This window comes from Rutidosis leptorrhynchoides, chromosome 5 (genome assembly GCF_046630445.1).
Source record: "Rutidosis leptorrhynchoides isolate AG116_Rl617_1_P2 chromosome 5, CSIRO_AGI_Rlap_v1, whole genome shotgun sequence".
In the NCBI taxonomy this organism is placed as follows: domain Eukaryota; kingdom Viridiplantae; phylum Streptophyta; class Magnoliopsida; order Asterales; family Asteraceae; genus Rutidosis; species Rutidosis leptorrhynchoides.
In genome coordinates this window covers 418,152,487-418,224,575 of record NC_092337.1, presented here as the reverse complement: position 1 = coordinate 418,224,575, position 72,089 = coordinate 418,152,487, and the positions used below count along the sequence as shown (strand labels likewise).

The 72,089-nt window shown below is 35.7% G+C and overlaps 1 protein-coding gene, 1 long non-coding RNA gene and 2 pseudogenes across 2 annotated transcripts; 2 read left to right on the top strand and 2 right to left on the bottom strand.

The window, feature by feature from the left end:
- Nucleotides 1-23,000: 23,000 nt before the first annotated feature.
- Nucleotides 23,001-23,784, bottom strand: LOC139846638 (uncharacterized). Its single transcript, XR_011759118.1, has 3 exons — nucleotides 23,524-23,784; nucleotides 23,117-23,328; nucleotides 23,001-23,040 (listed from the first exon to the last, which is right to left on the bottom strand). It is a non-coding gene; the product is annotated as an uncharacterized lncRNA (long non-coding RNA).
- Nucleotides 23,785-25,024: 1,240 nt separating this feature from the next.
- LOC139849984 (putative F-box/FBD/LRR-repeat protein At4g03220) lies at nucleotides 25,025-27,810 on the top strand (annotated as a pseudogene).
- Nucleotides 27,811-36,264: 8,454 nt separating this feature from the next.
- LOC139847773 (putative F-box/FBD/LRR-repeat protein At4g03220) lies at nucleotides 36,265-41,903 on the top strand (annotated as a pseudogene).
- A 6,207-nt stretch (nucleotides 41,904-48,110) lies between these two features.
- On the bottom strand, nucleotides 48,111-49,854 carry LOC139849983 (protein FAR-RED IMPAIRED RESPONSE 1-like). The gene is made up of 4 exons (XM_071839587.1): nucleotides 49,739-49,854; nucleotides 48,963-49,508; nucleotides 48,733-48,824; nucleotides 48,111-48,598 (listed from the first exon to the last, which is right to left on the bottom strand). Exons 1-4 carry the CDS (start codon nucleotides 49,852-49,854, stop codon nucleotides 48,111-48,113), a joined length of 1,242 nt encoding a protein of 413 aa, XP_071695688.1.
- Nucleotides 49,855-72,089: the final 22,235 nt, after the last annotated feature.

Genomic DNA, 72,089 nt, shown 5'->3' with positions numbered 1-72,089 from the left:
ATGCATCTTGTTAATGTCGGTTACCAGGTGTTCACCATATGAATGATTTTTATCTCTATGTATGGGATGTGTATTGAAATATGAAATCTTGTGGTCTATTATTTTGATTTGATATATATAGGTTAAACCTATAACTCACCAACATTTTTGTTGAAGTCTTAAGCATGTTTATTCTCAGGTGATTATTAAGAGCTTCTGCTGTCGCATACTTAAATAAGGACGAGATTTGGAGTCCATGCTTGTATGATATTGTGTAAAAACTGCATTCAAGAAACTTATTTTGTTGTAACATATTTGTATTGTAAACCATTATGTAATGGTCGTGTGTAAACATGATATTTTAGATTATCATTATTTGATAATCTACGTAAAGTTTTTTTAAAACCTTTATCTATGAAATAAAGGTTATGGTTTGTTTTAAAAATGAATGCAGTCTTTGAAAAACGTCTCATATAGAGGTTAAAACTTCGCAACGAAATCAATTAATATGGAACGTTTTTAATCAATAAGAACGGGACATTTCAGTTGGTATCCGAGCGTTGGTCTTAGAGAACCAGAATTTTGCATTAGTGTGTCTTATCGAGTTTGTTAGGATGCATTAGTGAGTCTGGACTTCGACCGTGTTTACTTGAAAAATGATTGCTTAACAAATTTTGTTGGAAACTATATATTTTTAACATGTGAATATTATGTGATATATTAATCTCTTAAAGCGTTTGATATTATGTGATAGATGTCTACTTCTAGAACAAGTCCCATTGACTCACCTAATAATAATGAAGAGTCAAATGTAAATTGGAATGATTCGTGGACTGATTCACAAGTTTCCGAAGAGGAACCGGAAGAAGAGTCGGAACCGGAAGAAGAATCGGAACCGGAAGAAGAATCGGAACCGGATGAAGAAATAGAACCGGTGGGGGAAATAATAAAACGGTTAAGTAAAATAAAATCCTCAACCAACCGACCAAGGTTAATTATGGTCAATGGTGTTTCCGCCAAGGAAGCAAAATATTGGGAGGATTACCAATTCTCCGATGAATCGGATTCTGACGAGAATTTCGATGATGTTATAGAAATTACCCCAACTGAATTTAAAAAGGCAAAAGAAAATAATAAGGGAAAGGGCATAAAAATAGAGAAATCTAACTCCAACCTCGATGAACTTTATATGTATCGTCAACCCCCGAAGTCCTTAAGTTGTAACAATGACCCGGGAACCTCTAAACCACCAGGTTTTTCTAAACCAATGTGGAAAACGACGGCTCGTATTAGGGGAACATCATATATCCCTAGAAACTTGGCAAAACGAACCAAAACCAAAGAAGAAGAAACAAGCGAGTCGGAATAAGATAGTTGTATTCGTGTGGTGTAATATATGTAATATAGTGTGCTTATGCTTTATGATATATGTAAAAATTGCTTGTATTAATAAGTATTTTTTTTTTATGAATCTAACTCTTGTCTATTTTACAGTATAAAAACACAAAATGGATAGACAACCCAATATTTTAAGAGACCTACCCGGAGACATGATTGATGAAATCTTGTCTAGAGTCGGTCAGAATTCTTCGGCACAACTATTTAAGGCGAGATCAGTTTGTAAGACATTCGAAGAATGTTCCAAGAATGCCTTGGTTTATAAAAGGCTTTCGTTCGAAAGATGGGGGATATCACATTGGGAAATCCATAAGTTACGATGTGTTTACTTTGACGCATATATTGCGGGGAACCCAAATGCTATTTTACGCAATGGGTTAAGAAATTATTTTGACTCAATATATCCGAATATTGGACTTCGTGATTTAGAAAAAGCGGCTAACATGCAACATAAAGAAGCATGTTATGCTTACGGATTAGTAATGTTCGCTTCTCACCAAAGTGAGAACAAGAACATCGGGCTACAACTATTAAACAAAACATTTCCACAAGTGACGGAGTCGGTAATTGGGGTAAGAAATGAGGTTTTTAGATTGTTACGGGACTGTTGGACATTACGTAACCCTCGTCCCTTTGACGATGTTACAACACGCTGTCTTATCAACGGCCATAATGGTTATGTTCCACAAGACCAAGGATGGGAAGTAATCCTAGTAAAACCAGAATGCATGACTTGTTTCTGGACGTATGAATTACGTGTCTTTATTGCCTTTGCTGAACGACTTGTGTACTAGCTAGAATTATCTTCACAACCATCTTGTATCAAATTTATTGTGTGCTATATTTCATGCTATATGTAAAATAAGCGGTATTGTAAGTTTGTAAAATATTGTGTAAAAGTTTGAACGCGAAATATTATTATAATCAGTTTTTCATATAGAATTGTAGTAGTTGAATTGTATATTAGCTACTAAGTATGAACTTAACGGGTAGGTACTACCCGAATTTAAACTTATAAAACGCTAATATGAAGAAAAAAGCTTTTATAAATGAGTTCATATTATGCTACAAAATACTATTAACTACTCTTAATATTCTATATGATTAACTTGTTCCATTTGACTATTTTGAAGGAAATGGCACCGACTACTCGATACACCGTGAATATGAATGAAGAGGAATTCCGTACTTTTCTAGCTTCAAACATAGCCGCAGTACAGGCTGCGCTACATACCAACAATAACCTTGGATCTAGCAGTACAGGAAATCGTGTAGGATGCACCTACAAAGAATTCACTGCCTGCAAACCTTTGGAATTTGATGGAACCGAAGGACCGATCGGATTGAAACGGTGGACCGAGAAGGTCGAATCGGTGTTTGACATAAGTAAGTGTACTGAAGAGGACAAAGTGAAGTACGCTACGCATACCTTCACAGGTTCTGCGTTAACATGGTGGAATACCTATCTAGAGCAAGTGGGACAAGACGATGCGTACGCACTACCGTGGTCAGCATTCAAGCACTTGATGAACGAGAAGTACCGTCCCAGAACCGAGGTCAATAAGCTCAAGACAGAACTTAGAGGGTTACGAACCCAAGGATTTGATATTACCACGTACGAAAGACGATTCACAGAATTGTGCCTATTGTGTCCGAGAGCATTCGAAGATGAGGAAGAGAAGATCGACGCGTTTGTGAAAGGATTACCGGAAAGAATCCAAGAAGATATAAGTTCACACGAGCCCGCCTCCATACAACAGGCATGTAGAATGGCTCACAAACTAGTGAACCAGATTGAAGAAAGAATTAAAGAACAGACTGCTGAAGAGGCCAATGTGAAGCAAGTCAAAAGAAAGTGGGAGGAAAACGGTGATAAGAATCACCAATACAACAACAACAGCAATTACAACAATAATCGCAACAATTATCCCAACAATCGCAACATCAATCGCAACTACAACAAACGGCCCAACAACAACAACAACAACAACAACAACAACAGCAACTACAACAATCATCCCAACAACAATAATAACCGCAACAACAACAACAATCAGAAGCAGCTATGCCAAAGGTGTGAAAAGTATCACTCGGGGTTCTGCACCAAATTTTGCAACAAATGTAAAAGAAATGGTCATAGCGCGGCGAAGTGTGAGGTCTACGGATCAGGGGTTAATAGAACGAAAGGAACAAATGGTGTCAGAACGAGTAATGGCGGAGCAAGTAGTGTCGGAGCAAGTTATGCCAATGTAGTTTGTTATAAATGTGGAAAATCGGGCCACATTATTAGAAATTGCCCGAACCAGGAGAACACGAATGGACAAGGCCGCGGAAGAGTTTTCAATATTAATGCGGCAGAGGCACAGGAAGACCCGGAGCTTGTTACTGGTACGTTTCTTATTGACAATAAATCTGCTTACGTTTTATTTGATTCGGGTGCGGATAGAAGCTATATGAGTAGAGATTTTTTTGCTAAATTAAGTTGTCCATTGACGCCTTTGGATAGTAAATTTTTACTCGAATTAGCAAATGGTAAATTAATTTCAGCAGATAATATATGTCGGAATCGAGAAATTAAACTGGTTAGCGAAACTTTTAAGATTGATTTGATACCAGTAGAGTTAGGGAGTTTTGATGTGATAATCGGTATGGACTGGTTGAAAGAAGTGAAAGCAGAGATCGTTTGTTACAAAAATGCAATTCGCATTATACGAGAAAAAGGAAAACCCTTAATGGTGTACGGAGAAAAGGGCAACACGAAGCTACATCTTATTAGTAATTTGAAGGCACAAAAACTAATAAGAAAAGGTTGCTATGCTATTCTAGCACACGTCGAGAAAGTACAAACTGAAGAAAAGAGCATCAATGATGTTCTCATTGCAAAAGAATTTCCCGATGTATTTCCGAAAGAATTACCGGGATTACCCCCACATCGATCCGTTGAATTTCAAATAGATCTTGTACCAGGAGCTGCACCAATAGCTCGTGCTCCTTACAGACTCGCACCCAGCGAGATGAAAGAACTGCAAAGCCAATTACAAGAACTTTTAGAGCGTGGTTTCATTCGACCAAGCACATCACCGTGGGGAGCTCCTGTTTTGTTTGTCAAGAAGAAAGATGGTACATTCAGGTTGTGTATCGACTACCGAGAGTTGAACAAACTTACCATCAAGAACCGCTACCCACTACCGAGAATCAACGACTTATTTGATCAACTACAAGGCTCGTCTGTTTATTCAAAGATTGACTTACGTTCCGGGTATCATCAAATGCGGGTGAAAGAAGATGATATTCCAAAGACTGCTTTCAGAACACGTTACGGTCATTACGAGTTTATGGTCATGCCATTTGGTTTAACTAATGCACCAGCTATGTTCATGGACCTTATGAACCGAGTGTGTGGACCATACCTTGACAAGTTTGTCATTGTTTTCATTGATGACATACTTATTTACTCAAAGAATGACCAAGAACACGGTGAACATTTGAGAAAGGTGTTAGAAGTGTTGAGGAAGGAAGAATTGTACGCTAAGTTTTCAAAGTGTGCATTTTGGTTGGAAGAAGTTCAATTCCTCAGTCACATAGTGAACAAAGAAGGTATTAAGGTGGATCCGGCAAAGATAGAAACTGTTGAAAAGTGGGAAACCCCGAAAACTCCGAAACACATACGCCAGTTTTTAGGACTAGCTGGTTACTACAGAAGGTTCATCCAAGACTTTTCCAGAATAGCAAAACCCTTGACTGCATTAACGCATAAAGGGAAGAAATTTGAATGGAATGATGAACAAGAGAAAGCGTTTCAGTTATTGAAGAAAAAGCTAACTACGGCACCGATATTGTCATTGCCTGAAGGGAATGATGATTTTGTGATTTATTGTGACGCATCAAAGCAAGGTCTCGGTTGTGTATTAATGCAACGAACGAAGGTGATTGCTTATGCGTCTAGACAATTGAAGATTCACGAACAAAATTATACGACGCATGATTTGGAATTAGGCGCGGTTGTTTTTGCATTAAAGACTTGGAGGCACTACTTATATGGGGTCAAAAGTATTATATATACCGACCACAAAAGTCTTCAACACATATTTAATCAGAAACAACTGAATATGAGGCAGTGTAGGTGGATTGAATTGTTGAATGATTACGACTTTGAGATTCGTTACCACCCGGGGAAGGCAAATGTGGTAGCCGATGCCTTGAGCAGGAAGGACAGAGAACCCATTCGAGTAAAATCTAGGAATATAATGATTCATAATAACCTTACTACTCAAATAAAGGAGGCGCAACAAGGAGTTTTAAAAGAGGGAAATTTAAAGGATGAATTACCCAAAGGATCGGAGAAGCATCTTAATATTCGGGAAGACGGAACCCGATATAGGGCTGAAAGGATTTGGGTACCAAAATTTGGAGATATGAGAGAAATGGTACTTAGAGAAGCTCATAAAACCAGATACTCAATACATCCTGGAACGGGGAAGATGTACAAGGATCTCAAGAAACATTTTTTGTGGCCGGGTATGAAAGCCGATGTTGCTAAATACGTAGGAGAATGTTTGACGTGTTCTAAGGTCAAAGCTGAGCATCAGAAACCATCAGGTCTACTTCAACAACCCGAAATCCCGGAATGGAAATGGGAAAACATTACCATGGATTTCATCACTAAATTGCCAAGGACTGCAAGTGGTTTTGATACTATTTGGGTAATAGTTGATCGTCTCACCAAATCAGCACACTTCCTGCCAATAAAAGAAGATGACAAGATGGAGAAGTTAGCACGACTGTATTTGAAGGAAGTCGTCTCCAGACATGGAATACCAATCTCTATTATCTCTGATAGGGATGGCAGATTTATTTCAAGATTCTGGCAGACATTACAGCAAGCATTAGGAACTCGTCTAGACATGAGTACTGCCTATCATCCACAAACAGATGGGCAGAGCGAAAGGACGATACAAACGCTTGAAGACATGCTACGAGCATGTGTTATTGATTTCGGAAATAGTTGGGATCGACATCTACCGTTAGCAGAATTTTCCTACAACAACAGCTACCATTCAAGCATTGAGATGGCGCCGTTTGAAGCACTTTATGGTAGAAAGTGCAGGTCTCCAATTTATTGGAGTGAAGTGGAGGATAGACAGATTACGGGTCCGGAGATTATAGAAGAAACTACCGAGAAGATCATCCAAATTCAACAACGGTTGAAAACTGCCCAAAGTCGACAAAAGAGCTACGCTGACATTAAAAGAAAAGATATAGAATTTGAAATTGGAGAGATGGTCATGCTTAAAGTTGCACCTTGGAAAGGCGTTGTTCGATTTGGTAAACGAGGGAAATTAAATCCAAGGTATATTGGACCATTCAAGATTATTGATCGTGTCGGACCAGTAGCTTACCGACTTGAGTTACCTCAACAACTCGCAGCTGTACATAACACTTTCCACGTCTCGAATTTGAAGAAATGTTTTGCTAAAGAAGATCTCACTATTCCGTTAGATGAAATCCAAATCAACGAAAAAATCCAATTCATCGAAGAACCCGTCGAAATAATGGATCGTGAGGTTAAAAGACTTAAGCAAAACAAGATACCAATTGTTAAGGTTCGATGGAATGCTCGTAGAGGACCCGAGTTCACCTGGGAGCGTGAAGATCAGATGAAGAAGAAATACCCGCATCTATTTCCAGAAGATTCGTCAACACCTTCAACAGCTTAAAATTTCGGGACGAAATTTATTTAACGGGTAGGTACTGTAGTGACCCGAACTTTTCCATGTTTATATATATTAATTGAGATTGATATTTACATGATTAAATGTTTCCAACATGTTAAGCAATCAAACTTGTTAAGACTTGATTAATTGAAATATGTTTCATATAGACAATTGACCACCCAAGTTGACCGGTGATTCACGAACGTTAAAACTTGTAAAAACTATATGATGACATATATATGGATATATATATAGTTAACATGATACTATGATAAGTAAACATATCATTAAGTATATTAACAATGAACTACATATGTAAAAACAAGACTACTAACTTAATGATTTTTAAACGAGACATATATGTAACGATTATCGTTGTAAAGACATTTAATGTATATATATCATATTAAGAGATATTCATACATGATAATATAATAATTTAAAATCTCATTTGATATTATAAACATTGGGTTAACAACATTTAACAAGATCGTTAACCTAAAGGTTTCAAAACAACACTTACATGTAACGACTAACGATGACTTAACGACTCAGTTAAAATGTATATACATGTAGTGTTTTAATATGTATTTATACACTTTTGAAAGACTTCAATACACTTATCAAAATACTTCTACTTAACAAAAATGCTTACAATTACATCCTCGTTCAGTTTCATCAACAATTCTACTCGTATGCACCCGTATTCGTACTCGTACAATACACAGCTTTTAGATGTATGTACTATTGGTATATACACTCCAATGATCAGCTCTTAGCAGCCCATGTGAGTCACTTAACACATGTGGGAACCATCATTTGGCAACTAGCATGAAAAATCTCATAAAATTACAAAAATATGAGTAATCATTCATGACTTATTTACATGAAAACAAAATTAAATATCCTTTATATCTAATCCATACACCAACGACCAAAAACACCTACAAACACTTTCATTCTTCAATTTTCTTCATCTAATTGATCTCTCTCAAGTTCTATCTTCAAGTTCTATGTGTTCTTCATATATTCTACAAGTTCTAGTTACATAAAATCAAGAATACTTTCAAGTTTGCTAGCTCACTTCCAATCTTGTAAGGTGATCATCCAACCTCAAGAAATCTTTGTTTCTTACAGTAGGTTATCATTCTAATACAAGGTAATAATCATATTCAAACTTTGGTTCAATTTCTATAACTATAACAATCTTATTTCAAGTGATGATCTTACTTGAACTTGTTTTCGTGTCATGATTCTGCTTCAAGAACTTCGAGCCATCCAAGGATCTGTTGAAGCTAGATCCATTTTTCTCTTTTCCAGTAGGTTTATCCAAGGAACTTAAGGTAGTAATGATGTTCATAACATCATTCGATTCATACATATAAAGCTATCTTATTCGAAGGTTTAAACTTGTAATCACTAGAACATAGTTTAGTTAATTCTAAACTTGTTCGCAAACAAAAGTTAATCCTTCTAACTTGACTTTTAAAATCAACTAAACACATGTTCTATATCTATATGATATGCTAACTTAATGATTTAAAACCTGGAAACACAAAAAACACCGTAAAACCGGATTTACGCCGCGTAGTAACACCGCGGGCTGTTTTGGGTTAGTTAATTAAAAACTATGATAAAATTTGATTTAAAAGTTGTTATTCTGAAAACATGATTTTTATTATGAACATGAAACTATATCCAAAAATTATGGTTAAACTCAAAGTGGAAGTATGTTTTCTAAAATGGTTATCTAGACGTCGTTCTTTCGACTGAAATGACTACCTTTACAAAAACGACTTGTAACTTATTTTTCCGACTATAAACCTATACTTTTTCTATTTAGATTCATAAAATAGAGTTCAATATGAAACCATAGCAATTTGATTCACTCAAAACGGATTTAAAATGAAGAAGTTATAGGTAAAACAAGATTGGATAATTTTCCTCATTTTAGCTACGTGAAAATTGGTAACAAATCTATTCCAACCATAACTTAATCAACTTGTATTGTATATTATGTAATCTTGAGATACCATAGACACGTATACAATGTTTTGACCTATCATGTCGACACATCTATATATATTTCGGAACAACCATAGACACTCTATATGTGAATGTTGGAGTTAGCTATACAGGGTTGAGGTTGATTCCAAAATATATATAGTTTGAGTTGTGATCAATACTGAGATACGTATACACTGGGTCGTGGATTGATTCAAGATAATATTTATCGATTTATTTCTGTACATCTAACTGTGGACAACTAGTTGTAGGTTACTAACGAGGACAGCTGACTTAATAAACTTAAAACATCAAAATATATTAAAAGTGTTGTAAATATATTTTGAACATACTTTGATATATATGTATATATTGTTATAGGTTCGTGAATCAACCAGTGGCCAAGTCTTACTTCCCGACGAAGTAAAAATCTGTGAAAGTGAGTTATAGTCTCACTTTTAAAATCTAATATTTTTGGGATGAGAATACATGCAGGTTTTATAAATGATTTACAAAATAGACATAAGTACGTGAAACTACATTCTATAGTTGAATTATCAAAATCGAATATGCCCCTTTTTATTAAGTCTGGTAATCTAAGAATTAGGGAACATACACCCTAATTGACGCGAATCCTAAAGATAGATCTATCGGGTCCAACAAGCCCCATCCAAAGTACCGGATGCTTTAGTACTTCGAAATTTATATCATATCCGAAGGGTGTCCCGGAATGATGGGGATATTCTTATATATGCATCTTGTTAATATCGGTTACCAGGTGTTCACCATATGAATGATTTTTATCTCTATGTATGGGATGTGTATTGAAATATGAAATCTTGTGGTCTATTATTATGATTTGATATATATAGGTTAAACCTATAACTCACCAACATTTTTGTTGACGTTTTAAGCATGTTTATTCTCAGGTGATTATTAAGAGCTTCTGCTGTCGCATACTTAAATAAGGACGAGATTTGGAGTCCATGCTTGTATGATATTGTGTAAAAACTGCATTCAAGAAACTTATTTTGTTGTAACATATTTGTATTGTAAACCATTATGTAATGGTCGTGTGTAAACATGATATTTTAGATTATCATTATTTGATAATCTACGTAAAGTTTTTTTAAAACCTTTATCTATGAAATAAAGGTTATGGTTTGTTTTAAAAATGAATGCAGTCTTTGAAAAACGTCTCATATAGAGGTCAAAACCTCGCAACGAAATCAATTAATATGGAACGTTTTTAATCAATAAGAACGGGACATTTCACTTGTCGGTTACTACAAAAGGTTTATTGAAGGTTTTTCGTTGATTGCGCGTCCTTTGACCGCACTGACTCACAAAGGAAAGAAGTTCGTTTGGGAAACCGAACAATAAGCAGCATTTCAAACCCTGAAGCAGAAGTTAACCACCGCACCTATCCTATCTCTTCCCGAAGGCAGTGACGACTTTGTTGTGTACTGCGATGCTTCGAAGAATGGTTTTGGTTGTGTATTGATGCAAAGAACGAAGGTCATTGCTTATGCATCTCGTCAACTGAAGATTCATGAGCGAAACTACACTACTCACGATCTCGAACTTGGAGCCGTTGTCTTCGCATTGAAGCTGTGGAGACACTATCTCTATGGAACAAAGAGTACCATATTCACCGATCACAAAAGCCTCCATCACATCTTTGATCAGAAGCAGCTGAACATGAGACAATGACGATAGATTGAGACGCTGAACGACTATAATTGTGAACTTCGTTACCATCCTGGTAAGGCCAATGTTGGAGCCGATGCTCTGAGTCGAAAGAAGAGAACGGTACCTCTTCGTGTTCGGGCTCTGAACATCACCATCCATTCGAACCTCCATAGCCAGATCCGAGTAGCCTAAGAAGAGGCTCTCAAGGAGGAGAACATATCTCGTGAATACCTAAACATCCTCATCTCTAAATTCAAGGTTAAGGAGTCTGGACTCCGATGTTATGCCGGAAGAATTTGGGTACCTCGTTATGGAGATTTACGAAGTCTTTTACTTGATGAAGCCCACAAGTCGAGATATTCGATTCATCCAGGAGCCGGCAAAATGTACCACGATCTTAAGGAACAGTATTGGTGACCAAATCTTAAGAAGGATGTTGCAACTTATGTTGGGAGGTGTTTGACTTGTTCGAAGGTTAAAGCTGAACATCAGAGGCCATCTGGATTACTTCAACAACCAGAAATCCCACAATGGAAATGGAAAGTAATTACGATGGATTTCATCACGAAGCTACCAAAAACGGTGGGCGGATACGATATAATCTGGGTTATCGTTGACCGTCTTACCAAATCTGCTCATTTCCTAGCAATGAAAGAAACAGATACAATGGAGAGACTTTCTCAACTGTACATCAAAGAGGTTGTATCTCATCATGGCGTGCCTATATCAGTTATCTCTGATCGCGATCCCCGTTTTGCTTCTAGATTCTGGCGTTCTTTGCAAGAAGCCTTGGGAACTCGTCTCGATATGAGCACCGCTTATCACCCACAGACCGACGGTCAGAGTGAACGAACGATTCAGACATTGGAGGACATGTTGCGTGCCTGTGTTATTGACATTGGAAAGTCTTGGAAAAGGCATCTGACGCTAGCCGAATTCTCTTACAACAACAGTTACCATTCGAGTATTAAAGCCGCGCCTTTTGAAGCGTTGTATGGCCACAAGTGTCGTTCTCATATTTGTTGGGCCGAGTTAGGCGATGTGCAAATCACCGGACCCGAGATAGTCCATGAAATGATGGAGAATATTTCTCAGATTCAAGCAAGACTTAAGACGGCCCGCGATCGCCAGAAGAGTTATGCTGATCTTAAACATAAAGACTTCGAATTCAACGTAGGTGACCGAGTAATGTTGAAGGTCGCACCCTGGAAAGGTGTAATTCTGTGACGATCGCTCCAAATCCATATGGACGAACACGTCATTCATCGATTTCATTGCGAGGTATTTGACCTCTATATGATACGTTTTATAAACATTGCATTCTTTTGAAAAGGCAAACCAAATATGAATATTTAAATCAAAGGTTTTCGACATTTGATGATTTCTACATATAGACAATCACTGTAAATAATAGTTTACAACAGTACTTCCGTTGACAATGCAGTCAAAATAAGATACATGGTGATGATTTGGTGAATGCAACGTTTTCTTGAAAAATATGCCATGTAAGACTCCATGCACATAGCTTGTCTATCATCTAAGCAAACAGCGGAAGACTTCTAGGAAACCTGAGAATAAACATGCTAACAAGTGTCAACACAAAGGTTGGTGAGTTCATAGTTTTAGTGTTTCGCATAATCTGTATATAAAAGTGGATCACAAGATTTCAGTTGTTTCATCCAGAAACGTTTATCAAAATATTCTACGAAATTGAGCACCCTGGTAACTAAACTTAACGTATATATAATTTGTACCCTTTGTATAATCATCTTAATAATACACGCAAACCAACGTGTACGCTTCTCAAATAGCATACGTCCGTTAAAAGGCTAGTGCTCTAGCTCGGACGGGGATATCAAGCCCTATGGATCCATATACTACTACTCGCGCCCACCAGTTCTTATAACTGGCAGTTAACAGTTACCAAAGCTAAGGGATTTTCGGTTCAAACTCAGTGTAGAATTTAGTATGTACTTGTATCCATTGCGTTTAAAATAAAGTGCATGTATTCTCAGCCTAAAAATATATATTGCAAAAGCAATTAAAAAGGAATCAATGAAACTCACGCATATAAATATTGTATATCGGTTAATAAAGCATTTGCATGTATTCTCAGCCCAAAAATGTAGAGAGTAAAAGGGATCTTATGAAACTCACCTTAGCAGCACATAAAGTTGTTCATCGTAATGTGACCGAAACTCGGATTACCAAATAATCGTAGATCTCAACGTATCAATATTGTGATTCAATATTTCAGAAAAGTACGTAGACGCAATAGAGATGATAAACACTAGGTTTGACTTGCGAACAATACTCTTGAACATTATCCATAACCTCCTTAGTAATAACCCATAATTTCCTTAGCTCTATCCCGCTCGTAAAACTCATTTTTGAAAGTGACACGCTCATAACCTCGTCGTAGTATTTTATGTATAATACTAATTATTAATATACTAATAATAATAAGATTAATAATAATATTAATAATAATAATAATAATAATAATAACAATAATAATAATAATAATAATAATAATAATAATAATAATAATAATAATAATACGGAGTAAAATGATTTTAATCAGAAGTGGAAGTGGTCGAGCTTTTATAGTGTGGCCTGATTTCTCCTTCCATGCGATCGCATGGATTTTAGGCTATCTGGCCATGCGATCGCATGGCCTCTTTTTCCAGCTCACATGTTTTTAACTCCTAGCTTGTCGACATAATATAATAATATATAATATATATAATTTAAATTAATTAATTATATATTATATTTTATTCCCGTGCATAGTTGATTTGTAATTTTTGTTTTGATTAGTCGTACGTCATCATTCGACTTATGTCCCGGTTCCGGTTTTTCGAACGTCCTATCGTATACTGAGAAAACTTGTTCTTTACGTTTCGTGAATCGTACCTTTGTCAAAATATAGTCTTAAATCATCCATAAACTATACCACTCAAGGTATAACTTATACATTTAAGTGTTTTGGTCATTTACTTCATATCAAAAATGGGTTAACTGTAGCAAAGTTACTGTAGCAAAGTCAATTTCACTGTAGCAAATAGTGATTTTCGAAAACACTGTAGCATTTTGGGTACTGTAGCAATTTGAAAATACTGTAGCAAATTAGTGTTTTACTGGTTCATCTTAAATGCTTTAGTTAACTTCTCTAAATATCAATCGAATTAATAAACGAATGTTACTATCGTTTACTAAATAACTTGAAATTATATATATGTATATATCTTTTTAATATATAAATCAGTTTTTAAATACACATTGAAAGTTATCTATAAATAAATTTTAATAATAAATATTTCAACTTATCATATATATTCAAATAGATATTTAAACCAATAAGTTTAATGTACGGTATCAAACAATTAATACATTGTTACCTTTTCAAGTTATAGTATATATGTATCTATTTACATATAATTGTTCGCGAATCGTCGAAAACAACCGAAGGGTATTTAAATATATAAAAGTAGTTCAAAAATTTTGAGATTCAGTTTTACAGACTTTGCTTATCGTGTCAGAAATGTTAATCATACAAAGATTAAGTTTAAATTTGGTCAGAAATTTCCGGGTCATCACAAATTCGTTTTGGAAAGCGCGAAAAGTTAAACCCACGATACATTGGTCCTTTTAAAATTTTGGAAGGTGTTGGACCCATTGCTTATCGGCTGGATCTTCCAACTCAATTGAGTGCTGTTCATCCTACCTTCCATGTATCGAATTTGAAGAAGTGCCTTGCTCTACCGGAACTTGTCATACCATTGGAAGAACTTACGATTGATGACAAACTTCACTTCTTGAAAGAGCCTGTCAAAATTATGGACCGTGAGGTCAAAACCTTGAAATGTAACAAGATTCCGATCGTCCGAGTCCGATGGGATGCCAAGCGTGGACCTAAGTTCACCTGGGAATGAGAGGATCAAATGATGCAGAAGTATCCTCACCTTTTCCCGACTCCAACACCTGCCTCAGCTTAAATTTCGGGACGAAATTTCTAATAACAGGTGGGTAATGTAACGACCCGACTTTTTCGACTTGCTTTTGTGCCTTGTATTTTAGCGAAACTGCGTATCTGTGCGTACTCTGTTACTTTATACTCTGGAATCTTGATATACGTGGTTTACTTCCAATTATATGTTTAAACGTGCCTTAGAGTACGTAGGATACTTAACTTGTTCACCGGATGCTTTTATAACCGTTAGTGTTATTTAACGTTTCGAATAAACCGCGAACTGCGCGCATGTTTGACTTTTGTCGTAATCGGAATATTTTGACTGCGAAATATTAATTATTATTTTATAATAATAATTACCTGGACTTTTGGATGCTTAATTTTATTTATTTAATTGCTAAAGCCCAATAGTTAGTCTTGTTGGACTTTCTACCTTGTTGGGCTCAAGCCCACCCTACTCTAGCTAGTGACCCAATTAATTAGCCCAAGTATTATTACTAGTGACCCATAATAATAAATAAATTAATAAATAAATAAATACATAATTAATGAGTCATACTAGCATAATGGATAAGGATTATCTATTTGTCACATGTGATTCTAGCATTAGTACACACTTTAGACAACCATTATCCATAAAGCAAAGTTTTGTCTCCCCCTCCCCCTCCCTCAAAATCACGGCCATATGGCCTTGGCCATGTCATCAATCCATGTCAATTTCCTTGCTTATAAATACTAGCCATTTACCTCTCACTTGTTCATTTAATTTTCACACACACTTGTTCTTTCTTTTTTTTCTTTCTAGTAATACTTGTAAGTTTTCTTTCTTCTTCCTTTTTCTTTTCAAATTCGTGATCATCATCATCATTTTATGGAGATCAAAGTTCCTTTTAGCTTTGATCTTGATTATATCTTGTTGATTCAAGCATGAATCCTTCAAGAACATTGTTCTAGTGATTACAAGTTTATAACGTTGAATAAGACAACTTTTTATGTATGAATCGAATGATGTTATGAACATCATTACTACCTCAAGTTCCTTGGATAAACCTACTGGAAAAGAGAAAAATGGATCTAGCTTCAACGGATCCTTGGATGGCTTGAAGTTCTTGAAGCAGAATCATGACACGAAAACAAGTTCAAGTAAGATCATCACTTGAAATAGGATTGTTATAGTTATAGAAATTGAACCGAAGTTTGAATATGATTATTACCTTGAATTAGAAAGATAACCTACTGTAAGAAACAAAGGTTTCTTGATCTTGGATGATTACTTGAAATGGATTTGCAAGATCGGAAGTAAGCTAGCAAACTTGGAAGTGTTGTTGGTGTGTTCTTGAGTTGTTGTTTTGTATGTTAATCTAGTTTAGGATTTATGAACTAGATTGAGCTAGATTATGAAGAAAAAGATGAAGAACACTTAGAACAAATGAAGAACACTTGAGAGAGAGTAATTTGATTCATAAAAATTGAAAAATGGAAGTGTTATGGTGAATGAAGAAAAACGTGAATGATGAGTGCTCTTAATGGCTCCATTAGTTTGTAATTTTGTGTAATAATTCTAGCTAGTTGCCAAATGATGGTTCCCACAAGGTTAGGTAGCTCACATGGGCTGCTAAGAGCAGATTTTTATGTGTATATACCAATAGTAAATACATCTAGAAGCTACGTATTCTACGAGTACATGTACGGGTACATACGTGTAGAATTGTTGATGAAAATGAATGGGAATGTAATTGTAAGTATTTTTGTTAACCGGAAGTACTTTGATATATGTCTTGAAGTCTTTCAAAAGTGTTCAAATACTTTTAAATACATTACATGTATATACATTTTAATGAATTCGTTTAGCCATCGATAGTCGTTACATGTAAGTGTTGTTTTGAAACCTTTAAGTTAACGATCTCATTTAATGTTGTTAATCCATTGTTTATCATATCAAATGAGATGTTAAATTTTTGTATTATCATGTTAACATGATATATGAATATATCTTACTATGATATATATACATTAAAATATCGTTACGACGATAATCGTTACGTATATGTCTCGTTTCGAAATTCTTAAGTTAGTAGTCTTGTTTTTACTTATGTAGTTCATTGTTAATACACTCAATGATATATTTAATTATCATTTTATCATGTTATATATAGTATAACAATGTATTAATATGCTTCATATATATTTAGTAAGACGTGGTTATAACGATAATCGTTATATGTATCGTTTCGAGTTTCATACGTCAATAGTCTCCTTTTTAAGTATATAACTTATTGTTACTATTTTTAATGAGATACTTGATTATCATTATATCATGTTAAACATATATATTTATTCATTTATGTATCATCATGTCATATACAACTTATAGCGTTCGTGAATCATCGGTCAAACTGGGTAATCATACGTTTACATAATTTCCGTTTCAATTAACCAAGTCTTAACAAGTTTGATTGCTTAACATGTTGGAAACATTTAATCATGCAAATATAGTTTTCATTTAAATATATATTCATAGAAAAGTTCGGAAAAGTTCGGGTCACTACATACGATACATATCTGCATCTCTTATTAGTATGCTATTTCCAACATCTATGTTGCACATTAACAAATATATAAACCTTTATTAACATCATCCAATGTATGACTTTCTAGAGTCAAACATGTCATTATGTGTGGTACCAAATTACATGATAATTTGTTGACCCATTTCCCTTTACGACCAAACCATGACAATTGGTAAAAAGACACATGATCGCTGTTAGCACCTGGATTCACACGTATGTAATGGAAAAAGTTTGGCCCTTTTGACAAAAATTATGATAAGAAATCAGGAACAATTATAAACTAAAAATGTATCATTAAACTAAACTCAAATGCCATAATAATATCATTCTTAATTTCTGCAATTTTGTATAACATTAAACTAAACTCGAATGCCATAATCATGTTATCGATTTCAGCTTCTTACTTTCATATTCTTCTTCAAACATATTCACAACCACATTAAGTTGCAAACATCCGTATCTAATATCTCCTTATGATTAAAAATAATTATGTTATAACTCAAGAAGGTATGTTCCATCAACTGTATACCCAACGATTAGGTGCAGGGCCCCGCAATGTATGCACATGCTCGCTCATCAGTATCTTTCAAGAACATCTATCAATTTAGAAACTAAGACATGAGAACAAATATAACCATAAATATATTTTGTGCTCACTTGCGGGAAGTGCAAATCATTGCGAGACGGTCGAAATACGGTTGGTGTATAACTCAATGCTTTATCTGCACCCTTATTTGCTCTAATTGTCCCCAAATAATCCATTACACAAGACTCTGTTAGAAATAGGAGGTTATGTATATTATTTGTGGAAGAGAGGATTGATGATTTAGAAGTTTTATTGATCTTGAAAGCTTTTCTTTTATTGCTTATTGAATTGCTTTGTTGCTTGATTACAAATGAGGGGTGAAACCCTCTATTTATACTACTCAATGGAGTAGTCTAGAACTCTCCATCATCTACTAATATCTAGATATTTTCTAAGTATTATCTAGATATTTCCTAAATATTATCTTAGATATTTTACAAGATGTTTCTACTCACTTTCACTACTAGATATTACAAGAAGTTTCTAGATATTGGACTACAATCTTGATCCATATATTTGTATACTTGCAAGCCCATATCCAAAACACATAGCCCAAAATCAAGTTTAACTTCCAACAGCCCCCCTTAAACTTGATTTCGTCACTCCGAGCATATTCCGTAATCTCTGAAACGTCTCATGTTTTAGAGGCTTTGTGAAAATATCAGCAACTTGGTCAAGTGACTTCGCGTACTTTATCTGCACCTCTTTATTTGTAACACACTCCCTGATGTAATGGTATTTCGTATCGATGTGCTTGCTTCGATCATGGAAGACTGGATTCTTTGCTAGAGCAATCGCAGACTTGTTATCCACATATATCTCCGTAGCTTCCTTTTGAAAAAACTTAAGCTCATTTAGTAACTTCCTGAGCCATATTGCATGACAGGTGCACGATGTTGCTGCTACAAACTCGGCTTCACACGTTGACAGAGTCACAATGGGTTGCTTCTTCGAGCTCCATGTGAACGCCGTATCTCCCATATAGAACACGAAACCACTCGTACTCTTACGATCATCTTTGTCTCCAGCCCAATCACTATCACTGTATCCAACTAGCTTGAAGTGCTCAGAAGGCGAATAAAACAGGCCATAGTCAATCGTACCTTTGATGTAGCGAAGTATCCTCTTGGCCGCCTTCAAGTGATTTATTGTAGGTGCTTCCTTGTATCGACTTACTAGTCCAACTCCGTAGAGAATATCTGGCCTCGTGCAGGTTAGGTACCTCAGACTTCCAACCAAACTCTTGTATTTTGTTGGGTCCACCAAGTATCCTTCATCATCTTTTGACAATTTGAGATTGCAATCCACCGGTGTATTCATTGACTTGCAGTCATTCATCTTAAACTTCTTGAGCACCTCATTCGCATAACCTTCTTGGGATATGAATATTCCTTCTTTCTTTTGTTTTACCTCGATCCCAAGATAGTAAGCCATAAGTCCAATGTCGGTCATCTCGAACTCCCGAACCATTGCTTTCTTGAACTCCTCAAACATTTTAGGATTACTACCGGTGAATATCAAGTCATCCACATATAGGCACACAATCATAACATCTCCATCATTGCTAACTTTGGTGTAGAGGGCATGCTCATGGGGGCATTTCGTAAAGTCATTCTGCTGGAAATACTTGTCTATCCTGCTATTCCATGCCCGAGGCGCTTGCTTCAACCCGTATAAGGCCTTTTTCAATTTTAGCACCTTATTCTCTTGGCCTTTCACGATGTATCCCAAAGGTTGTTCTATATAGACTTCTTCTTCTAAGTGGCCATTAAGGAACGCAGATTTGACATCCATTTGATAAATCTTCCAATTATGTTGAGCCGCAAGTGAGATTATCAATCTTATAGTTTCTAGACGAGCGACGGGAGCAAATACCTCGTCATAGTCTATGCCGGCTCGTTGACTATATCCCTTCGCCACCAACCTTGCCTTATATCTTTCAACTTCACCTTTGGAATTCTTCTTGGCCTTGTACACCCATTTTACACCAATAGCCTTATGTCCCTTTGGTAGTGTGGCAAGATCCCACGTATTATTCTTCTCGATTGCTTGAATCTCTTCGTCCATAGCACATTTCCACTTTTGGCTTTTTGTTGCGTCTTCATAGCTTATTGGCTCACAATCGGCAAGAAGGCAGAACAATGATAGATCCTCCATAGGCTGTGTTACCTCGTACAACTCCTCAATGCTCCTTGTGTGATGTTGTAGCCTACTTGATTCTCCTCCTGATGTTGGTGTCACTTCATTAGGTGTAGTGGTTGGAGTATGTGGAGAGTGCGGAGATGGTGTACCAGAAGGTTCTTGAACTTCTAGATATTCTTCGTTCTTTGCAGTACTCTCGAATGGATAAGGGAGAAAGTCGTAGTTCTCCTCTTCGGGAACATTCCAATCCCATGTTGCTTCTTCATCGAACACCACGTCTCGACTTGAGATTACTTTACCATTCTTGGGATTGTATAGCTTGTAACCCTTCGAACTTGAGTCATAACCCACGAATATGAGTTTCTCGCTTTTATCATCGAGCTTCGTCCTCTTCTGATCTGGCACATGAGCATATGCCACACTTCCGAACACTCGAAGGTGTGAGATGCCGGGCTTCCTTCCACTCCAAGCTTCAATGGGCGTTTTGTTCTTGACACTTCTAGTGGGCGAGCGATTTGATAGATAGATCGCACAGTCCACTGCCTCAGCCCAAAACTCCTTAGGCATCCTTTTGCTCTTTAACATACTCCGGGCCATATCAAGAATGGTCCTATTTTTTCTTTCCGCAACACCATTTTGTTGAGGTGAATACGGAAGAGTTAGAGGACGTCGTAAGCCATTGTTGTCGCAAAATTTCTTGAATTCCTTAGATGTGAACTCTCCTCCACGATCGGATCTCAACGCCTTTATGGTGAGACCACTTTGATTCTCCACAAATGCTTTAAACTTCTTGAACATTCCAAAAGCTTCCGACTTCTCTTTTAGAAAATAGACCCATGTCTTTCGACTAAAATCATCAATGAATAGAATAAAATATCTATTTTTACCAAAAGACGGTGGGCTGATGGGTCCACACACATCCGTGTGAATAAGTTCTAGAGGTTTCTTCGCTCTACTAGAAGCTTCTGTTGGAAAACTGTTTCGGAAGTGCTTTCCTAGAAGGCATCCCTCACATATTTGATCCGGATGATTAATTGGAGGCAAACCCTTCACCATTCCTTTACTTGATAATAATTTTAACCCTCCAAAATTTAAGTGCCCGTATCTCATGTGCCAAAGCCAAGAATTATCTTTGAAACATGCTTTTAAACATCTTGGAATGTCATGTTGAATATTTAGCATGAACATCCTATTCGTTGACATTGGCACCTTAGCAATCAAACCTCCTTTTTGGTCTCTTAAAGAAAGAGTACGATTTATCATGTGAATATCATAGCCTTTCTCTAAGAGTTGTCCAATACTCAGTATATTCGTCTTCATATTAGGCACATAATACACGTTAGAGATAAATTGATGCCTTCCATTTTTCAAGCGGATGAGAATCTTACCTTTGCCTTTAACCGGGACTTTAGAGGAATCTCCGAAGGTGATATTTCCACTAATTACCTCGTCTAACTCCACAAACATGTTTTTGTCACCGCACATATGGTTGCTTGCACCCGTGTCGAGATACCATAAATTTGATTCTCCGTTATCTTCACCTTTGCATGCTAGTAACAAAGTGTTTTTCACGGCTTCGGTATCTTCTTGCACTAAATTTGCTCTTTCTTGCACGTAATTGTTTGACTTCTCGCATTCCGAAGCATAGTGGCCAAATTTATGACAATTATAGCATTTGGTTTGAGAATTGGCATACCTTGGCCTTCTACTTGTGTAGCCTCTCCCGCGACCTCTTGTCGGGTGAAAATTTTGACTTCTTTCTTCATTTCTGTAAGAACTATAACCTCCACGTTTGATATATCCTTGTCCTCGTCCTCGGCCACGTACTTGACCACGACCTCGTTGACTCGTTTGATGAGTCTTTTCACTGCTCTCTTCCTTGAAAGACAGTTTTGCTTGTAAAGCTTGCTCCAATGGCTCCTTATTATTCTTATTGAACCTCTCTTCATGGGCTTGTAGTGAACCCATGAGTTCATCGATAGTCATTGATTCTAGATCTTTAGATTCTTCGATGGCTACGACTATATAGTCGAATTTTGAATCTAATGATCTCAGAATCTTCTCAATGACTCTTACATCACTTAGAGTTTCACCATTCCTCTTTAATTGATTGACAATCGCCAAGACTCTTGTAAAATAATCGGAAATTGATTCTGAGTCTTTCTTATTTAAGGATTCGAACTCACCTCGTAGTGTTTGTAGTCGAACCTTTTTCACCTTTTCAACTCCCTTGTGAGAATTCTCCAAGATCTCCCATGCTTTCTTGGCGGTGGTTGCACTTGCAATTTTCTCAAAAGCTCCATCATCTACACTTTGTTGGATGATGGAAAGAGCCTTTTGATCGTTCGTCTTCATTAATATTTTCTCCTTGCCGAGAGGACCTTTTTCTGCAGGTTCCTCATAGCCTTCCTCCACAATCTCCCATAAGTCTTGTCCACTTAGGAAGGTCTTCATTTGGATGCTCCATCGATCATAATTATCCTTTGTGAGGCGAGGAAATGTGATGACATTGTTGGCCATCATCTTGTCGAACCAAGCTCTTGATACCAATTTGTTAGAAATAGGAGGTTATGTATATTATTTGTGGAAGAGAGGATTGATGATTTAGAAGTTTTATTGATCTTGAAAGCTTTTCTTTTATTGCTTATTGAATTGCTTTGTTGCTTGATTACAAATGAGGGGTGAAACCCTCTATTTATACTACTCAATGGAGTAGTCTAAAACTCTCCATCATCTACTAATATCTAGATATTTTCTAAGTATTATCTAGATATTTCCTAAATATTATCTTAGATATTTTACAAGATGTTTCTACTCACTTTCACTACTAGATATTACAAGAAGTTTCTAGATATTGGACTACAATCTTGATCCATATATTTGTATACTTGCAAGCCCATATCCAAAACACATAGCCCAAAATCAAGTTTAACTTCCAACAGACTCGATATCCTCTTCTGAAAAAACCCCGACAATACTCACCTATTAAATAGAATAACTCTACATCAATATCATACACAAGCTGATAAAAATTATTATACGAGACAGTAATACGCACCACCATGTTGTCACTAACAAACTGGTTCATCACTGCATTTTTCCCAGTTCAAATCCGGGTGCCGCCTCATCAACAAACGAATTTACAGTCCGTCCCCTTTAACCACTCGGGCATCGACCCAGCCTCTAATTTATTTTAGACGTTCCATAAGCCACTTCCTTTCGTTTCCCACTTTTCAACAAATTAACCTTAAATATCATTATCCAGCAACTCTATATTTCATAAATAAATAAATAAATAAAAAACTCAAACTCAAATATAAATATAAATAATCTACAAAATCAAAATCAAAATTATAATACAAATCCAAATGACATTCAGCTGAAATAGTAACAAACTATTTAGAACAAAAAATTAATATGGAATTCAGAATCAAAGATTAACAACATATTTAAAATTAAACGTACCACTTATCGATTTCGATTTTCGATTTCATATTCTTCGTAATGAATAAACTCGTGTAATCCCATGATTTGAATATATTGATTATTACTCAATATCGATTGATAATTTGAATGGATTAGAACGGCTGGTTATACATTTTTTGGGAGAAAATTAGGGTTTTTCCATGTAGTTTGAACGTGAATGAATGAATATGTAAAGAACCCATATTTTCTTGCCTTCATCCCGTGTTTTTCTAATTATAAGGGTATTTTAGTTATAAGACAATTATTATAATGTTGATTAAAAAATTTGAATGGTTTAGAGGTAGAATTTTAGATGATCTATTTATTGTTTTGTTATTATAATATAAAAAGAGATAAAGAGATTTTTGAAAGGTAAGACTTCTAAGATTTTTTTGTTATTTTAAATATTTCTGTCATTAGTATTTCCGGATTTGTAGATTTTTGTTGAACTTATTTATATCAAGCACCTGTATGGGCATACGCAAAACACAATTCTAGGTACCAACCCGACCCTTATTGTTTCGGTCTTGTTTTCAACCCGAAGAACCGATGCGAGATTTGTTCGAAACTAAAATAAATATGCCGGAAAATCAAATGCAGTTTCCATTTTTGTTTGTTAGTTGGTGACCTAGCAGCATTTGGGCACGAGCCGCACGATTGACATAAATCGTCATTTCACTTGTAATTTCTTCTTTTCTTATTCTTCTTCAAAGATCAAAGGTACACAATCGTGCATTGATTCATCAATTATACATCAGTGCGGTTTCACTCTTTTCCATAAGTTTTAATTTTGAAATGCTTAGGGTTTATCATCGTGTACTAATTGTTTGATGTAATCATTATTGTATCCGTACTATCGAATGATTGTTATTATATTTTAAGTTGCATAGCTAAGCCATCTGCGATGGTCATACGAGTGACTATAATTTGAAGTTTTTCCTTTTTAGAACATTTTTATACATTTTTATTACTATCTTAAGTTCTTAACTAGTTAATTAGTTTCCTTATCACTAATTTTGGCTGTAATTTTGGCTGTTAAATATAATAATTTGTTTTAGGTATTTATTCACTCTTATAATGCTTGCAAAATCATGACCACAGTTAGTTAGAAATAGAATGATTGTGTCAACTTTGTATCCTTAATTTAGTTTGCTACATATTAAAGAAATCACAGTGTTTTGATTATGATTTGGTAAACACCATAACCATAAATTATTAGCTTGCTAAAAGAGTACTCAAGTTTGCAAACAAAGGTGTATTACTTAGCCACACCCACTAAAGTGGGAAAAATGTATTGATTTTTCCTGATAGCCTGATGTTAGGAAAAAACAAATTTTGCCCAATGGACCCCTGAGGGGAGACATTTGATGATAAGAACAATCATGGTATCAATAGTTGGGTTTGTTTGCATGTTCATCAATAGTAATCATCTTTTTATGCACGTAGTTGATTTGAATTTCTGCACGTGAACTGCAGGTTATCATTCGTTATATCAAAGAAAATGGATTTTGATCATAAAAATGTTAAAGTAGCGCTCGATGAAGATAGATTGAGCGGCTTGCCTCATGAGCTTATTCATCAAATCCTATCTCGCTTTGACACTAAATTTGTGGTTCAAACGTGTTTGTTGTTGTCTCCAAGATGGAAGCTTATCTGGACATCGATGCCCTCTCTCAAGTTTTCAAGTAGCGAATTTAAAACTTTACCCAAGTTTGCAAAATTCGTGAAACATGTTCTTTCTCAACGCAACCATCAAGTAGAAGTTTCTTCTGTAAAACTAAGATTCTATGGAGCAGCTACTCAGGTTTTTGTGAGAAAGATTGTAAGTTATGCGTTTTCTCACAACGTCCAACAACTAACTGTTGTTAGTAGTCCCACAAAGCACCATGAATTTCCTCCTTGTCTCTTTAGCTCTGAGACTCTTAAGCATCTCACCTTTAGAACCTACATTTGTTCGCCTTGCCTTGCCTTACACCCAAAAAACCATGGAATTTTCCAGCTTTAACGACTTTGTATCTAGATGAGATTTCGTTATGTGATGATCGACGTGAATCCCTTGATCTTTTCTCCAAGTGTGTCAACTTAGAGAACCTCACTTTAGAAAGAATTACGGTCAAGGCTAAGGTTTTTGACATTATCACCCCTCGACTCTCTAATCTCATACTTAGATATATTGGTGATAGAGACTCAAATGTTATCAATGTGATTGCACCCCAACTTGAGAATCTCACTGTAATTAATTGCTCAATGAGTTACTTGAATATCCCTTCAGGATTTTCGTCATTCTGCTACGAAGGTTACAATCCTCCAAAGTGGTATAAAAAATGTTTTCGTTCTGTGAACAAAGTGAGTGTCATTTTGTCCATATATTGTTCAAAAAAGCCATATAAACAGGAAGATGCTCATGGTGTTATTAACATGCTTCAACAGCTCCATAGTGCCAGATTTCTTACGCTTAGCTTGGACATCATTGAGGTACAGTGATGTAGTATTAGCTATGGTGACATGTAATTGTCTGATTATTCTTACGTTACATGACAGTCTGACACCCTTTTCTTAGAGGAGGTAATTACAATTAATCATAAAAAGTAGATCTTTATGCACAATTATTTCCATATTCATCTACCAACTATAATGGGTGGTTTTGATTAGCCATGTCATAATTTTTTTTGATAATTTTTGAACATGCCTTTTCAAGGTCTTATTACAACTTTACATATTATTTATATGTGCAGTGTATTTCCTCATTCCCGGAGTTACTGTCTGCTCAGCCTTCGCCCTTTAGAAACTTGATTAGGTTGAATATAGACTCTGGCACGAGGGATACGTGCAAACTTAAAATGTCAACTGAAGCTAGAAATTTCCTGCTTGAGAACTCCCCAAATGCCACATTCATCATGAAGGTACTACATTCTAGGTAGTTATATTATATCGAATGGAGGTAGTGATATTGTTGTTAATTTGGTTGCAGGAACTACCAACTGAAGCAATGAAAGAGAAAGAGGTTAGGGAGAAGATAAAGGCAGACATTGAAATTGTTATGAAGGAACTACAAGCATCTCTAGAGCAAGATAATATACTTACTGAGAGAACTGAGGCTATCGATAAGAAAAAAGTAGTCATTGAAAACATTATGGATGATATACAAGTACAGAAGAAGAAAAAAATGATGCAAATTCAATCTGATGATAGGGGTGCTCAAATAGAGGAGATAGTGGCTAAGTTGGAGACACAGTTGACGGTTAGTCTGAGTGAAATTGTGGATATGTTTGGTGAAGCAGTTAACGATCTCGAACTCTTGAATACAAAAAAGGAGCAGGTCGTTTGTTTAATCGATAGGTTGCCTAAACGATTTAGGAGACATATGGAATCACGCTACTCTCTCCAGCTTCAACAAGCTGAAGCACATGAAGAAGCCTTGATTGCTCGTCAGGCCTCAAATAACGATTTCATAAAAAGAATTTTTGATGTGTATAAAAACATCAAGGTCTCAACATCTGAAGATGTTTCTAGCAGCAAACATCCACTGCCATCACAAACATCATCTTCAGCAATTGTAAGTTTTTGATTCCATATTTGACTGACTTTCCATAGTTGTTACAGGTGGCTAGATGAGTGGGTTATGAGGGTTTGGTTGAATCAGTTCATTTAATAGTCGTAATCCAAAATATGGTTTTTAGAAATGTTTAATGTCTGCAGGTTCCTGCACCCTCCACATCAAGTATTAACCAAATGCCATGAGGTGTGAATCACCTGCCCTGCCCAGGTAACTATTCTTCTATACAACGACTACTTGCCTGCTTATTCATTAATCTAACTATCAACCATTGTATTGTTTTAGAACGTAATCCGCTTATGTAACTGTCTCATTCTTTCTCTTCAATTAGTATTCTCTAATGTCAGTTGATGTACATAGATGTTGCAGTTCTAATTTATTCAAAGCATTCACAATAATTTGGGGGAGTATCTTGAACTCAAATTTGATGACCTCTAAATATTTAAAATGATTGGTAGTACACAATTAAAGTGCTAAAAAACTTGTGTACTTACAGTCACAGTGTCTTTGAATTTAATTTGTTGCTTAAACTCTGCAAAGTTAGCTGCTTTTGGTTTCATTGAATCTGATTGAATGAATTGATTTCATATGCTTTTATAGTTGTGTCGTTATTCTAACCCAATTTTTTGCAGATCATGCCTAACTTGAAGATGGTGGCTGCTAAAGAAAGTGTCAACTTGAAGATATTTGTACTTATTGGAGTAATGATTTTCTTTTTCTTGAAATGTTAGGTTATCGTTGTTAGACGTTGACTTTATTTACTTTGGTGTCTTGTAACTTTTGCTATGCCCTTTACTTCGAATTGTTTTATGATGATGTCCAAGGGAGTAATGATTTTCTCTTTCTTGAAATGTTAGGTTATCTTTGTGACTTTATTTACTTTTGGTGTCAATATTCTCCTTTATATTCACTTCAAAGTACTGCATCCTTGCTCTAACTCTTAGATGATCTACAAATTTGAAAGCTGATTTTTATTTCACTATTCATCATAAATCATACAGTAATAATGTGTCCGATGATTCACCGTAATGTTTTGATAAAGGGATTAAAAGTTTTGGAAACACAACCCGACCGCTAGATGTGTCTTAATTAACATAGCGGGTATTTGGATAAAAAAATTGAATAACAACTACGTTTATGTTCTACACCCTTTCTGTCAACACCATTTGACCAAGCAAGTTAATTTTTTCTACTGATATTATTGTGACCAGTATAATCTATTGGAAGTGTACAAGAAGTTGTGACTGGTGTGATGTTCGGCATGGTTCTAGTTAACATCTTTGTTTACAAGTTGTGAATGTTGAATAATATTTGGAGTTGGTGAAATTAGGAAGCTAAAAGTCTTATTTGTAACACACAATTACATGCCAATTTAGAATTATTCAAGGTAGTAGGTGTTTACCATCAACCATATTTGACAATATGCTCACCTACTCTCATTCTCTTCTAATATGAATAGAGATCAATGGAAGCACATTCAAATCATCCCAACACATTCTTCCTTCTTGTGTTCTAGTAGTCTAATAGAGAATTAGTAAGTGATAAATCTCCTAATTACAAGAGATATAAAACTTGGTACTTATCCTTGTAATTAGAGAGAATTGTAATTCCTATTATTCATATTAGTGAAACGTTTCTTTCCTTACCCGTGGTTTTTACCCTATTGGGGTTTTCCACGTTAAATCTTGGTGTTCCTTTATCGTCATTATTTCAAGTATTACTAGCGGTTTGCTATAATTCGGTGTCACTTTTCTCAACAAGTGGTATCAGAGCTAAGGTCTAATATCTAGTGTGTATTAATCTACTTATCGTATGCTTTGTGGTTGCCACGGGAGTGGATCGTCCACATCAGAAAATAAGTAAGATTATTTTTACTCGATAAAAGTTCCCGGGTATTATTTAAAGAAAAATAATATTGCCGAAAAGAAGATTGTAATTATAGCAATGTCTACAAAATTTGAAAATGAAAAATTTAACGGGAGTAATTTCTCGTTATGGAAATTAAAGATGAAAGCTATCCTGAGAAAGGATAAGTGTTTAGCGGCCATCAGTCAACGACCATCCGAGTTGACTGATGAAAAATGGGAAGAGATGGACGGCCAGGCTATCGCAAATCTTCATCTGGCACTAGCAGATGGCGTTTTGTCTAGCATTGAAGAAAAGAAGACTGCGAAAGAGATTTGGGACCACCTCGTAAAATTGTACGAGACCAAATCACTCCACAACAAGATATTCCTTAAGAGGAAACTTTATGCGCTACGCATGAATGAATCTACTTCAGTTAATGAGCACATTAATTCTTTGAATACTCTATTTTCTCAACTCGCTTCATTAAGTTGCAATATAGAGCCAAAAGAACGTGCTGAACTTTTACTTCAGAGTCTACCTGACTCGTATGATCAACTCATTATTAACTTAACCAATAATGTTCTCCCGGAGTATATAGTCTATGATGAAGTTGCGGCTGCTATTCTAGAAGAAGAAAATCGGCGCAATAACAAGGAGGACAAACAGGCCGGTTCACGACAAGTGGAGGCCTTGGTGATCTCAGGAGGGAGATCAACGGAACGTGGCCCAAGTGGGAGTCACAATCATGGTAAACCGAAGTTTAAAAAGAAGAAGACCTATACATGCTACAATTATGGCAAGAAAGGTCACCTGAAGAAGGATTGTCGGAGTTTAAATAACTCAAATCCTCAAGGAAATATTGCAAGCACTTTAGATGATGGGACTGCTTTGGTTAGTGAGGCAGTGGTAGCAAATGAAGGCAGAAAGACATTTTTTGATGTCTGGTTATTTGACTCGGGAGCTACTTTTCACATGACCCCTAGAAGAGAATGGTTCAAACAATATGAACGTATCTCAGGAGGATCTGTATACAGTTGCAATGATCATGAACTAAAGATCATTGGAATTGGAGATATCATTCTGAAGATGCACGATGGTACAGTTCGTACTATTCAAGGTGTACGACACGTGGAGGGTTTTAAGAAGAACTTATTGTCTTTAGGACAACTGGATGATCTTGGTTGTAAGATGGTGATACATGAGAAGATCATGATAATCAAGAAAGGCACGGTTGTACTTATGAAAGGAGAAAAGGTGGGTGCTAATTTATACATTCTGAAAGGCAAGACGGTACAGGAATTGGAAGCATCTGTTGCTTCGAATAGTCCAAGTGATAAAGTTGCTATGACATGGCATCAAAAGCTTGGACACATGTCTGAGCAAGGTATGAAGATTCTTGTTGAAAGAAATCTTATTCACGGTCTTACAAATGTATCGCTACCTTTCTGTGAGCATTGTGTAAACAGCAAGCAGCATCGCCTGAAGTTTAACACATCAAATTCTAGAAGTAAATTGATTCTAGAATTAGTTCACTCTGATGTGTGGCAAACACCAGTTCAATCCCTAGGAGGAGCAAAGTATTTTGTATCATTTATTGATGATTACACTAGGAGATGTTGGGTGTACCCAATCAAGAGAAAGGCAGATGTGTTTGAAGTTTTCAAAGTTTACAAAGCGCAGGTTGAACTTGAATCTGGTAAAAAGATCAAGTGTTTAAGGACTGATAATGGAGGAGAATACACTGGTGATGAATTTGATAAGTTCTGCAAACAAGAAGGTATCAAAAGGCAGTTCATGACGGCATACACTCCTCAACAAAACGGAGTGGCAGAGCGGATGAACAGAACCTTATTAGATAGAACAAGGGCGATGTTGGCAACTGCAAGCTTGGGGAAATCATTCTGGGCAGAAGCAGTAAGTACTGCCTGTTACGTGATAAATCGGTCACCATCAACTGCAATTGAGTTGAAATCGCCGATGGAAATGTGGACTGGAAAACCAGTTAATTATTCTGACATTCATGCATTTGGAAGTCCTGTGTACGCAATGTACAATTCTCAAGAAACGACAAAGTTGGATCCGAAGTCCAGAAAGTGTTTGTTCTTGGGGTATGATGATGGAGTTAAGGGGTATCGTTTGTGGGACCCTACTGCCCACAAAGTAGTCATCAGCAGAGATGTTGTCTTTACAGAAGAAAAAGAACTTGAAGATGTCAGCACTTCAAAAGAAACTATACCGATACAGGTGGGTAACGAATTTCATAAAGATTCTTCTGAAGCAGTACTAGAGCACGATGAAAATCAAGTAGTCGTTGATGAAGCTCCAGCGACTCGTATTTCTAATCGGGAAAGGAAAAGTCCAGGGTGGCACTCAGATTATATTATGGAAAGCAATGTTACATATTGTCTTCTAACAGAGGAAGGAGAGCCAACAACTCTTCGCGAGACACTAAATCATTCAGATGCATCTCAGTGGATGACAGCTATGCAGGAAGAAATTGAAGCTCTTCATAAAAATAAAATATGGGAACTTGTGCCATTGCCAAAAGGTAGAAAATCTATTGGAAATAAATGGGTGTATAAGATCAAGCGAAATGGCGATGATCAAGTGGAGCGGTATCGTGCAAGACTGGTGGTTAAAGGATATGCTCAGAAAGAAGATACGGACTTTAATGAAATATTTTCTCCTGTGGTTCGACTTACAACAATTCGAGTAGTTCTAGCGACGTGTGCTACATTTGATTTGCATCTAGAGCAGTTAGATGTGAAAACTACATTTCTTCATGGAAATCTTCAAGAAGAAATTTATATGCTTCAACCAGAAGGTTTTGAACTACAAGGAAAAAAGAACTTGGTTTGCAGGTTAAAGAAATCTCTGTATGGTCTCAAACAGGTGCCGAGATGTTGGTACAAGAGATGTGATTCTTTCATAATGAGCCTTGAATATAACAGACTTTATGCAGATCCTTGTGCATATTTCAAGAGGTTTGGGGACAATGATTTTGCCATTTTGCTGTTATATGTAGACGACATGTTGGTTGCAGGCCCCAACAAAGATCGTATTAATAAGCTGAAGGCTCAATTGGCTAGGGAGTTTGAAATGAAAGACTTGGGTGCCGCAAACAAGATTCTAGGAATGCAAATTCACCGAGACAGAGATAATAGGAAGATTTGGCTTTCTCAAAAGAATTATTTGAGGAAAATCTTGGAGCGTTTCAATATGCAAGATAGTAAGCCAATCTCAACCCCACTTCCTACTAATCTCAAGTTATCCTCCGTTATGTGTCCTAGCAGTGAAGACGAGAGGAAGGAGATGTCTCGAGTACCGTATGCATTAGCAGTGGGAAGTTTAATGTTCGCAATGATATGTACAAGACCAGACATTGCACATGCAGTGGGAGTAGTTAGTCGGTACATGGCGAATCCTGGTAAAGAGCATTGGAATGCGGTAAAGAGGATCCTTAAATACATCAAGGGAACCTTAGAAGTTGCATTATGTTATGGGGAACCGAAATTTATTGTCAAAGGGTATGTTGATTCAGATTATGCAGGTGATATCGATAAAAGTAAATCTACCATTGCATATGTTTTCACACTTTGTGGTGGAATAGTAAGCTGGGTTTCAAAACTGCAGTCAGCTGTGGTGACATCAACAACAGAGGCAGAATATGTAGCAGCTACTCAAGCTACTAAAGAGGCAGTATGGTTGAAAATGTTGTTGGAGGAACTCGGGCACAAACAAGAGAATATCACTCTATTCTGTGACAACCAGAGTGCCTTGCATCTTGCAAGAAATCCGGCATTTCATTCAAAAACAAAGCATATACGAGTTCAGTATCACTTAGTTCGTGAGAAAGTGGAAGAAGGAACCGTGGATATGCAGAAAATTCATACTGATAAAAATGTGGCTGATTTTCTAACAAAGTCAATCAATCGTGACAAGTTTATTTGGTTCCGTTCCTCATGTGGCCTAGCGGAAACGTAAGCAACATCATTGGCAAGGAAGGATTATCGTGTGAAGATTGATTGAGCTTCAATTAGATCTTCAAGTGGGAGATTGTTGAATAATATTTGGAGTTGGTGAAATTAGGAAGCTAAAAGTCTTATTTGTAACACACAATTACATGCCAATTTAGAATTATTCAAGGTAGTAGGTGTTTACCATCCACCATATTTGACAATATGCTCACCTACTCTCATTCTCTTCTAGTATAAATAGAGAGCAATGGAAGCACATTCAAATCATCCCAACACATTCTTCCTTCTTGTGTTCTAGTAGTCTAATAGAGAATTAGTAAGTGATAAATCTCCTAATTACAAGAGATATAAAACTTGGTACTTATCCTTGTAATTAGAGAGAATTGTAATTCCTATTATTCATATTAGTGAAACATTTCTTTCCTTGCCCGTGATTTTTACCCTATTGGGGTTTTGCACGTTAAATCTTGGTGTTCCTTTATCGTCATTATTTCAAGTATTACTTGCGGTTTGTTGGTTTATTTTGGCTAGTAGAAGATATGTGTATCCCACATAGGTGGGAGAAAGATGTGAGGGGTGAGTGACTTGGTTATATAAGAGGGGCTAAGTCTTCATTCCAAATAGCACCAATCAATACGCTTTAAGTATTTGATTATTTCTTTCTTTCTTACCCTTGTTTGAAAGTTGTATTAGTTAAATATTTTGGAGAGTGTAGTTGGCTTAAGAGAGTCGTCTATATCATTGTAACAATTTGTGATATAGTGTATTTTTCTCTTTGGGGGCCGGTGGTTTTTCTCCTGTTTTGGAGTTTCCACGTTAAATCTTGTGTTGTGCATTGTTTTTATTTCTTTACTATTATTGTTGGGCTGGGTGGTGGGAATTAGTGAGACCGTAATTTCCCAACAACTGGTATCAGAGCGTCAGGTTTGACGGGGGTCTCGGTTATAGGAGTCGGAGTATGCTCTGTGGTTGCCACGGGAGTGGATCGTCCACATCAGAAACGAGTTCTATTGATCGTATAGGGTATCTGGTTAGACAATATTTTTTCTGATTCGTAATAATAGTTGGATTTGTTAGTGGCGAGTTGTGGATTTCCGATTTAAAGGGTCCTGGCTACCTGCTACATCTTTTGGCTATTCGAAACGTGAGCAAAATCAGAGAAAGTTGTTGTCTATAGGATACGGATACGATGTCGAAGTTCGGTCCAATGAGGTTTGATGTAGGGAAATTTGATGGGATGATCAATTTTGGCTTATGGCAGGTTCAAGTCAAGGATGTGTTGATTCAGTCCGGTTTACACAAGGCTTTGAAGGGTAAACCCACCCTTGTTCCTGGCAGTGATTCTAGCAGTAAGTTCGATGAAGAAGAATGGGATGATATGGATTTGAGGGCAGCAAGTGCGATTCGTTTGTGTCTTGCAAAGAACGTGCTTGCAAATGTGCACGGGTTATCAACGGCAAAGGAGCTTTGGGTTAAACTAGAGCAGTTGTACCAGGGCAAGGGCATCTCAAATCGGTTGTGTCTTAAAGAACAATTTCATACTCTGCGTATGGATGGGGGTTCAAAGATTTCAGATCATCTAAGTATTCTTAACGGTATTGTTTCAGAACTAGAGGCTATTGGAGTTAAAACGGATGATGAAGATAAAGCTTTGAGGTTGATATTATCTTTATCATCGTCTTATGAACACATGAAACCTATTTTGATGTATGGGAAGAAAACTCTGAAGTTTGAAGACGTTACTAGCAAGCTCCTATCCGAGGAGAAAAGACTGGAAGGTAACGGGGTCTCGTCATCAGGAGATATGATAGTGTTGTGTTCGGATAGGCAGAAGAGAAACTCTAGAAAGAATCTGACATGCTGGAAGTGCGGGAAGACTGGATATGTAAGGGTTAATTGTCCCGGTGGAGCTAATCCGGCAAATGGCTCCAAAGACGCTAACATTGTCTCCGTTGTTACGGAGAGTGACGAATTCCTCTGAAGTCACGTCATCCTCATGGTGTGTCCGCGCCACCGTGGAAAGGGATGTTCGTTAGCGGTTCCACAATTACACATGGGCATTGGTTTGGCGTTGATGCAGGCTGTGTGGTGGAAACTGATGTTGTAGCTGATGGGACTTTCGGGAAAGCCAAACAAGGAAGTTGCACCATAAAGTTTCAGCTGGTTGTTCAACAACATGTGCCGAGGTAAAATGCTTGGAATGTGATATTCTAAGTGCTATACTCTTAATGGTGGAGTATGATAATTCTTGTTAAGAGTTATGATTGTCTGTGATGACAATGATTGTCGGTTTAGACAATGTTCGATGAAGATGCAAGTTTTGTCTCTTGGGAGATAATGTCAACGGCATGAAGATGAGGATCTTGAAGTTGTCGTCGAGGAAGCGTCTACATCGGTTATCTTCGCAATGTGGAAGTATGGTTATCTTCTTCTATCTAAAAGGTAGAGATTTGTTGGTTTATTTTGGCTAGTAGAAGATATGTGTATCCCACATAGGTGGGAGGAAGATGTGAGGGGTGAGTGACTTGGTTATATAAGAGGGGCTAAGTCTTCATTCCAAATCGCACCAATCAATACGCTTTAAGTATTTGATTATTTCTTTCTTTCTTACCCTTGTTTGAAAGTTGTATTAGTTAAATATTTTGGAGAGTGTAGTTGGCTTAAGAGAGTCGTCTATATCATTGTAACAATTTGTGATATAGTGTATTTTTCTCTTTGAGGGCCGGTGGTTTTTCTCCTGTTTTGGAGTTTTCACGTTAAATCTTGTGTTGTGTATTGTTTTTATTTCTTTACTATTATTGTTGGGCTGGGTGGTGGGAATTAGTGAGACCGTAATTTCCCAACACAGTTTGCTATAATTCGGTGTCACTTTTCTCAACAGTGAAAACTTCAAGAAACAAGCCTCGAGGACAACAATAATAACTACGACGATTTGATTTTATTAACAATAAGAAGTGGCTATCGTCGTCAGCGGAAAGTTTATGCAGTCACTTATGTTTGTTGAGATGCTGTTAGCTACCAACAATTTCGATGAATCAACAATTTCGAACATTATTTCGTTGAAACCTTCGGTCAAGGATTTCGCGTTTGGAGAACAAAACGCTAGAGTTAATTTGGCGGTTATCTGATGTTGGGCCTACTTTTTATCTACTTGTGGAGGAGGTTGCACGCTTGTGTTTTTGGGCTATAAATATTCCCAGCAACCCATACCAATTAATTAATTACTCGTAGTTTTTTAGAGTTAGTTTTCCTTTTATTTTAATTTAATTACATTTAATAATTATAATAATAATAATAATTAATTCCCTAATATTTTCTTAAGGTTAGCTTTTATTTTTATTATTCTTGTTCCTGGAGGCTGACGAAAGTCGCGTCAGACATAAATTCAAGGGGTTGCTTCATATTTTGGCATCTTGTTCCGCATTATACAATTGGTAATTTTTATTTTAATTATTTGTTTTATACAATGATTAATTATTGGTGCTTGTGTAATCATTGATACAAGTTCAGATATGAGTAGCTTAATTTTTTTGTGCATTTGCTTAGATATAAAACCCTTGATGTTGGATTGTACAATTTTTTCATATTACAATGTTTAATTGATTGTTTAAATTTTGCTCAACCAAAAGATCTGTTGTTGTGGTTTATTTTGGTACTTTAGTTCAATCAAATAGGTTATTGAACGGTTAATGTGAGTTAATTCGTAATATATAACTTGTGCTTTAACACTTATAGTGATCTAGACAATCACACAAGTATTTCTAAGTGATTAGGGTACGAATGAAGTTGGTGAATGGATGGTATTTTAATTTCACAATCATGTAGTCGCATTCGAGTGATCGGCGTGGTTTGGATTTTATGTGAGTAAAACCAGGTTGAGTCTACTTTTTATGATCACATTTAGTTTGGTTGATGTGAGTTATCGGATCTTATTAACTAAGGTTTTGTGAATATCGACGGGTAGTCATAAGACTATATATTTTATGAACATTAATTGGTTTAACGCAAGAACAATCCGCATAAATGTCTAAGTGAACGTGTTCTCTCTCATTGGTTATTCGTTTACTTTAATTATTATTTTGTTTATCAATCAAAACTCCGTTTACATATTTAAATTATTATTGAATAAATCCTTGAATACTAAACTCCTTGTGGAACTAACCAGTCTTAGTGTTAAACTGTCACCCACGATTAGGATTAGTTGCTTATTTGTGTGGAGTAATTGTTAATAGTATTTCTTGTTTAATTTATAAGTTAGATTTATCACATCAATAATACTCATAGTTTTGTTATCCAAGTAATTATGAAGTTATACATTGTGAACCGCAGGTTATCCTTTGTTGTATCGAGCAAATGGACTTTGATCATAATCATGTTAGAGCAGCGCTCGATGAAGATAGATTTAGCGGCTTGCCTCTTGAGCTTATTATTCAAATCCTCTCTCGCGTTGACACTAAATTAGCTATTCAAATGTGTTTGTTGTTGTTTCCAAGATGGAAGCTTATCTGGACATTATTGCCCTCTCTCAACTTTTCAAGTATTGGAATTAAAAGTTTAGCCAAGTACTCGAAATTCGTGACACATGTTTTGTCTCACCGCAACCATCAAGTAGAAGTGTCCTCAGTAAATCTATGTTTTCGTGTAGGAGCTACTCAAGATTTGGTGAGAGAGATTGCAAATTATGTGATTTCTCACAATGTCCAACAACTAATCCTTGATATTAGTTGCCAGAACGAATTTCTTCCTTATCTCTTTAGGTGTCAGACTGTTAAGCATCTCACTTATAGAACCTTCTTTTTTGGTCCTGACATTACACCGAAAACACCATGGGATTTTCCAGCTTTAATGACTTTGTATCTGCAAGATATTTGGTTGTGTATTGATCAACGTGAATCCATTGATCTTTTCTCCAAATGTGTCAACTTACAGAACCTCACTTTAGAAAGTGTTACGGTCAATGCTGAGGTTTTTGAAATTATCACCCCCCGACTTGCTAATCTCAGACTTAAAGATTACAGAGGTTCAAATGTTATCAAAGTGATTGCACATCAACTTGAGAATCTCACTGTGATTTATTGCTCAGTGGCGTACATGAATATTCCATCTGGATTAGCGTCATTCTGCTATCAAGGTTTCTATCCTCCGCAGTGGTTTAAAGAGTGTTTTAATTCTGTGAACAAAGTACTGTCAGTCTGTCCATGTATTCTCCAAAAAAGCCGTATAAGCAGAAAGATGCTCGTGGTGTTATTAAGATGCTTCAAGAGCTCCATAGTGCTAGATTTCTTACGCTTAACTTAGACATTGTTGAGGTACATGACAGTCTGACACCATTTTCTTATCTTAAATTATTATAGTTGATAATTACAATTAATTGGAAAGAGAAGTAGATCTGAATGCAAATTATATCCATATTCATTTATAATGGGTGGCAAGGTTTCAAAAATCGCTACTCTACTCGGTCGGGAACTGGCAACTTGGAGAGTAACTGGAATGTCCTACTTATACCTTTAAATAATTAATTTCAAAATTATATGTGTAAATATACAGAAAATCCATAAACATGAACGTTAATATAATTGTCTAGAAACGTAAACATTATCTTCATTTGTTAAAAACTCTTAAAGTCTAGTTTAATTTCATTTTAAGATGTTAGACCAATATTGACTTTGACTGATTTTAACTAACTAAATCTGACTTTGACCAACATTGACCAATTAGTTACTCGGATTTTGGAAACTCGGATCGGCCGCTTTAAAATAGAGTAATCGCCTAATCGGGGAGTAATCGGCATTACTCGGAGAGTTTTACAACACTGATGGGTGGTTTTGATTAGCTGTTTCATAACTGTTTTTGGCAATTTATTAACATTTAAACATTTATTCAAACGGACCAGATGGCCTGAAATATTGTATTTAACAAGCAGGGTGGTCAGCCGCGCGTTGCGGCGGCCACCCCTCGTTTACATAAAACTTTTTTGTAGCATCCAATTATATATTCTAATAAGAATATATTAAAGCAAAACAGTTAACGTAACCTATAAGACAATAATTTGTTTTAACATATTAAACATCTAATACAATTGCAAAGAAACATATTATTGCAAAGAAACATATTGTTATATATTACTATATGGGTTGTAACAAATTAATTATCCTGAGCTGTCCAAATTATGTTGTATAATATTTTTTTTAGATGTATCAAATTAATTGTTATAAAAAATTACTATATAACATGTAAATAATTTTTTATACACGTAATAAAAATTACTCCATATAAATTATAAGAATGATTTAATAAGGTTTAAAAATTCAAGTTAGAAAAGAATGACCAAATTTTGATGTAATTTTTAATTGTAATTGTAATGTAACAAAAAAAAAAAAGAAAAAAAAATCACTAAAGAACAAACAAGTTACTATTGAGAAATAGTAACCATATTTGTTTAATTGTATATATACAAGCAGGGTGGTCAGCCGCGCGTTGCGGCGGCCACCCCTCGTTTACGTAAAACTTTTTTGTAGCATCCAATTATATATTATAATAAGAATATATTAAAGCAAAGCAGTTAACGTAACCTATAAGACTATAATTCGTTTTAACATATTAAACGTCTAATACAATTGCAAAGAAACATATTGTCATATATTACTATATGGGTTGTAATAAATTAATTATCTTAAGTTGTCCAAATTATGTTGTATAATATATTTTTTTGGGGATGTATCAAATTAATTGTTATAAATATGATGGCAGTGCGCTTCAGACCGATTGCTGGTAAAAATTGTACGTTCGAAAATATGATGCGAGTTAATTTGTGTAGGTGTTGTCTTTTTATTTCGCTAGAAAAATGAAAATATTCGCGTTCAAAGTTTTGGGTGGGTTTATGAGGTTTTTTAGATCTAAAAGCTATGTGCGTAGGTTCTAAAAGCTGCGTTGCCAGAAGTATGGAGGTTAGAGTTGGTGGAACAAAGACGAAAATAGTTAAAAAAAAAAAAAACACACAAAAGGACAAAGGAGTTACTATTGAGGAATAGTAACCCCTTTTGCTCAATTGTATATATTATTAATATTAATTATTAATATTAATGCATAATGATTTCGGCAAGAGAATGCATTTACAACTTGTGTATTTATATGCATAACAATCTTTATATGTGCAGTGTATTTCCTCATTCCCGGAGTTACTATCTACTAAACCTTTGCCATTTAGCAACTTGATTAGGTTGAATGTAGACACCGGCACGAGGGATACATGCAAACGGAAAATGTCTACTAAAGCAAGAAATTTCTTGCTTGGGAACTCTCCAAACGCCACATTCATCATGAAGGTATTTTATCTAATACTTTCCATGTATCGATTTTATTAATAATGTTTGTGATTTTCATATGTACCAGGGTTCAGTTATTCTAACAACTCGTACATTCTATGTCGTCCTTAGCATCCTAACGTTGAGACTCTCAATTTCTTATGACAACTTGAAGCTTATATGTTGCCTCTTGTTTGTTGGTTGACATTTGAGAGCGGTTCTTTTGATTAACAGCTAGCTTGCATTCATATCTGAATCTTACAGGTTGTGGACCAAATGCCAAACTGTATGAACCATTTGAATTGTAGATTGTTTCAATGGTCCATTTGTCTCATTAACAAGAGTAGAACTAGGGATAAGTTGTCTCAAGATAATGGAACTACAATGTTGTTGTATTGTAATTCAATATTATCACGTTTTTGAAAAAGAATTCATAGCAGTTCAAGATAAATCTTTGGTTACGTATCCGCATTCCATAGTTAACGTTGCGTAGTTACATGAAGATTTTTCTTAGTTTGTTAGAATCTGCTGCAATGTTGATATATTGATCCCATGTCCCTTTATAGGCAGACGTGGGATTATGTTTATGTATATACTGAAATCAATGTCTCAGTTCTATCTTAAAACCAAATTACTTATTTACATCTTTATAACTCAACGAGAACCAAAGTTATAATTGTTGTGTAGCAGATGATGAATTTTTTTTTTTTTTTTTTTTTTTGAACAGCTGTAGCAGATGATGAATTAAAACGTTGTAGACTACAGAGATAATTATTAGCTTTAACATTAATAATATTTAGCACTGTCTTTATAGATATTTGAACCCATTATGTATTTTTTCTTTTCCGCATGACGAACTAAAAACCACAAGATCTCCCATGTCTTAACTATGCCCTTATCTGATATTTGTTTGCTTTTGAATATCTTGGTTCAAAGATAGTGGATTTGATATGAGTTATAAATATTGGATGGATGGAGCAAGTGATATTCTTGTAAATTTGCTTGCAGGAACTACCTACGGAAGCAATGAAAAACAAAGAGATTATGGCCAAATTAGTTGTAGACATTAAAGATGTTATGAAGGAACTACAAGCATCACTAGAGCAAGACAATATAATTGTTGAACCCTTGATTTCTAAAAAGGAGCAGGTCAGATGTTTATTGGATAGATTGCCTAAACGGCAGAGGAAACAAATGGAAGCACGCTACTCTCTCCAGCTTCAACAAGCAGAAGCACTGATTTCTCGTCCCGCCTCACATAGAATTGTTCTAGAAAAAATTGGTGGCGCGTTTAGGAAAAATGGGTCTTCAACATCTGAAGATGTTTTCAGCTTCAAACATCCCCTGCCATCACAACCATCATCTTCTTCAACAATAGTAAGTTTTTCATTCCATATCTGAACATGTTGCTTTTGTGATTAAACTATGCAAGCTTAGCTGCTTTTGGTTTCATTCAATCTATTTGAGTGATTAATTTTATATCGAACCATATTCTTTGCAGATCATGCCAGCTTGATGATGGTGGTTGCTAATTATAGTGTCCTCTTTGGAGTAACGTGTTTTTTAATGACAATGTTAGGTTGTCATTGTTAGACCTTGACTTTGCAACTACTCACACACTCATTTTTGATCCACACACATAAGTTACTATTATATCCTTACTTACAAATAATGGAAGTTCAACTCTCTAGACAAACTTAGGAATATAATTGTTACTTTTATGGTAAAAAGTGTGTATGAATCAAAACTGGATGTGTAAGTATCACCTCCCTTATTGCAACTTTTTGTGGATCTTACTTTTGGCGCGATCTAACTTTTGCCATTGCTTTTAGTTCTAAGTGGGTTATGATGACTATCATTAACACTTTTGGTGCCATGTAACCTTTTTCATGCTTTTGGTGCCTCGTAACTTTTGCCATGATTTTGGTCTCAGACATCCTGCGTTCGACCTCACCCGTGGGGGTTTTACCACACGCGATCCCGAATGGATTCGCCCTGGGGGTTTCCGCATGAGGGGCGATAGGAGTATATTGGTTTGTCCCAGAAAATGATCGGGTGTGTGGGTTCCGACAATGCTTTCGGAACCCTGTACTCTTAACCTCCCTTTTGAAAAATTATTTCATTTTAAGGGTTGCATTTAGAACTTGTGTAAATTCGGAGGTGGTTTTAAGAGTAGTGATATATTATTCTAATTAATTAATATTCTACTGATAATCGAAATGAGAATAAATATATATAACATGTCGCAAATATGTTTTTTAACGGTTGTTAGGAGTCACTGACACGGATCGAACGCTATGTCGACACCCATCCACCTGATCATATCCTTGGTAGTTGGTACGAATCATTATAATCATATCACCCCTCAGGAGGAAACCCACACGATGAATCCATAAGGGCATCACGTATGGTAAAACTCCTCTGGTGAGGGCAGAATGCAAGACGTGCGCAACCTTGGAGGCCCATGAAAGGGGCGGGTAACATGTTAGAGATATGTAAACGTGACTAGAGCACAAAAAGTGGTGACACGTCCAATTTAATATTCAATTTAGGATTTTTTTTTTTAAAACTTTAATGGTAATAAATGAAGGAGTGGTTAAAAAATGTGCGCAGATCAATAATAATAGTAATAGTAATAGTAAATAGTAAATGGTAAATAGTAATAGTAATAGACTAATAGTAATAGACTAATAGACTGATACTAATAGTAATAGTAATAGTAATAGTAATAGTAAATCTAACTTTCAAATTAAGACTTTGCGAGTGAATTTTGAAGAAACTTCGAGTTCCAAAAAGAGAACTCTTATAACTTTGTCCAACACTTGCCACACTCTACCTTTAGCTATGTTTATAAATGATCTCGTCTTTCCACACTCCACCAGTTGCCATTAATTAGTCTATCATCATATCAAATCGGTTCATTACCTATTGTTCGAGTGTGAAGTGGCTAAAGACTTGTGGCGAAAGGTAAGATTATGGGTCGATGTCTCTTTACCGCAGTTTTCAGGATGGACGGAGTGGATTGCTTGATTTGAAGATTGTCGTGTAAACCTCGGCAAAAAAATCGAGAGTGTATGTCCTTGTCGTGTTTTCGGAAGCAGTCGGCTCTTTCAACAAATCCGTTTAAGCGATGTATTTTATTTTATTTTATTCAGTTCGTCTTTTTTCTTTTAATTGCTATAGAAGTAGAGGCAAATTGAATGTAATTTAAAATGATTGGCGATTAAATCCATTTTAATGTGGTTCTCCGGTCTACTCTAGCTTCTTGCTAGAGTAACCTTTGGTTTTTGAGAAATTCTAGAATGACAAACATTTTATACCAACACTTTTATACAAACTGACATGGCATGTGACTTGGCATACCATTAATTCAACTAACCTAAAATAAAATAATTTCTCCTTTTTCTATTTTCACTAATCGAAGTCTGTTTCTTTTCCATATACGCATATACACTCTTCAGTATCACAATCCATAATTAACATCAAATTTGTTTCACCGAAAATTATTTTGTTAAATTTGTGATAAACGATGATGCTTAACGATACCTTAATTTGTTCATCAATGGAGACTTTAATTTATGGTGTTGGAAATTTTCTTCTGGGTTTTCTTCACGGGGCAAACTTTTCAAACTTTTCAAACTTAATTTGTTGGAAATTTGTTCATCGATTCTGGGTTATAAGGATATATTACGAATCATCAAACTTTTCAAACATTACGAATTACCTCTTCGTTTCTTCGTTTCTGTACATCAAACATTATCATCAAACTTGTAATAAGGATATATTACGAATTATTTACTTATAAAATATACATCAGTGGGTTTATGGATTCAAAGGGTTTTCATGTCGTATGAACATCGTCAATGGAGATTACTTCTAATTTTTTCGGCAACGACGATTACCTCTTCGTTTCTGTTCTATTAGTCGTTATCATGACTCTAATTTGTTGTTTCTTCTCATAATTACCTTTCGGACTCTTTAAATTTAAACCTAGGGTTTGGAATTGTGCGTGTTCTAAGTGTAAGGGATTAGTCAGATGTTGTAAATCTATGGTAGTTACAGCGGCGGCGAGGAAGATGAATGGTGGTGGTGCTGGCGGAGGACAGGCGGTGGTAGTGCTGGCAGGAGGACAGGCAGTTGTGGTGAAGAGGGAGTGGGAACAAGAGCAAGTGATTGGTGTGTCGATGATGGAACAATTTGTTGGTTAATAGGGTTTGAATGCCGGATAAACCTTTGAATCGTGTAGTCACTTTCGCGATAAAGTATTTCGACCTTATACATTGCCTTAGGGTTACACGAAATCTTTATTCGGGATAAGACAAATGCACAACTCTAATATAGGCAATTAAAATTGGAAGTCAAGAACATAGATAATTTGTATATTGTGAATGATCAATCTTTCATCCTCTTGAAAATGAGACAAGATCACTCTATTTATAGAGTATGAAAGGTTACACCTTTTGGCTAAAGGGTATCATGAATGGTCACACCTTTTGGCTAAGAGGTGTCCATGAAAGGTTATAACTTTTAATAAAAAGGTACCATGAATGGTTACACCATTCCATGAAAGCTTACACCATTTCATTAAGGTTCACACCATTTCATGATTAATTATGTCTTTTGGTTAAAAAGACACCAACTAACAAACACAACCTTTCAATTAGATGACTCTACTTAGCTTAAACAAGCGTGTACTCCACACTCTCTTAACTTGTTATAAAGCTTAACTAGAAATTCATTTGTCTCAAGTAAATCACGTTATCACACAAAATAGCCGATGACACTAAAATCACCAACAATCCCCCCCCCCCCATTTTAGTGTAATCCTTAGATTTACTAATAACTTGAACAAACACACAAACCAATGCATAAATGGAAATGTTCGTGAAGAATTGAATTTCCACTTAGTATATTATTTACGAGAATTCGAAAATCATGGTGTTCGTGAAGAATTGAACCCTTCAATTCATTTGAAAACTATAAAATAATATACACATCAGTTTCTTACATTTCTCTAATGTTCATCTTGACGCTTTTATAAGCCATGCGTCCATATCCTTTCATGAGTATATAGGAAGCCAAGTCTAAACTCCATTGAAGCGGCAAAACTTCATACTCATATGGGTAACTCTTTTAGTCTTGCACCCGCATATGCAATTTTTCAAAAGAGTTATTAAGAAGTAAAACTTCAACCTAACTCCACTTACGGGTCTAAACACATACTTTGGGATCAGAATATTTATGTGTTTCAATCTTCAGAAAGTAAGCTTACCTCATTGAATTCAGCTCCTATCTTTGTACTAGAAGGGAATTGGGCGTCTCACTTTGAAAGATTTAACGGACTTCAATCCCACATCATTAGCCAACTTGCGCGCACTTTCGGCTAATGCTTTTGTCAAGTGATTTTGTTAAATTTTGTTGTGACCCAACAAAATCCACATATATCACTCCATTCGTGATCAACTCACGAAACATAGTATGACTAAGGCATAAGTATCTAGATTTTCCCTTGTACATTTCACTATATGCCTTAGCCAACGAATATCCCATAATTAGGAATCTGATTGAACTTTAATTTCATTCACTTCGACTTCAATCAATTTCCCTTAGTAATCCCTTAATCCAAGGACTTACTAACTTCTTATTTTACCATAAGAAACCCGTGTACACTCGTTTATTCATTGATTGATCAGTCGACTCTTAAGTCCAATTTCTTTACAACTCACCAATGTAAACTTATAATTGTACATACTTGATGATGAATTCCCATTATCATTGTACATTGGATAGCGAGATTATAACTATAAACATACCTTAGTCAATCCGCTTCTAGAACCAAGAAGAAATGACAACATGTTAATTTATAGTGTCATTAATCTCAACATTAATCTTTTGATCAAAGATGCTTCAGCTATACCAAATCAAATATCAAGACTTGTAGACGCATCACTTGTTTGAAGATATAATCCTTGTTCCAATATAGTCGCTTGATGCCATTTGTTCTTGTTTGAACCGCACACGTACAACTCGTATATATCTTTATTTGTATATCAACCGCCTATATGGAATTTAGATAATGACCAGAAAACTAACACTCCTTCATACTTCTCATGCCTTTTATTAGAAATCCTCATATCCCTCACTGATTCCATCAAAGATTTATCACACGAAAATACTTTATCGCTTTGTTGGATAATAGGGTTTGAATGACGGATAAACCTTTGAATCGTGTAGTCACTTTCGCGATAAAGTATTTCGACCTTATACATTGCCTTAGGGTTACACGAAATCTTTATTCGGGATAAGACAAATGCACAACTCCAATATAGGCAATTAAAATTGGAAGTCAAGAACATAGATAATTTGTATATTGTGAATGATCAATCTTTCATCCTCTTGAAAATGAGACAAGATCAGTCTATTTATAGAGTATGAAAGGTTACACCTTTTGGCTAAAGGGTACCATGAATGGTCACACCTTTTGGCTAAGAGGTGTCCATGAAAGGTTATAACTTTTAATGAAAATGTACCATGAATGGTTACACCATTCCATGAAAGCTTACACCATTTCATTAAGGTTCACACCATTTCATGATTAATTATGTCTTTTGGCTAAAAAGACACCAACTAACAAACACAACCTTTCAATTAGATGACTCTACTTAGCTTAAACAAGCGTGTACTCCACACTCTCTTAACTTGTTATAAAGCTTAACTAGAAATTCATTTGTCTCAAGTAAATCAAATTATCACACAAAATAGCCGATGACACAAAAATCACCAACACAATTGGTTCCGGAGATTACGAAGCATGTTAAGAATTTGAGTTTTAGAGTTTTAAGTTTGTATAATAATTCTGCTGTTATGGACATGATTGATGCTTATTATTTTTGTTGAAGATGAAGATCAAATGAAGAATCCTACTCCCTAAATTGTAAAAAAATAAAAAATAAAAAAATAAAAAAAAATGTTAAAATCCTAGTCACTAAATGAAATATGACATGTAAATACACATCATCAATAAAAATTCTTAAAAAAATCCACAGTGTCAGATGTTACCCCAATTGCTACTATTTTTCAATCAAACACCCTTTTACGCACTAAATTGAAATCAGACTCCTTTGTGGGCAAGAAAAAAACGGATATACCCTTTATTGAGAAAAAGTGTCTATTATGTTACCTTTTTGGGCAATTTGCCCTTTCTTCACATCATCACTTGTATTGGTAGGTTTAATTGACTTGAATTGTTGTTTGATTTTTATCATACCTTCATTTACTGGTTTTTATCTAAAGTTCAAGACTTAGTAGTTGAATTTTCTTAGTCATACCGATGGTTTACTAGCACACCAATTACTCATTCTTTGTTTTCCAAGTGCACATTACATGTTTGATGAAATTTCACACTATACATGTATTTGAAATTTATGACTATTTATCTCGGATATTCAGGAAACAATTGAGGGTTTGTATTGACATTGCTATGCCTAGCACCGGTAGTTCAAGATCAACCGATTCACTGTACATTGATGTGAAACATACGGTGCTCAATTGTTCATAAGACCCTACAATCGATCGTATTCAAAGTCATAACACCACCATGAAAACAAGAAAATGTATTTGTAACATCAAGTTGGGAAGAAGTAGAACAATTATTGTATTATTAGGGGTACGAATATTGTTGTAGCAATTGACAATTCTTGTAGCTCAAAGCATTGAACATTTAAGGACACATTACATCATCTCTTGTTTTAAGTACATTGGTAATCAATTTGAGAATAAGTGTATCAGAACCTCAATTGTGATTGATGACCCATATTGACAACCCAAAATAAATCTGCATTTCATGTTATACAATTTAAACTTATATCCATGTACAACCATGCTTATATGCATTATGGTACATCACCCCACCTTATAAGCTCCAACAAATACACAACATTCCTCAAAACTCAAACAACGACAAATACATTTAACATCACATTCTTCCTCATAATCAACCTTTTTGAACCAAACACTAAATGACTTCTTTTTTATTTTTCCATCAACCTCAATATCCTCAATGACTTCATACTCTAAATAGTCATCTTCTAATTTTGAATAACTAATCCCACAATACATTTTTCCCGTTAACTCATTACGGAACTCTTTAAATTTGGAATTTGTGAAAACAGCCTTCAGTTGTTCTTCCATGGCATAACGGGTGATTGGCGGATACCACGAATTGTAAGAATTGAAATCTTCTACATTTTCCTTTTCAGCCCTATCCCTTAATGCATTTTCATATTGTTCAACAAACTGCTTCAACGTTGTTTTTTTGTTTACATATTTATCAAAAAATGAATTTATGCTCTCACTTCTTTGAGTAGTAGACATCCCCGCCCAAAAAATATCTTTCACAAAACAAGGGACCTAACGATGTCTTTCAGCAAACAAATCTTTCAACCACTTATTATTTTTGAGGTGGTACTTTTCTAGCATTTCATTCCACGCAGTTTCAAATTCATTGGGAGTTAAAGTATCATACACGGCTTTTTAAGCTTGTACTTAACTGATTTATATCTCTTATGCCTACCAAGCTTTTTAGGTAGTTTTTTTAGTATATGCCATAAACACCACCTGCAAGTATGACAAATACAAAAAGCATAATATAAATTCTTTAGACATATATAAACAATCAAAACCCATTATTATAGATAACAAATAAGTAATATTGTTTCTAAAGTTTTAAACATTATCAGATGTTCAATAGTGTACCTATGACGTGCAGCAGGAAATACAACTTCAATTGCTTTTTTCATTGCTTGATCTTGGTCTGTTATAATGGCTGTAGGAGCACGTCCCGACATACATGTAAGCCATGTTCGAAAAAGCCATATAAGAGACTTAGTATCTTCATTTGAAACCAATCCACAACCGAGCAATACGGATTGTCCATGATGGTTTACACCTACAAACGGAGCCAATGGCATGTGATACTTATTTGTCAAATAAGTTGTATCAAAGGTGATAACATCCCCAAATTCTTCATAAGCTGCCCTACACCTTGCATCTGCCCAAAACAAACTCTTCAAACGATTTTCATCATCCAACTCCCATGCATAAAAAAAGTTCTTATCTATAAAATAACTTTGAATTGCTTCGGCATCCCCTTCTCCAAAATTTAACCGTTTTACTTTATCGATGTAATTGCGACAATCTTTTTCAGTAAATGATATATTTTCATATCCTTTATTCTCCACGACAAAGGTATTGAAACCCTTATTCATTCTTACTCCTGCTCTTTGAAAGATTTCAAGTTGCCTTCACACACGAGAATTTATGACCCGATTACATCGATACAATCGTCCTTTGCCGGGGCTAAAGGGGTGATTATGCTGGAGTTGAACTTTTGAAACATACCACTTATTATTAATGCCACGTTTTGCATTAACTCTAGCTCCACAATCTATTTTTGTAATAGGACGTGGATTCAAAGTATTTTGGTTTTTGATTGTGACTTTCCAGCCCGATGACATGAAATTGTATCATACCATTTCTCCTCATCTTCAAGAGACTTTCGCGAGGACCTTTTAGAAACTCCAAATCCCATTTTCTTACCATAGTTTGCATAAAAACTAGCTATTTCTTCAACTGTGTCAAATACCATATCTACTTTTGGTTCTAACAAGAGTTGAGGGTTCGCGCGTTGCTGCTCTAAGGTTTATGCGATTTTAACGCAAACTATCAATTTAAACGGCACATTTTACTTCATGTTTTTGGAGCATACAAACTACAACCAAAAACAATTATAGCCTCCATAAACGACAATCATTTGTTGACAGCCATATCACAAAATAATATACAAACTACAACCAAAAACAATTACAGCCATATCATAAGCAAATTTACCCAAATTGTATCATGAACATGGTTTATAATTCAATACCAAATGAATGTAATAAAAAGAAAGGTTACCATAAACTCATGTGTATATGATTCGACGTATGGTAGAACGCATACTTTAACGACCCGTCCTAATTCATCCGGATGAAGTCCATATCGATTATAAACGGTTCACAATAGTTGATTACATCGTGTGATGCCCCGTACAAAACCATCGTGTACGAATCATCAACAACAGGATCATTACAAGGTTAAGTACTATATGCTGTAATAAAAGAAGTTGCATTCACGATAAAAAAAAGATGACGTCATAACCGACGTCAATTGTTTTACACCAACAGTATGCTTCTACGAATAGCAAGCATGAATAAATGTATGTGACCCTTAGGTCGTTACAAAACATAGTTCAAAAGTATTAAAGTTTGAATGCAAGATAAACAGTTCATGCGGTGATAACACTAGAGCAGCGGGTGTCTACGGCCAGACTAGTACGACAGCGGAAGCAAATAACCTTAAGCACCTGAGAAAAACATGCTTAAAAATGTCAACACAAAGGTTGGTGAGCTATAGTTTAAGTATAACAGTATGTAAGGTAGGCCACGAGATTTCAGTGCTACAAAAAGCGTTTCAAAACAGTATGATAAAGTATATGTTAACCGTGGGCACTTGGTAACTAACTTAATGTTTATACCCCCTGAAAATACACTTGGCAAGTGCGTATATTTACGAAGTATTAAACACTCATTAAATGCTAGCGCGACTAGCCCGAGTGGGGATGTCAAACCCTATGGATCCATATCTAAGATTCGCATTCACGGTTCAAAAACCAATGATTAAACGTTACCGAGCTAAAGGGAATGTTTATACCGTTGTATAACCCACACATATATTAGTTTAAGTACTCGTGCCTAGTATGTAAAACATAAAATGTGCATGTATTCTCAGTCCCAAATAGTTAAAGTAAAAAGGGATGCTATAACTCACAATGATAAAGTAGCGGTAAAGTATGACTCGGAAAGTAAGCAAGTAATGAAGGTTGTCCAAACGGGTCCTCAACCTAAGTCAAATAGTACTAAGTCAGTAAATCGTCTGAATAGGTTTAAAAGTATGTAAATAAGGTCTTAAAGGTCATCATCATTCATCATCAAACAAAAGGTGTAAAGTAAGTTTCGTTCATGAAAAGAGTTTTAAACAAAGGCTGAGTTCGGTCAGTCACCACGGCCTCTATACCTACTGAAATAAGGTGAGACCAGTGGCCATGGCTCCGTATATGAGTCCTTTAGTTGTGATAAAAATTACAGAATCAAACTCATCTTCGTTTGACCGTGGCGACGGTCTAAGTGCGAGTAGGTCAGAATTTTCAGCACAACGTTAAATGGACATAGTGACGATCGGAGGGCCATAAATCCTAAACCGTAACTCGGATTAAGACGAGTCCTATATGAAAAGTTATCTAATTGAACAGAGATATCTAAAAATCATAATTACAGTAGCCCAGGTCATACGGGTCAGACACAGAAATAGTAGAACAATAGGGTCAGTAGGTTCCGGTGGTTCTTGGTGCTCGATGCTTATCATGGTTCTCATCCTTGATGCATATAGCTTCAAGTGTATAACTCGTTGATGTGTTTGCATCATTTTCACCAAGGTTTGACCATCATAACCCAAGTGTAAGTCTAAGACATGAAGCACAACTCACTTAAGTGTTGCAAGTGTTTTGATGAACCAAAGTTACATCAAAGTCTTAGATTCAACACATACATGGAATATAAAAGTAATATTAACCAAGTTTTGACTATTATGACACAAGTGTAGGTCTAAGACATGTAGCACAACTCACTTAAGAGTTGTATGAAGTTTGATGAACCAAAGTTACATCAAAGTCTTAGATCTAACACATACATGAACTTTAAAACTAATAATAAGTTACAAACTTGCAAGTAAACTTATGAAATCAAGATCTTGAGTTGTAGAACATAGTTCTTAGTTTGATCTTGAAGATCCAAGACTCAAAAGTCTAGATCTAACATAAGTGCACAAAGTTATAATTAAAGAAAGCTTACTTACATGTTCTTGAACTTTCAAAATTAACTTTTAGTTCAAGATTAATGAGATCAAGGTTAACTAGTAACACTTGACCAATAACAACCAACAAACATGAAATTAAAGTGCATAATATGAAGAAATAAACCAAGTAAACAAGTAAATAAGTTCATGGGTTGCATACTTTAAAAATTCAAGCCTAAGTCTTGATCTTTAGAAAGTAAACTTTAAAGTTTACTTCATGAACTTCAAGTATGATTTACAACCATGAACTTACAATCTTTGAAACAACATATGTAGAACATAAACTAGTAAGTTTAGTTCTTGTGTGTTCTTGAAATTACAAGATAAAATGAAGAATGAAACTAAAGAGTTTGATTCTTGTAACTAGTAAAGAAAATAATAACAACAAAGTTCATGTAACTAAGTAACAACAACAACTAACAAGTATCAAGTAATTATACAACATCAAAGAACAAAGATGATGATGATTAGAGTGTGGTTAGTCCACGGTTTTGCAAGAATGAAAAAGAGAAAAAGAGAAAAAAAGAAGTTCAAGTTACTTACAACTTAGAGAGAAAAGAGAGAAAGTTGGAAGTGTTTTGTGTGTGTTTTGAAATGAGAGAAATGTGAGTAGAAGTAACAAGTAAAATGAAAAAAAAAAAGAACCCTCCCTTTACTACCTAAAGTTGACGGTTCAAAATAGGGAGGGAGGAAGAGGTTTGTTCACTAGGTTCTAACATGTAAAGGTTCAAAAAGGTGGTTACTAGTGTGCATGGTGTTGGAAGAACAAGTAACCATACAAGTAACAAGATTCCTACAAGTATTAACTAACTAGTTCCATTGCAAAATAATACTTACATGTGGTGATGGGCTAAAGAGTCCATGAAAGAAGTAGTGTGGGCTTTATAAGCCCATGTTCAAACATAAAGCCCAAGTATGTATTAATTAACAAATTAATCCAATTAAAGCTCATGTAACTAACTAATAACCTTAGTTAATTAAAACGATTAATAAAATTAATCAAGAATGTAAATAATATTCTAAAAATATTATTCGTGAAAGTTTCGTGTGTCACAAAGACGTTTTGGGCAATTAAAGTCAAGTACGGGCAATCATGGTAATGAGTAAATGTAATAACATACATTCAATAAATCACAAGTATTAATAATAATAATAATTATTAATAAATAAACATTGGAAAATCCAGGGTCGTTACATTACCCACCTGTTAAAGAAAATTTCATCCCGAAATTTAAGCTGAGGTAGATGGAGGAGTCGGGAAAAGGTGAGGATACTTCCGCATCATTTAATCCTCTCGTTCCCAAGTAAACTCAGGTCCTCGTTTGGCATTCCATCGTACTCGGACGATCGGAATCTTGTTACGTTTCAAAGTCTTGACCTCACGGTCCATAATCTCAATTGGTTCTTCCACAAAGTGGAGTTTGTCGTCAATAGCAAGTTCTTCCAGCGGTATGATAAGTTCGGGTGCAGCAAGACACTTCTTCAAGTTTGACACATGGAAGGTAGGATGGACTGAGCTCAATTGTGCTGGTAGATCCAAACGGTAAGCAACGGGTCCAATACGTTCCAAGATTTCAAAAGGACCAATGTATCACGGGTTCAACTTTCCACGTTTTCCAAAGCGGATCACACCTTTCCAAGGTGCAACCTTTAACATTACGTGGTCACTCACGTTGAATTCAAAGTCTTTACGTTTGAGATATGCATAACTCTTTTGATGATCGCGGGCAGTCTTAAGTCTAGCTTGAATTTGAGCAATCTTCTCCATGGTTTTATGGACTACTTCGGGTCCGGTGATTTGATTTTCGCCTACTTCGGCCCAACAAATAGGAGATTGGCACTTGTGGCCATACAACGCTTCAAAAGGCGTGGCATTAATGCTCAAGTGATAACTGTTGTTGTACGAGAATTCGGCTAACGGAAAATGCCTTTCCCAAGCCTTTCCAAAATCAATGACACATGCATGCAACATTTCCTCCAAGGCCTGAATTGTGCGTTCACTTTGCCCGTCAGTCTGAGGGTGATAAGTAGTACTCATGTCAAGACGAGTTCCCATGACTTCTTGCAAAGAACGCCAAAATCTAGAAGCAAAACGGGGATCGCGATCCGAGATGATCGATAAAGGTACACCATGACGAGATACAACCTCTTTGATGTATAATTGAGCAAGTCTCTCCATTATATCTGTTTCCTTCATCACTAGAAAGTGTGCAGATTTGGTAAGACGGTCAACGATAACCCATATGGTATCGTATCCGCCCACCGTCTTCGGCAGCTTAGTAATGAAATCCATTGTGATCCTTTCCTACTTCCATTGCGGGATTTTCGGTTGCTGAAGTAAACCAGAAGGTCTCTGATGCTCGGCTTTAACCTTCGAGCAAGTCAAACACTTACCAACATAAGTCGCAACGTCCTTCTTAAGATTCGGCCACCAATACTGTTCTTTAAGGTCGTGGTACATCTTGCCCACTCCAGGATGAATCGAATATCTCGATTTGTGTGCTTCATCAAGTATAAGGTTCCGTAGATCTCCATAAAGAGGTACCCAAATTCTTCCGGCATAACATCGGAGTTCAGACTCCCTAACCTCGAATCGAGAGACAAGTATGTTCAAATGTTCGTGAGATATGTTCTCCTCCTTGAGAGCCTCATCTTGGGCTAATCTGATCTGACTGTTAAGGTTCGAATGAAAGGTAATGTTCAGAGCCCTAACACGAAGAGGTACCGTCCTCTCCTTTCGGCTTAAAGCGTCAGCTACAACATTGGCCTTGCCAGGATGATAACGGAGTTCACAATCGTAGTCGTTGAGCGTCTCGATCCATCGATGTTGTCTCATATTCAGTTTCTTTTGATCAAAGATGTGCTGAAGACTCTTGTGATCGGTGAATATAGTGCTCTTAGTTCCATGCAAATAGTGTCTCCACAATTTAAGCGCAAAGACAACGGCTCCAAGTTCAAGATCGTGAGTAGTGTAGTTCCGCTCGTGAATCTTCAATTGTCGGGAGGCATAAGCGATAACCTTTGATCTTTGCATCAGTACACAACCAAAACCACTTTTCGATGCATCACAATAAACAATAAAGACGTCACTGCCCTCAGGAAGTGATAGGATAGGTGCGGTGGTTAACTTCTTCTTCAAAGTTTGAAATGTTGATTCGTGTGCGGGTTCCCAAATGAACTTCTTGCCCTTGTGAGTCAGCGCGGTCAAAGGACGCGCAATCAGAGAAAATCCTTCAATGAACCTTCGGTAGTAACCGGCGAGACCTAGGAATTGGCGAATGTGGGTCAGAGTAGTGGGAGTCTCCCACTTGCTGATAGCTTCAATCTTGGCGGGATCAACTTTGATACCCTGATCGCTCACAACATGACCCAGAAATTCTACTTCCTTCAACCAAAATTCACACTTGGAGAATTTGGCGTAAAGTTGCTCTTGTCTTAGGAGTTCAAGTACTAGTCGGAGGTGTTGCTCATGCTCTTCTTCGCTTTTAGAGTAGATGAGGATATCATCTATGAAGACGATGATAAACTTGTCCAAGTAAGGCTTGCAGACACGATTCATAAGATCCATGAACACGGCAGGTGCATTGGTTATTCTGAATGGCATCACGAGAAACTCATAATGACCATAACAGGTTCTGAATGCAGTCTTCATTACATCACTTTCCTTCACCCTCAACTGGTGATAACTGGATCGCAAATCGATCTTTGAGTAAACGCTCGATCCTTATAGTTGATCAAAAAGATCGTCAATTCTAGGAAGAGGATACCGATTCTTGATTGTCAATTTGTTGAGTTCACGGTAGTCGATACACATACGGAAGGATCCATCCTTCTTCTTCACAAACAACACAGGTGCGCCCCAAGGTGAGAAACTTGATTGGATAAATTCACGGTCAAGTAGTTCTTGTAGTTGACTCTGTAATTCTTGCATCTCGGAAGGTGCGAGTCTATAAGGTGCGCGAGCTATAGGCGCAGCTCATGGCACTAAATCAATCTGAAACTCTACTGCTCTCGGCGGCGGTAATCCAGGCAATTCCTCTGGGAAGACATCGAAAAATTCGAACATCGTTCACGCTCTTCACCTCAGTTTCTACCGCTTTCACATGTGTTAGGACGGCAAAACGTCCCTTCTTCATGATCTTTTGCGCTTTCACGCAACTAATGAGGTTCAGCTTCGAGGTACATCTCTCTCCATAGATGATCAGTGGCTCACGGTCTCCTTGTGGTATACGAAGTGCTTTATCTCCACAAATAATATCAGCCCTTATCTTGCTCAACCAATCCATACCGACGATCACGTCAAAACTTCCCAGTTTGATAGGTATCAAGTCAATTTCGAAATCTGCACCAGCTATGTTGATAATAGCTCCTCGACTAATATGGTCAACTTTCTCAAGTTTTCCATTGGCGACCTCGACAAGCATACTCTCTTTTAACGGGACTAACGACCAATTAATCTTATCGCAAAAATGTCTACATACATAACTTCTATCCGTACCAGTATCAAACAAGACAGAAGCTAAAAGATTGTTGATAGTGAATATACCTGTCACCAAGTCGGGATTTTCTCGGGCGTCCCTTGCATTAATGTTGAAAGCTCTACCACGGGGTGGTCCGCCGTCTTTTCGCTTGTTTGGGCAAGCATTTCTGTAATGGCCTGTCTGTCCGCATTCGTAACACTTCCTTGGCCCTGTGGGGTTCGGATTCCCATTCAAAGTGGTGACCTTGCAGTCTTTCCCGATATGCCCAGTCCGTTGGCACTTTTCACAAACAACATTACAATAACCAGTATGGTGCTTAGGTTCCTTTGTAGTTTGGGTTCGTGTTGGTGTTTGGATTGGGATTTCCACCGCTGTTGTTTCCCCTAAAACCCTCATGTCGTTTCGCCGGGTTTTGCTCATAGTTTCTTCCCCTGTTGTTGTTGTGGTTATCCCATTTGTGCTTCTCACTAGTACCCGCTTCAGACTTAGTTTTCTCCGGTTCATCGATGGTTATTTGATTCATTAAAGTATGCGCCATGCGCATCACTTCGGGAACATTCGGTGGCTTGGACGAGGTGACATTTCCCTTGATGCTCTTAGGGAGTCCCCAGAAGTACCTTTCCATTCGTTTGAATTCCAGGGTGACCATTGTCGGACACATCAGGGCATGTTCCAAAAATCTCCTGTTGTAACCATCAAGGTCGTTCCCAACGTCCTTTAACTGCATGAATTCCATTTCCATCTTTTGTATCTCGGTTCTCGAACAATACTCCTCAATCATGGCACACTTAAATTCTTCCCATGGCATAGCATACGCCTCATCAATGCCTTGTGCCTGTGCCATTGTGTTCCACCATGTGAGCGCATCATCAGATAGCGTGCAAGAAGCAAATTTGGTTTTGTTGTCCTCCGAACAGTTGCTAACTCGGAATACTGATTCAAGTTTCTCGAACCATCTGGTGAGACCAACCGGTCCCTCAGTGCCGCTGAAGTTATGTGGTTTACAGCTCTGGAATTCCTTGTAAGTACACCCATTTCGAATGGGTTGAATAACCGGTGGTGGTGGCGGTGGCGGTGGAGCTTGAGGTTGCATTTCCGCAATGGCTGCGGCTACCCTTTCGGCAATCATCTCTTCGATTTGGGTGGTGGTAGGTGTTGATCGTCCGTTGGCCATGGTGTTCTAAACAAAAATTTTGACTCAAGTCAAAATCCAGCATTCAATGTATAATAATACAGTATACAACAACCAACATGGAATCAACACATCACATGTTTATTAAGTAACGCATCTAGGTACAAATACCACAGAATCATCATACAGTAACGTAAATAGAACATCGTGCAAGAATTAAATAACGCAAAGTTCCATTAATAATAATAAGTGGCATACATCTGAATAAGTTCGTACAATACATAAGTGAAACATAAAACTACAACTAGATTACACAATGAAATCTAAATACAAAAGCCCTACGGTGAAGGTGGGTGAAGGATGTCCAAAACATGGGCCATCTGGTCCTCTAGCTCGGCAACTAGAGCTCGGAGGATCCCCACCTCCCTTGTCAATTCCTCGACAGTGGGAGATGGTGGAGCAGGCGGTGCTGGAGGTGCAGGTGGTGCCGGTGATGCGGGTGGTGCCAGTGGTGCGGGTGGTGCCGGTGGTGCAGACATCACATAACGGGGTGCAGATGTTCCGGCTCCAGAAATATTTAGTACGTAACGGGGTACCTTACGCACTTGTGGGTCGGCAGGGTACGGCACAAGCCACTTACGAGCAGTAACCCTACGACGCCGAGCAAATGCGTCAGTGAAAGCACGACCTCCATTCACCCCTGGAATGACGGTGCCATCAAAACGGTACCGCTTCTTCGGCGGGGTGGAGGGTGCCTGTATAGGTACATCAGCAGGGTCCTCATCATCACTGGAGTCGTCTGAGGAGGTGTCGTCGGATGAAGCATCAGTGGATGACGGGTCGTCTGAATCATGTAGTGGCTGTACGGGTGGCTGAACTGGCCATCCTTAAGCGGCCATCATCTGTCTATACCTAGCGGGTCCGATCAGAATGAGACGTCCATCATGGGCGCGTCGGCACCAATGGCGATACCGGTTACGGAACAGACCTTCCCCGAACTCCGCGGGAATCACAATCTCACCGGAGCGGGGCTGTGATCCTGAGGGTCCGGGGGCAGATGGAGCGGGAATCTCCGAAGGGTCCTGGGCTCCGCTAGAAGTAACCACTGGGGTAGGCGCCTGGCTGCTAGTCCCGGAAGATGAAGCGTCGGGGTCACTCGCGGGTAGGGGGATCGGTGTGTCGGCAGTAGCAGCAGGTGGGGTGGCTGACGAGTCTGAACTGTCTAAAATGATAGCAGGTGGAATATCCGACATCTGAACAAGGAATAATAAATTTTCCACGTTAGTGAGTCATAAAGCAAGCACGTATTAGGCCAACAGTCGAAATCATGTATAACAGTAAGTAGCATGGCAATAATAACGAATCGTACAGAAGTAGCATACAATCGAGGGCAAGTAATATCATACAGTGGTGAAATCATGTAGTAGCATACGGCATATAGCAGTAAAAGTAAGTAGCAGCATGCAGTAAATTCAACAGAAACGCGTAAACTAGCAAGTTGTAGCTTAGTCCTATTAGTGAATCCTACTCGGTCGGTCTTAGACTAACTAATGCAACCTAATTCCCTACAACCAATGCTCTGATACCAAATGTGATGCCTCGCACAAAACCATCGTGTACGAATCATCAACAACAGGATCATTACAAGGTTAAGTACTATATGCTGTAATAAAAGAAGTTGCATTCACGATAAAAAAGCTGACGTCATAACCGATGTCAATTGTTTTACACCAACAGTATGCTTCTACGAATAGAAAGCATGAATAAATGTATGTGACCCTTAGGTCGTTACAAAACATAGTTCAAAAGTATTAAAGTTTGAATGCAAGATAAACAGTTCATGCGGTGATAACACTAGAGCAGCGGGTGTCTACGGCCAGACTAGCACGACAGCGGAAGCAAATACCTTAAGCACCTGAGAAAAACATGCTTAAAAACGTCAACACAAAGGTTGGTGAGCTATAGTTTAAGTATAACAGTATGTGAGGTAGGCCACGAGATTTCAGTGCTACAAAGAGCGTTTCAAAACAGTATGATAAAGTATATGTTAACCGTGGGCACTTGGTAACTAACTTAACGTTTATACCCCCTGAAAGTACACTTGGTAAGTGCGTATGTTTATGAAGTATTAAACACTCGTTAAATGTTAGCGCGACTAGCAAGAGTGGGGATGTCAAACCCTATGGATCCATATCTAAGATTCGCGTTCACGGTTCAAAAACCAATGATTAAACGTTACCGAGCTAAAGGAAATGTTTATGCCGTTGTATAACCCACACATATATAATTTTAAGTACTCGTGCCTAGTATGTAAAACATAAAACGTGCATGTATTCTCAGTCCCAAATAGTTAAAGTAAAAAGGGATGTTATAACTCACAATGATAAAGTAGCGGTAAAGTATGACTCGGAAAGTAAGCAAGTAATGAAGGTTGTTCAAACGGGTCCTCAACCTAAGTCAAATAGTACTAAGTTAGTAAATCGTATGAATAGGTTTAAAAGTATGTAAATAAGGTCTTAAAGGTCATCATCATTCATCATCAAACAAAAGGTGTAAAGTAAGTTTCGTTCATGAAAAGATTTTTAAACAAAGGCTGAGTTCGGTCAGTCACCACGGCCTCTATACCTACTAAAATAAGGTAAGACCAGTGTCCATGGCTCCGTATATGAGTCCTTTAGTTGTGGTAAAAATTATTGAAGCAAACTCGTCTTTGTTTGACCGTGGCAACGGTCTAAGTGCGAGTAGGTCAGAATTTTCAGCACAACGTTAAATGGACATAGTGACGATCGGAGGGCCATAAATCCTAAACCGTAACTCGGATTAAGACGAGTGATGTTTTAGCAGAGTAGTATATAAAATAGCTTATATTTTTACAGAAAAATACTATTAAATACGATACAATTTTACACAAGATATTTATTTATTTATAGAATGGATATACTTAAACCTTGCTACAACACCTATAAGCAGTGTACCTAATCGTACAGTAGTGTAGTTTTTAGTAAGTCCGGTTCGTTCCACAGGGAATCTTTTTAAACAAAGCTTAACGCTATATTAGTTTACTTTTATAAAAATACAAATATATATATATAAGTAATATTATTATTATAAAGGGGGTTTTTACCGTTTAATGACCGGTTTGTCGATTTTAAAACTTTAGTCGCAGTTAAATCCAAATGTAAAATATTAAAAATAAATACAAGACTTAAATTAAAGCATAAAGTAAATAACGATAATGAAATTGCGATTAATAAAAGTGCGATAAAATAAACTTGCGATAATTAAAAAGTACGATAATTAAAAGTGCAATTAAATACAATAACAATAAATAAAAATGCGATAATTAGAAGTGCAATTAAATATAAAATAAAGGAAGTTAAATATGAAATAAAAGAATTATGCTTATTTAAACTTCCGTAATCATGATGTTTGACGTGTTGATTTTAGTTTTATGCCCATGGGTTAATTGTCCTTTGTCCTGGATTATTTAATATGTCCATACGGATTTGTCCATAATAGTCCATCAGTCATAAATATAAAGAGCGAAAGCCTTCGTCAAATTATTCTTATTCCCGAAGTCAAATATTTCAACTAATTGGGGATTCGAATTGTAACAAGGTTTTAATACTTTGTTTAATGAATACACCAGGTTATCGACTGCGTGAAAACCAAGGTTTTACTACTTTGTTAACAATTACACCAATTACCCTTGAATGTAATTCACCCCTGTTTGTAAAGTCCAAATGGCATGCGTTTGTAAGCAAAAGTACCATAAGGGCACGTGAATGTGGTTTTCTCTTGATCTTCGGGTGCTATTGGAATTTGAAAATATCCGGAAAATCCATCTAGAAAACAATAGTAACTATTTCCGGCTAATCTTTCCAACATTTGATCTATGAAAGGTAAGGGAAAGTGATCTTTTCTGGTGGCGTCATTTAATTTTCTATAATCAATACATACACGCCATCCTGTTACAGTCCTAGTAGGAATAAGCTCATTTTTCTCATTTGTAATGACAGTCATGCCACCCTTCTTAGGTACGCATTGAACTGGGCTTACCCATGGACTATCAGAGATTGGATAAATTAGACCTGCATCTAGCAGTTTAATAATCTCTTTCTTAACTACATCTTGCATATTAGGATTTAGTCTTCATTGGCATTGCACATACGTTTTATGACCTTCTTCCATAAGGATTTTATGTGTGCAATACGAAGGACTTATTCCTTTAATATCATGAATCTTCCATGCAATGGCTGGTTTATGAGCTTTCAACACAGAAATGAGTTGTGATTTCTCATTTTCAGTAAGAGAAGACGATATTATTACAGGTAATTCAGATTCACCATGTAAATAAGCGTATTCCAAATGGTTTGGAAGTGGCTTTAACTCTAATTTCGGAGGTTCTTCTATCGATGATTTATATCGATATTTGTCTTCTTCTTTTAGCATTTGAATTTCTTCTGTTGTTGGTTCATATCCATTAGCTATAAGTGTAGCTAACATTTCAGCTTCATCAATTGGTTCATTACCTTCTCCTAAAGAACATTCTCCTGTTCCTTGTAATTCTGGAAATTCTTCTAATAATTCTGCATGTGCATCTATAGTTTGAATATAATAACATGTATCATCTGCAGATTGTGGTTGTTGCATTGCTCTATTAACTGAAAAGGTAACACTCTCATCCTCTGTACTTAGGGTCAATTTCTTACCGAACACGTCTATCATTGCTTTAGCCGTGTTTAAGAATGGTCTTCCTAATATGAGAGGAACTTGAGAATCTTCTTCCATGTCCAGAACAACAAAATCTACTGGAAATACTAAAGTACCAACTTTAACTAGCATGTTCTCCATTATCCCTCTAGGATATTTTATTGATCTATCGGCTAGTTGTATGCTTATTCTGGTTGGTTTCAATTCTCCAAGGTCTAGTTTAGTGTATAGTGAATACGGCATTAGATTTATACTAGCACCTAAGTCTGCCAATGCTTCTATTGAACTAAGACTACCCAGAAAACATGGAATTGTGAAACTTCCTGGATCAGATAGTTTTTCTGGTATCTTATTCAACAGCACTGCTGAACAATTAGCATTCATAGTAACAGCCGAGAGTTCTTCCATTTTCTTTCTATTTGAAATTAGATCTTTCAAGAATTTAGCATATCTAGGCATTCCTGAAATCACATCAATGAAAGGAAGATTTACATTTATCTGTTTAAACATATCCAAGAATTTGGATTGCTCGGCTTCAAGTTTCTCTTTCTTCATTTTACTCGGGTAAGGAAGTGGTGGTTAGTATGGTTTAACATAAGGTTTAGCCTTAACTGTGTTATCTTCATTAACCTTTTCAACTACCGGTTCTTTTTCCTTATCTTGATCAGGTTGTGGTTCTTGTGGAGTAGGAATAGCTTCATCAGAAGTTACAGGTATTTCAGGTGGTTTAAGTGTTGTACCACTTCTTGTGGTAATGGCTTTAGCTGTTTCATTCCGGGGGTTAGCATTTGTATCACTAGGTAGACTTCCCGGTTTTCTTTCACCTATTAACCTTGCTAGGTTACTCACTTCTTGTTCCAGATTTTGAATAGAAGCTTGTTGATTTCTAAATGCTTGAGCATTTTGTTCATTGGTTTGTTTTTGAGATGTGAAAAACTGCGTTTGAGTTTCAACTAGCTTCGTCATCATATCTTCTAAATTCGGCTTTTTATCATCGGTTTGTTGTGGTGGTTTGTTTTGAAAATTAGGTCTTTGCTGATTGTAAGTATTATTGGATACTTGTTGATTGCTAGGACCTTGTTGGTTTTTGTATGGAATATTTCGGTTATAACTCTGGTTTTGATTGTAAATCGGTCTTGGCGGTTGATAATTATTCTGATAATTATTTCCAGTCCTTTGGTTTATGTATGAAATATTCTCTCTTTGTTCCATTGTTAATTCAATACTGAGACAATCTTTTGTCAAATGTGGTCCTCCACACTGCTCACAACTAATTCGTATTGAGTGAATATCTTTAGTCATCTTTTCCATTCGTCTCTCCACAGCATCTATCTTTGCGGAAATAGAATCTAAGTCATGGCTAGAATCGGCTCTAGCTGCTTTAGATGATCTAACGATGTCTTTTTCTTGGTGCCACTCATGTGAGTGGGAAGCAGTGTTATCAATAATTTTGTAAGCATCAGTTTCGGTTTTCTTCATAATAGAACCACCAGCTGCTATATCTATGTCTTTCCTTGTAGTGATGTCGCATCCTTGGTAGAATATTTGTACTATTTGACAGGTGTCTAAACCATGTTGCAGACATCCTCTTAACAACTTTCCATATCTAGTCCATGCCTCATATATAGTTTCATTCGGTTTCTGTGTAAACGTAACAATTTCTGCTTGAAGTCTTACGGCTTTAGATGCAGGAAAGAATTGTTTAAGAAATTCTTCAACTAAAACGTCCCATGTATCGATCGCCCCTTCAGGTAACGATTCCAACCAATCTTTGGCTTCTCCCTTTAAAGTCCAGGGAAATAACATGAGATATATCTATTCATCCTCCACTTCTCGGATTTTAAATAGTGTGCAGATCCTATTAAAGGTACGTAGATGTTCATTTGGATCTTCCTTCGGCGCACCACTAAATTGGCATTGATTAGTCACCATGTGTAGAATTTGTCCTTTGATTTCATAATCTGGCGCATTAATGTCTGGATGAGTAATTGCGTGACCTTGGCCAGTGCGTTTAGCTCTCATTCGGTCTTCCATACTTAAAGGTTCCAGATTCTCCATAATTGAATTTGTTGAATCGGAATCACTAGAGGATTTTGATTTTATGGTTCGTTCCTCAACAATCTCTATTTGAATGATTGGTGGTTCCGGAGGAAAGTTTAATGGTTCAGGATCTACGAACGGCTCCTGAATATTCTCCGGATTCTCAATTGTGAGGTCGGGTTCAAAAAATGGATTATCGGAAATTTGAACTGAAGTACTTGGTCGACTGGATGACGATTCTAAAGAAAAATCAACGGCGGTTATATTTGCTAAATGTCTTGATCTAGTTACAGGTGGTGAACGTACAAAAGGTGGTGATCGTCTTGCTCGGTGCATTCACTGAATATCCTATTAGTTATTAAAAGGAAAGAAAAATTATAATAAGTTATCCAATTAATAGACTTTTCTGATTTTGCCCACGTTTTGAATAGCCAAAAGATGCAGCAGAGGGGCAGGATTCGTTTGGTCTCAATATAATTGAGGACTGTTTGGCTCCAATAACCCGGTCCACGTACAAATCCAACTATTACTACGAACCAGAAAATTTTGATGTCTATCAATTTAACCACTTAAAATAAATTTTCGTAATTTTAAGAAAATTAGATAAGAAGTAGAATAAAAATCTATGTCCTAAAAACTAGAATAGCGAGAAATAAGAAAGAAAAAGAGTTCGTCGGAAAAAGGTTGAAAAAGAAAAATGGTTGAAAAATAAAAGGTGACGGAAAAATTAAAGAAACTTATAAAACTTAAAAGTACTTGACTAACCTAACCTTATTACTACAACTAACTTAAAATTATAATCGCAAATTGAAATTACTAATTGGAATGATAATTGATACATAGGTAAAAGGTGTCTAAAAATATTAAAGCTTACAAGAAAAACTATATATCCCAAATGGAAATAACTTAAAAAGAAACTAAAACTTAAAAAGGCGTCGCAAAATTCTAAAGCAGCTAAATCTTAGTCTAAGAAAAAGCACTTAAGGAATTCTACGGCAAAGCCTAAAAATCTAGAAGTAAAAATAACTATGGCAAAATCTAAGTTTAAAACTAAATATGAGCTAAAAATACAAATATTACGCTAAAACGATTAAAAAGGGACAAAATATAAAAATATACAAAAAGTTGTAAAAATTACAATTTTTATAAAAATATTATTTTTATATTATTTATTTATTAAAACTATTAATTTTACAATTTAATAAAACTAATTAATACTAAATACATAAATTAAATAAAAAGTAAAAGTTAAAATAAAACTAATTATAATAATAATAATAATTAGGATTAAATAATAATAATAATAATTAATTACCCCGTAATTAATTCAGTTTAGGGTTTCTGTCAGCGTGTCAGGATTACTCCGCGAGTTGCGGTATTTAATGCATCAAACCCCGCGAGTCGCGGGGTCCAGAAATTCAGATGACAGCTTATTTAAATTCGACGCGTTTTTCTTTATTTATTTTTTTTTTCTGTTTTTAATTTTTCTGTTTCTATATAAATAAAAGATATTTAAATAAAATTTTATATCTTTATAAACTAAAATAAAAATAAAGAAACTTATAAAACTTAAATATTTAACAAAATCTTAAAAATACATAAATTTTTTTTTTCTTTTTATATTTTTGAATATTTAAAACGTACTTTTATAAAAACGAAGTTTAATAAAAGTAAAATAAATTTTTTTTTTTTTTATATTAGCGTTGCGCTTCCGGCTTTTAAGAGATTCCCCGGCAGCGGCGCCAAAAATACTTGATGTTTTAGCAGAGTAGTATATAAAATAGCTTATATTTTTACAGAAAAATACTATTAAATACGATACAATTTTACACAAGATATTTATTTATTTATAGAATGGATATACTTAAACCTTGCTACAACACTTATAGGCAGTGTACCTAATCGTACAGTAGTGTAGTTTTTAGTAAGTCCGGTTCGTTCCACAGGGAATCTTTTTAAACAAAGCTTAACGCTATATTAGTTTACTTTTATAAAAATACAAATATATATATATATATATATATATATATATATATATATATATATATATATATATATATATATATAAGTAATATTATTATTATAAAGGGGGTTTTTAACGTTTAATGACCGGTTTATCGATTTTAAAACTTTAGTCGCAGTTAAAACCAAATGTAAAATATTAAAAATAAATACAAGACTTAAATTAAAGCATAAAGTAAATAATGATAATGAAATTGCGATTAATAAAAGTGCGATAAAATAAACTTGCGATAATTAAAAAGTACGATAATTAAAAGTGCAATTAAATACAATAACAATAAATAAAAATGTGATAATTAGAAGTGCAATTAAATATAAAATAAAGGAAATTAAATATGAAATAAAAGAATTATGCTTATTTAAACTTCCGTAATCATGGTGTTTGACGTGTTGATTTTAGTTTTATGCCCATGAGTTAATTGTCCTTTGTCCTGGATTATTTAATATGTCCGTCTGGTTTTTGTCCATAACAGTCCATCAGTCATAAATATAAAGTGCGAGTGTCCTCGTCAAATTATTCTTATACCCGAAGTTAAATATTTCAACTATTTTGGGGACTTAAACTGTAACAAGATTTTAATACTTTGTTTAATAATTACACCAGGATGTCGACTGAGTGTAATCCAAGGTTTTAATATTTTGTTATCAATTATACCAAGTGTCCTTGTACATAATTTCACCCCTGTTTTAATTATTCTAGTGGCTATTAATCCATTCCCGTGTCCGGTTAAATGAACGATTATTCGTACATATAAATACCCCGCCCATCGTGTCCGATCGAGTGTATATGGTAATTTATAGGGACGCCCAATTGTAAATCTTTATATTAACATTAACAAACTATCATTTAGTTAAACAAATATAAAGCCCATTAATAGCCCATAGTCTAATTTCCACAAGTGTCGTTCTTTTGTCCAAACCCCAATTATAGTACAAAGCCCAATTACCCAATTTTAGTAATTAGCCCAACATCATGATTACTTCGTTTTAAATAAGCATAATAATAATTTAGCTACGAGACATTAATGTAAAAAGGTTGAACATAACTTACAATGATTAAAAATAGCGTAGCGTTACACGGACAGAATTTCGACTTACACCCTTACAATATTCGCTAACATACCCTTATTATTAGAATTATAATTAAAATTAAAATTAAAATTAAAATTAAAATATAAATATAAATATTTACGTAGTATTATGAGAGAAGAAGAAAAAGATGATTTTTTACGATCAGAATGCGCGAGCTTTATAGGGAGTTTCTGAAATTAGGGTTCCGCGACTCGCGGCCATTTTGGCCTTCAAACTCCGCGAGTCGCGGAGTTTACTTTTACAGCTCACACAAGCTTGGCTCTTTGTTTACCGACGGTTTTAAATATAAATATAATATATTAAATAATTATAAGAATTATTTAAATATTATATTATATTTATGTGCATAGTTGACTTGTAATTTTTAGTCCATTGCGTCGAGCGTTGAGAGTTGACTCTGGTCCCGGTTCCGGATTTTCGAACGTCCTTGCGTACAATTTAATATCTTGTACTTTGCGTTTTGAATCTTGTACTCTTGTAATTTCGAGACGTTTCTTATCAATAATTGGAACTTCTTTGATTGTCTTTTGTACTTTTGAGCTTTTTGGTCGTTTGCGTCTTCAATTCGTCGAATCTGTCTTTTGTCTTCACCTTTTATTATTTAAACGAATCTCACTTGTAAATATAACAATTGCAACTAAAAGCTTGTCTTTCTTGAGGAATAATGCTATGAAATATATGTTCGTTTTTAGCATTATCAACGAGTCCTATATGAAAAGTTATCTACTCGAACATAGACTATCTAGAAATCATAATTACAGTAGCCTAGGTCGTACTGGTCAGACACAGAAACAGTAGAACAGTAGGGTCAGTAGGTTCCGGTGGTTCTTGGTGCTCGATGCTTACCATGGTTCTCATCCTTGATGCATATAGCTTCAAGTGTACAACTCATTGATGTGTTTGCATCATTTTCACCAAGGTTTGACCATCATAACCCAAGTGTAAGTCTAAGACATGAAGCACAACTCACTTAAGTGTTGCAAGTGTTTTGATGAACCAAAGTTACATCCAAGTCTTAGATTCAACACATACATGAAATGTAAAAGTAATATTAACCAAGTTTTGACTATTATGACACAATTGTAGGTCTAAGACATGTAGCACAACTCACTTAAGAGTTGTATGAAGTTTGATGAACCAAAGTTACATCAAAGTCTTAGATCTAACACATACATGAACTTTAAAACTAATAATAAGTTACAAACTTGCAAGTAAACTTATGAAATCAAGATCTTGAGTTGTAGAACATAGTTCTTAGTTTGATCTTGAAGATCCAAGACTCAAAAGTCTAGATCTAACATAAGTGCACAAAGTTATAATTAAAGAAAGCTTACTTACATGTTCTTGAACTTTCAAAATTAACTTTTAGTTCAAGATTAATGAGATCAAGGTTAACTAGTAACACTTGACCAATAACAACCAACAAACATGAAATTAAAGTGCATAATATGAAGAAATAAACCAAGTAAACAAGTAAATAAGTTCATGGGTTGCATACTTTAAAAATTCAAGCCTAAGTCTTGATCTTTAGAAAGTAAACTTTAAAGTTTACTTCATGAACTTCAAGTATGATTTACAACCATGAACTTACAATCTTTGAAACAACATATGTAGAACATAAACTAGTAAGTTTAGTTCTTGTGTGTTCTTGAAATTACAAGATAAAATGAAGAATGAAACTAAAGAGTTTGATTCTTGTAACGAGTAAAGAAAATAATAACAACAAAGTTCATGTAACTAAGTAACAACAACAACTAACAAGTATCAAGTAATTATACAACATCAAAGAACAAAGATGATGATGATTAGAGTGTGGTTAGTCCACGGTTTTGCAAGAAAGAAAAAGAGAAAAAGAGAAAAAAAGAAGTTCAAGTTACTTACAACTTAGAGAGAAAAGAGAGAAAGTTGGAAGTGTTTTGTGTGTGTTTTGAAATGAGAGAAATGTGAGTAGAAGTAACAAGTAAAATGAAAAAAAAGAACCCTCCCTTTACTACCTAAAGTTGACAGTTTAAAATGGGGAGGGAGGAAGAGGTTTGTTCACTAGGTTCTAACATGTAAAGGTTCAAAAAGGTGGTTACTAGTGTGCATGGTGTTGGAAGAACAAGTAACCATACAAGTAACAAGATTCCTACAAGTATTAACTAACTAGTTCCATTGCAAAATAATACTTACATGTGGCAATGGGCTAAAGAGTCCATGAAAGAAGTAGGGTGGGCTTTATAAGCCCATGTTCAAACATAAAGCCCAAGTATGTATTAATTAACAAATTAATCCAATTAAAGCCCATGTAACTAACTAATAACCTTAGTTAATTAAAACGATTAATAAAATTAATCATGAATGTAAATAATATTCTAAAAATATTATTCGTGAAAGTTTCGTGTGTCACAAAGACGTTTCGGGCAATTAAAGTCAAGTACGGGCAATCATGGTAATGAGTAAATGTAATAACATACATTCAATAAATCACAAGTATTAATAATAATAATTATTAATAAATAAACGTTGTAAAATTCAGGGTCGTTACACATCGCGAGGTACTTGACCTCTATATGATACATTTTAGAAACATTGCATTCGTTTTTAAAATACAAACTTTCATTTCATCGAAAGTTGACTGGTATGCATACCATTTCATAATATCCAAACTATAAATGACCTAATCTGTCATTTACTTAATAACAATCTCTAATGAACTTCAACGACTCGAATGCAACGTCTTTTGAAATATGTCATGAATGACTCCAAGTAATATCTTTAAAACGAGCTAATGCACAGCGGAAGATTTCTTTCACACCTGAGAATAAACATGCTTAAAAGTGTCAAACAAAAGGTTGGTGAGTTCATTAGTTTATCATAATCATTCATTTCCATCATTTTAATAGACCACAAGATTTTATTTCCATTTCTCATAAATAACATGCATATCAGGCATTTCGCAAACTGCATCTGCATAAAAATCATTTATATGAAGAATACCAGAAGCTTTCAATACAATATAATTAATACAACTGGAGCTAACGCGTACGCAATGCGAAATCATCTCCCGAGGGTAACTGAAATGGGGGCTAACGCGTACGCAATGCGAAATTATCCCTCCGTCCAGCTACAAAGTCGACTATAATACAATACAATACAATACAATACATCGGGGGCTAGTGCGTGCGTGCAATGCAAAATCATCCCGCCGATGGTAGTTAAACGGGGGCTAATGCATACGCAATGCGAAATCATCCATCCGTTAACTACTAAATCGAACCTCTGAATCCAAATAATTCTATCATAGAATGTAGTTTCAAGTACTTGTGTCTATGTCGTAAAACAGTTATAAAAGTTGCGCATGTATTCTCAGCCCAAAAATATGAAGGGTAAAAAGGCAAATGAAACTCACGCATATAATTATTGTAAAACAGTTAATAAAGCATTTGCATGGATTCTCAGCCCCAAAAATGTAAAGAGTAAAAGGGGAGCAAATGAAACTCACTATACTGTATTTTGTAGTAAAAATACATATGACGACATTGAACAAGTGCAAGGTTGGCCTTGGATTCACGAACCTATATCATTTACGTATATATTAACACACATAATTGTAATCAAATAAATTCATATATTATATCTTAAATTATATATCTTATATATTTAATTTGTATATATTTAAAATAGTTAATCTTTATATAGTTTAATATTATATTTAAAATTAATAATTTGTTATATGTAGATAATCTTTATATATATAATTATATGTAATATTATGGTAGTTGGAATATATATATATATATATATATATATATATATATACACTTATATAGAAAATATTTATTTATTATAATAATATTGTTAACGTAAAAGTAGTAATCCTAACAATAATAATAATAGTAATAATAATAATAATAATAATAATAATAATAATAATAATAATAATAATAATAATAATAATAATAATAATAATAATAATAATATCAATATTAATAATATTAATGATAATGATAGTAATACTAATAATAATAATAATAATAATAATAATAATAATAATAATAATAATAATAATAATAATAATAATAATAATAATAATAATAATAATAATAACCATAAAAATAATGATAAGTAGATAAATAAATTACTACCTCAAAGAAGTAGCCCTTAAAAAAATGCCCAAGTCCGGGTTTGAACCCTCGACGTCCCGCTAACCCGATAACAATCTAAACCATTTCTCTACTCGCGGCTTTTCTGAGATAGTTCCTACTCTATTTAAATTTACCCCTATTATATATCATTTTTCTTTTTATCTTCTTTTTCAAAATATCATTCGATCTCCACTTCACGGTCATCATCATCTTTAATCATGATCACGACATGATCATAATCATAATCATCTTCTTCATCAGTTCATAATCATTATCATCATGATCATATCTAACATCATTCTAAACTAAAATCATCATCATACTT

Bases quoted from the DNA above. Each gene is read 5' to 3' on its own strand.
- LOC139849983 (XM_071839587.1), bottom strand. From the start codon at position 49,854: ATGGTATTTGACACAGTTGAAGAAATAGCTAGTTTTTATGCAAACTAT. The intron at 48,825-48,962 runs GTACACTATTGA...TCATACTTGCAG, and splicing joins TTTCCTGCTGCACGTCATAG to GTGGTGTTTATGGCATATAC. The intron at 48,599-48,732 runs GTATGATACTTT...GTTTTGTGAAAG, and splicing joins GTACAAGCTTAAAAAGCCGT to ATATTTTTTGGGCGGGGATG.